The sequence below is a fragment of the Xylocopa sonorina genome, chromosome 12 (genome assembly GCF_050948175.1).
Source record: "Xylocopa sonorina isolate GNS202 chromosome 12, iyXylSono1_principal, whole genome shotgun sequence".
NCBI lineage: Eukaryota > Metazoa > Arthropoda > Insecta > Hymenoptera > Apidae > Xylocopa > Xylocopa sonorina.
The window spans coordinates 7,293,120-7,358,295 of record NC_135204.1 but is presented as its reverse complement, the minus strand read 5'-3'; the positions used below and the strand labels follow the sequence as shown (position 1 = coordinate 7,358,295).

General features: G+C 43.8%; 10 protein-coding genes across 12 annotated transcripts in view; 6 read left to right on the top strand and 4 right to left on the bottom strand.

The window, feature by feature from the left end:
* Trpl (transient receptor potential-like) overlaps positions 1-1,434 on the top strand; it is a 5,914-nt gene extending 4,480 nt beyond the window's left edge. The window contains exons 16-18 of the mRNA XM_076905920.1: positions 1-92; positions 404-536; positions 731-1,434. The exon at positions 1-92 is cut by the window's left edge and continues 199 nt beyond it. Coding sequence (XP_076762035.1) covers positions 1-92; positions 404-536; positions 731-1,002 — 497 coding nt within the window. The 3' untranslated portion in view covers positions 1,003-1,434. The remainder of the gene's footprint in view (positions 93-403; positions 537-730) is intronic.
* Positions 1,435-1,803: 369 nt separating this feature from the next.
* On the bottom strand, positions 1,804-6,193 carry Betacop (coatomer subunit beta). The gene is made up of 10 exons (XM_076905924.1): positions 6,056-6,193; positions 5,460-5,873; positions 5,049-5,382; positions 4,686-4,974; positions 4,277-4,617; positions 3,925-4,186; positions 3,464-3,831; positions 2,931-3,375; positions 2,494-2,729; positions 1,804-2,382 (listed from the first exon to the last, which is right to left on the bottom strand). Exons 2-10 carry the CDS (start codon positions 5,825-5,827, stop codon positions 2,152-2,154), a joined length of 2,874 nt encoding a protein of 957 aa, XP_076762039.1. The 5' UTR covers positions 5,828-5,873; positions 6,056-6,193; the 3' UTR covers positions 1,804-2,151.
* A 2,996-nt stretch (positions 6,194-9,189) lies between these two features.
* On the top strand, positions 9,190-10,526 carry LOC143429828 (uncharacterized). The gene is made up of 3 exons (XM_076905626.1): positions 9,190-9,391; positions 9,845-10,101; positions 10,289-10,526. Exons 1-3 carry the CDS (start codon positions 9,190-9,192, stop codon positions 10,493-10,495), a joined length of 666 nt encoding a protein of 221 aa, XP_076761741.1. The 3' UTR covers positions 10,496-10,526.
* Positions 10,527-14,773: 4,247 nt separating this feature from the next.
* LOC143430030 (uncharacterized) lies at positions 14,774-21,444 on the bottom strand. The gene is made up of 3 exons (XM_076905998.1): positions 20,933-21,444; positions 16,107-16,374; positions 14,774-15,291 (listed from the first exon to the last, which is right to left on the bottom strand). Exons 1-3 carry the CDS (start codon positions 21,271-21,273, stop codon positions 15,244-15,246), a joined length of 657 nt encoding a protein of 218 aa, XP_076762113.1. The 5' UTR covers positions 21,274-21,444; the 3' UTR covers positions 14,774-15,243.
* A 16,208-nt stretch (positions 21,445-37,652) lies between these two features.
* Positions 37,653-40,987, top strand: LOC143429830 (ras-related and estrogen-regulated growth inhibitor). The gene is made up of 4 exons (XM_076905628.1): positions 37,653-37,814; positions 37,995-38,217; positions 38,566-38,752; positions 40,659-40,987. The coding sequence occupies exons 1-4, from the start codon at positions 37,676-37,678 to the stop codon at positions 40,839-40,841; spliced, it is 732 nt and encodes a 243-aa protein (XP_076761743.1). The 5' UTR covers positions 37,653-37,675; the 3' UTR covers positions 40,842-40,987.
* A 325-nt stretch (positions 40,988-41,312) lies between these two features.
* LOC143429687 (BBSome complex member BBS2) lies at positions 41,313-44,423 on the bottom strand. 2 transcript variants are annotated; one of them, XM_076905392.1, is made up of 11 exons: positions 43,990-44,423; positions 43,805-43,924; positions 43,552-43,740; positions 43,297-43,479; positions 42,984-43,206; positions 42,680-42,891; positions 42,435-42,605; positions 42,231-42,335; positions 41,842-42,154; positions 41,507-41,761; positions 41,313-41,420 (listed from the first exon to the last, which is right to left on the bottom strand). In XM_076905392.1, exons 1-11 carry the CDS (start codon positions 44,281-44,283, stop codon positions 41,326-41,328), a joined length of 2,160 nt encoding a protein of 719 aa, XP_076761507.1. In that variant the 5' UTR covers positions 44,284-44,423; the 3' UTR covers positions 41,313-41,325. The 2 variants fall into 2 exon arrangements, with proteins under 2 accessions (XP_076761507.1, XP_076761508.1); XM_076905393.1 differs by having other exon boundaries at positions 41,319-41,417.
* An 80-nt stretch (positions 44,424-44,503) lies between these two features.
* Positions 44,504-45,830, bottom strand: Emc10 (ER membrane protein complex subunit 10). Its single transcript, XM_076905407.1, has 4 exons — positions 45,551-45,830; positions 45,206-45,469; positions 44,845-45,111; positions 44,504-44,720 (listed from the first exon to the last, which is right to left on the bottom strand). Exons 1-4 carry the CDS (start codon positions 45,608-45,610, stop codon positions 44,625-44,627), a joined length of 687 nt encoding a protein of 228 aa, XP_076761522.1. The 5' UTR covers positions 45,611-45,830; the 3' UTR covers positions 44,504-44,624.
* A 576-nt stretch (positions 45,831-46,406) lies between these two features.
* On the top strand, positions 46,407-49,196 carry Mad1 (Mitotic arrest-deficient 1). Its single transcript, XM_076905406.1, has 7 exons — positions 46,407-46,519; positions 46,645-46,902; positions 46,987-47,217; positions 47,305-47,741; positions 47,817-48,260; positions 48,335-48,630; positions 48,698-49,196. The coding sequence occupies exons 2-7, from the start codon at positions 46,645-46,647 to the stop codon at positions 49,048-49,050; spliced, it is 2,019 nt and encodes a 672-aa protein (XP_076761521.1). The 5' UTR covers positions 46,407-46,519; the 3' UTR covers positions 49,051-49,196.
* Positions 49,197-50,130: 934 nt separating this feature from the next.
* LOC143430028 (uncharacterized) lies at positions 50,131-53,789 on the top strand. The gene is made up of 4 exons (XM_076905995.1): positions 50,131-50,252; positions 52,771-53,034; positions 53,128-53,357; positions 53,429-53,789. The coding sequence occupies exons 1-4, from the start codon at positions 50,165-50,167 to the stop codon at positions 53,747-53,749; spliced, it is 903 nt and encodes a 300-aa protein (XP_076762110.1). The 5' UTR covers positions 50,131-50,164; the 3' UTR covers positions 53,750-53,789.
* A 1,111-nt stretch (positions 53,790-54,900) lies between these two features.
* Positions 54,901-64,320, top strand: Zir (dedicator of cytokinesis). Of its 2 annotated transcripts, none has more exons than XM_076905893.1 (20): positions 54,901-55,026; positions 55,279-55,456; positions 55,544-55,722; positions 55,841-55,982; positions 56,121-56,324; positions 56,392-56,583; positions 56,647-56,871; positions 56,941-57,215; positions 57,290-57,605; positions 57,681-57,986; positions 58,051-58,256; positions 58,341-60,104; positions 60,179-60,306; positions 60,368-60,630; positions 60,709-60,968; positions 61,047-61,481; positions 61,564-61,916; positions 61,978-62,180; positions 62,253-62,572; positions 62,643-64,320. In XM_076905893.1, exons 2-20 carry the CDS (start codon positions 55,316-55,318, stop codon positions 62,695-62,697), a joined length of 5,967 nt encoding a protein of 1,988 aa, XP_076762008.1. In that variant the 5' UTR covers positions 54,901-55,026; positions 55,279-55,315; the 3' UTR covers positions 62,698-64,320. The 2 variants fall into 2 exon arrangements, with proteins under 2 accessions (XP_076762008.1, XP_076762007.1); XM_076905892.1 differs by lacking the exon at positions 54,901-55,026 and adding an exon at positions 55,052-55,133.
* Positions 64,321-65,176: the final 856 nt, after the last annotated feature.

Genomic DNA, 65,176 nt, shown 5'->3' with positions numbered 1-65,176 from the left:
ATGACGAGAGTGTTCCAAAGAAGAAGGCGCCTCAACCACCGAAATGCAACGGACCAGTCGAGCTTCCTGGTGCTGCAACTATGGAGGAACCTGTAAGCGACGTTTTACAGAAGCTATTCTTAATAAGTTACCATTTTTTTTAGAAAAGAACTTTAGTTTCTTAGATACGTAATACTGTGGTACATAAATCTTCTCAGGGACCACGTGTTTTATCGCTTCGTCGAATGTGTCTGTCTATGAAATAATTTATTGGAACTCAGAGGTTTCTCGAGTAAAAACCTATCCACGCGAGTGAAAGACTCGAGCTTTCGCTGCTTCTGAGATTTATCCGCAGACTGTATTCTCGCTCTCGTGGATCGCCAGTTCGAATGCTGGTTACCTTTCGATGTGCTTTTCTTTATAGCAGAAGCCCGTGACGTCGATGAACTACGTCGACGAGAAACCCTCTAAAGTCACGTCACTTTGTACGTCGCAGAGACACAAAAGGAAGTCCGTGAGCGGGCCGTCTTCCGCGGCGGCCCACCAGCAACTGACTGGTAAGAATTTCACCCCCTTTTATTCGAACCACCGCGAAAGAACTTCTCTTATTATCGATGAAGTTGTGCATTTGATAAATGCGAAACGTCTGACAATTTTATGTATCAATTAGGATAATTTTATTTAGCTGTTTACTATCGAGAAGTTCTTTTCTATTCGTTTGGAATTAATGGTTTCTGTCGTGTCCATTCAGTCACGGAAACACCACCGACTCCGAGCATGTTCGCCCATAGAAAGCGAACAGATTCTCCATCGATGGATGCAAATGATAGCTCTACTAAGGACGCAGAATCGACGCTGGCTGTTCTTCCTGATACCAAAACGATAAAGTCGAGACTGAAGCCTGCGCTGAGTCCAATCAGGAACCAAAACCAGTCGGAGGATAAGGAGAAGCTGGTAGACATTAAGCCTAAATCACCGCGAATCTCGCATACTAGGTCACCTCGAAAGGGTGGCTGGTTGTAGAATACTGGATGGAGAGTAAAATGATCGCAACCCTTCACGATCTTTCAGCCACGGAATACTTTCTATAAAGTCAGTCTGGAAATGAAACTAATCGTTCTTTCAATTTGCACATTAAAAAAGAAAAAATCGCGATACTGACATGATCGAAGCAAATAATTAATGATATTTTTCGTTAAATATGTAAAATGCACCAAAGAGATCGAAATACTAAGCACCTGTATATTTTTAATGCCTGCAAGAAAATAAATTAGCATTGGTAGGATGGTGTAAAGTATTCATTCTTTATTCCTTAAAAAATATGTGTATATATCGGAAACTGTTTCAACGGAATAAAATACAAGCTCGTACAGCTAAAGTATCGTGTGTGTGTGTATAATTTTTTCGCTGACGGATATGTTGGCGTCGTCGTTCAGCGGCGGTGACATTGGGAAATAAATTGAAACGGCGCACAAATTAATATACTGATCTCGTATAAAATACATTTCAACATCATCGTGTTTGAGGGAACTTCGAATCGTGGAATTGACGAGGGCTAATTTGTCTTCCGCCATTTTGACACACTTAGGCGTTGAGATGTAACTATTAGTTACACAGTGGTACCAATTGCGCGAGTGATCACCAATCAAATGCGATGCTAATTATAATTACACGAAGAAGATATTACGATTAGAAGAATTGCATCATTGCAACCATTACTAGCGCCACCTGAACGGAGGTGAAAGTACTATTACATTTCGACCACGATGGGTACCTGCGCATTGATCTCTGGGAAAAGTAAGTCCGGAGTACGTGAAAGGTTAATACTATTATTAGCATTTAATCTGATAACTAGTGCTCCTATCGTAATTCAGAAGACCCATGCAGCTTTTTGTTCAACATGACAATCCATCTAATCGTCGTAATAGGACAACAAGATTATGGTATATCCGGTTAGAGGGGACAGTAATTTATATCGCAGCACGCATAACGCGTGCAACCGCACACTTGCATTTGTAATGATTCAAGCAATTAAGCCAATTGTGTAACTAATAATCGCAAGCCAACAGTTAGCCTCGTGCCTTCACTTTTCTGAATTAATTCGACTGCCTACTTCCTCCTCCTGGAAATAACTCGAATACTGGAGAAACCGTGAAATGAATCGAACGCGTTTTAAGCGGCTTGGACCACTTTACTCTGCGGACCTTTCTGCGTGGAATTGATTTTGTCGCCTAACGAGAGAGCCATGCCTTGGCTTTTCGCTCTGATGCGAATATGACCGACCACTGGAGCGTCAGGTTTATTCAATGGCTTCTCGATGGACATGTTCGCCAATGCATCCTCGCCGAATATCGATTTCGCGTACATATTCGCGGCCATGAAACCACATTGTCCAGAAAGAGCCTGAAAAAGAATATTATTTTTCTTCGGAAACAAGAAGCATCTTCCATCTAAATGAAGAATCCTATTTGTGAATATCAAACGCAAACCAAAATGATGTTCAAAATGCAATACCTTCTCCGGAGTAAGACAGCGCATATTCGTGGACTTTAATAAGTGGGCGAGGTACTCCCTCAAGTCTGACAATGTGGTATTTACAGACACCTTGTTCTCCCATTCGAACTCTGCCCACATCTGTCTAAACTCCGCGTCCGTGCAAGTTGCTGGCACTATGTAATCCATTATATCGATATGTATGTCATTCAATACTACCACGCTTCTATCGGATCCAGCGCCAGACACATCGTACACTAGAAATTAAAATTGGATTCACGTTTACTTTATTCGAAAATATCCAAGTCACTGCCGTGGCCCACTCTCATTAATTCTTTAACGGACTATGCGTACCGTCGCGATTTTATGGAACTTCGAACATTTAAATACTACAGAAAACCAACTCGCTACCTAAAGGAGGTGTTAGAAGGTCTAAAATTCCTTTAAAGCGTACTTACCTATATTTCCAAATATTATTCCATTTTCTGTAGACGCTACTTTCACGTTCGCTTTAATGCTTGCAAAGTCCCGAGGCGCGAGCACGATAGGCTGTGGCCTCTCCACGAGTTTCAAGTCGCCCATCGTGGCAAGCTCCAAGGTACAGTTCTGAAGGGTGTCCTCGGTCTGGTTGACGATCAGTACATCGAGCACAATGTCGTACTGATTGACATGAACGAGAGCTTCGGCGTAAACAGGATCCGAGAAGCCGGTTAGTTGGGTGACCTTGCTCAGAGCACTGGGCGCTGGCGCGTCTCCGCCAGTGCCGGGTCTTCCGGCAACAGCAGCGCTCAAACTCTGTTCGAACATGTCACCAGCTCCGCCTGCTAGGTCTGAGCCACGGCTCAATTGTAGGAACTGTATCGCGTCGTCGACTTGGACGATGCTGCCTGGCTTCTCCTTCGCCTGCGAAAAGACGCGTAAAAGTATTTATTTTATTATCTTTCTCGAGAGCAATTAAAGGATTGTAATAAGGTGATCAGAAATGTAGAACCTTCTGGTTCTGCGAATCTTCTTCCGCTTTGGCTGCCAACATTCGACCAAGAGCATCGCGGCAACCCTCGGTGAAAACTTTTTGCACGAGTGGCGCTGGACAGGCCAAGGACCTCAGGCACAAAGACAGACGTTCTGCGTCGTCGTGGGTCATTGCTTTCGCGGGGAGACCCGAACGCCCTAACTGGAGTACGCTGGACATCACTAGCATCGCTTCAGCTTGCATACGATTGCTCTTTCGTAGATCATTTTCGAGGGTCTTATAACGGAGTGCCAACTTGGCTAGGGTTGTGGCTAGTGAGGCGCCTATGAAGAAGTCACCCTCCATCATGTATTGAACCAGTGCTGGACGTTTCTCTTCCTTCTTGCCTGGAATATTAAGAGAAAGAGTGCAATTGCAGATAGGAAATCTATAAAATGGCATTAGGGTAGTAATAAATGTCGATAATGAAAGATAGTTACGTGCAGATGCCGCGCTAAATGCACTCTGAGTAGCATATGTCCCATCCGACGTGACTAATTGCGCTGGCGCGGCTTGAGTGCTTCCGTCCTCCGACTTTTCTCCGGCTTGCCGTTTATTCTCCGCTTCTAACAATGGCAATTCTCCTAGAGCGGCTCGTATGCGACCCATTACAGCTTCTATGTCTTCCTTCGAAGTCGCGTATTCACCGAGAATCCATAATGCTGCTCTGTGTACTTTTACTGACCTTATATGCGGAAACACCTGCACACCAAAAATGAGATTAATTAAATTTATTGAGACGTTGATATAAAGGTTATTCCCTTTTCCTTTCATTTTTTCTTTGGTACGTACCTCGAGGAGTTTCTCGACAATGAGAGGTCTGAGATTCTCGAATCGCTGGATAGCCTCGCGAACGAACACCAGAACATCAGTTGCTGCGGCCTCGTTGTTCTCCGACAGGAAGTCTGTCAGCACTGGGATCACTGTAGCGGCTACGTCTGAGAATTTGATGGAGCAAGCGTGCAGCGTTCTAACCAGGAGCTGTCGGTATCTGCCAGCGTCCTCGTGTTCCCCACCAGCTGTTCTAAGCACTTCTTTCTTCAACAGCTGAACCATTTCTTCGATCGTGCGAGTCGTCACCAAGTCCATCGCTAGAGCTAACGTTTTTGTCCTAACTTCCAACGCTGGAGAACCTGAAGTGCGGAAATCGAAACCATAAGCGATACGTTCCAGCAATTTTCTCTTCATCCGATATACTTACCTAGAACGCGAAGTACATCCATCACTAAATCTTGCAAAACTCTTTCGTAAACAGGACTATCCTTCATCGCGATCAAACGGTCCAACACGATCAATTTAACATTATTATCGCTCTCTTTTACGACCAGTTCGATGTAGCAGGATGCTGCAGCCTTGATCGCTGTGGGGGCACTGGAGAGCGTCACTAGAGTGCCAGCTGCTTCGTAACGTACAGCGGCACTCGATGAATTCAACAGACTGTAAATGCATCTGATGAAACGGGCCCTCTCCGACGGATTCGCGAGGCAAACCTGTAAAAATACGCACAGCCTGTTGATATATTTGACATCGATCGCAAATAGCGACTTCTGTTAAATATGCGAACCTTGTAAATCAACTCTACAATAACCAATTGTAGTATATCGCCAAAACTAGGCACTTGGTCCAGACAAGCAGCCAAATAAGACAATGCCCTGCTCTGATCAGCATGTAACAGCATCAAGAATGCATTTCTCCTGCAAGACATGTCCTGCTCACCCTCTAAATACTTCGCTATTAATTCTGGGGCATCTGGTATAAGGAATTCAAAGTTTCTATAAATTGTGAAAATAGCTAGAACTGCATTGCGCCTGACATAAGAGTGTCTGTGCTCCAGGCATGCAATTATCGCAGGCATTAGAGGTTCCAAAAGTTCCGGTTCCTTCAGTTTGCATAGAAACCTGAAAAATACAAATATGCTTTTATATATTTTTCCCTTAAAAAAAGACGAGCAGATCCATCCTTCGCGTGTTTATACCTTAAAGTAGAACCTCTGACAAACTCGTTCGGATGCTGCAAATCTTTCCTATAAGCATCGCAGACTAAGATCATCTCTTGAAGCAACTTTCCATCTGGAGAAGTTTTGGGAACAATTTCCCAGAAAATCAGTAAAAGTTTCTTTATGGTATGATCCTGCAGGGGCAGAACAAATCTGATGATGGTCATCAGAAGCCCTGGCAGGCGTTCTCCGCTGAGGATCATGTGAATAGTTTTTTTAAGGGCTTCGATCTTTGTCTGCACATCGCCCTTCTCAAGATCTTGCTTCAGCTGGAGCTCGTTCAGAGGCTCTGTGTCCGTTGGGATATTTATCAAGGTATAGCACGGCTGCTCCGCAATGGTGCTCATTTTGCTGTTTATCTCGCACTTTGCCAAGAGAACTTTATTTTACGATCTGCAAAAGAAAGTAACCGATACCGTGAGTATCACATCAGTTATATCTGATTTGCAAGATTTGTCTGAGAGGGGTTCATTTAAAAGACAGGTTAAAAGTGAGGTTAGGTTGCCGTTGATCGTATTCTTAATGTATCACACCGAGCATGATGCTGTATTCTATATCGATGAACTTTGACGCACCTGATCACGAAAAAGTTGCGTGACAATAGAGGGCAACGATATCTCTCAGTTGGTCAATTGACATTTACTCGAATCCGGAAAGAAGAAAAACAGCATACGTGTCAAACCCCTAACACCAGGGGAATTACTGAGGAAAGCCAGCAGATAGCGCCACAGTACACGTCCTCTACGTGGATCGAACGATTTTGAATCCGTCTCTGTACAAATCGTAACGTTGTCATTTTTGTATTCTTAAAAAATCCGTTGAGAAGAGCTGTTTTCACAAAATTTTTAACTGTACGTATTTTGGCAATAGTAATTGATAAAAGTTCAATTTTAAAGCGCGATGCGATCACGTTTACATATTGAAAATGGTGTATTAAGAAGCTTTGAGAAATTATTTTTTGTACTTTCTGTAGACTGTGATTAAACTATTATTATTGTAGAAAAAATAGAAATTTGAACTGTAGATTTACGAACTGAAGTTAGACTAAAAATGTAAGTGATCAGTATTTAAAAAGAAGTAGTTTGAAGAGTTTGTTTAATTCAGCTTCCTCGAATTGTACAATTGAATTGAGTTATTATTTCTCCGCGTAGTCGTTCGCGGTTCTGTATATTGAATACATAAAAATTACTGCAAAATTGCAAATTACTGTGCCACGAGGAGGCACAACCGACTGTAAATGTTTACCAAACAAAATATTTATTGTTCGAGCGAGCAGCCATACATTGTAATCAAATACTATTAATTTATTTCTCTCAAAGATAAATCATCCTGATTAGTACGTCGCCACAAGTGGAGCGCTACTGACCTAGAAAGCAAACTGAGCTAAATAGATTGCAACTGCGTCCGAAGAAACGAGCAATTCGTTCGCGAACTGCGAGTTGAGCGCAGCGAAAATATTCTAAATAATTTTATCGCTCGCAAGAATAAAAAAAAAATAAAAAGGAGGAATAACGTTCTCGCCAGCGCGAAATGAGAAAAAATCATTAACGTAGCATCGCGTCATAATAGTTTCGCTGCGAATAGAAAATCTCGCGGAAACTGCACGTGGCTGCATAATTCCGTTATCAGTCATTTAGAATATTTCAAACCGATTACGCTCACGTTTCGAGTAATCGCGGGTTTTTTTCATTCGCTCGTACAACGATCAATTTTTCTCCATACGCGTCGATAAACTTTCGACCCGCTCTAAGGAGAGATCGAATTTCTATGATTGAATTGCAAGTATATTTAGAATTATTTTGACGTCATTCACATAAAAAAAAAAAAAAAAAAACAGTGACAAATTCTTCTTTCCCCTTGGTATTTCTCGTCTCTCGAATGTGCATCCAGAGTCGGCCACAACAAAATTTCAGCTCGAGATTACAGAGAAAAAGGCTCAGACGTGCATAAACACTTCCACGAATCATTAGAGAAGCCGTAACCCACGGTGGTCGGAATATTTTTTTTCAAGATTCCAGCCTGATGAAGCGTATCACTGGCGTCAGACGAAATTAGCGGCTAGATCGCGCGCTCACTGGCTAATTACAAGCGTCTCGTCGCGACGCCGATCCTCAATTGGCCCCCGCCCGTCACCGTCTTGCCTACTTTTTTCGATTAACTCCTATTGCATCGGGCGTTGCACGCACAAAGGGGGTCAGACACGCGTTCAACTCGCCGCGATGATTGACGCCGAGTCCTCGCCTCTTCTTTTTCGCTTTGATGCACGGCTCGATGTGGTTTCACGGAGTTTCGAGACGGCCATCAAGATCGTCGTTATTGGCGCGAGGGGTCTTCGCGTTCGCCACGCTGTCGGCGTTCCCTTTGTGGAGAACGCCCGCGCTCGGTCCCCACTGGTGGTGAACTCGACGCCGCTGTCTCGATTTCGATTTTTCGCTGGCAACGCGATTGGTCTTGCGTTCGTTTTACGATGGAGAGTTTCGCGATGCGTGTAATCGGTGGATGTAATTGCCTCTGGTCATGGCGCACGGTTATTACTCTTGGCATACCCTTTGGCACCATTTTATGGGCCTTTGTTATACGCGCTTTTGACTTTTCGATGTCGCGATGATCTTCGCATTTTAACTGTTAATTAACAGATATCGATCGAGGATGGGCTTGCGTAACGCGAAATCTGATGAAGAGGTTCGTAGTACTGGAAGACGAAAGAGGGGCGTCCTTATATTGGCTCGTTGACAACGTCCAGGTCAGGAGGTGAGAGATCGCCAATGCAACGTATCAGCGGCACATTGTTGTCGCGCCGTGGAATGTGTAACCTCGCTGAGTTGCTTATAACACTTAACGTGATGTTGGTCACTGAATCGAGGCTGCATTCCGTGTCACGTAAGTTGTCCAGGAAAGAAAGGAAGGAACGATTCGTGACAAATCTCGATTTTTCGCGCGGTTACAGGCGGCGTCGGTCGGGCCACCTTCCAGTCGCGTCACAATTAACGCGTGATCATTCCTTTCGTGGTCTACGTACTTGCATTCCTTATATCGATAACAGAATAACGCTCAATCGATCAATTCCGACATCTGATTACTGCGTTCCAACAACCCCACTTCTCATCTTCAGAAACCTACTATTTCAACCATGTAACAGATATCCTATCTCTGTAATTCATTATCCCAGTTCACATACAAGATTCTGATCCTCAACTACCCCTACCATATCAGAATCAACATCCACCTATAAATTCACCCTCTACACCCCTCAGAAATCCATCGATTTAACTTTGAACCGTACCAATCCCTTCGTCAACTTCGATCCCAAATCCCATGTCTCTCTTTCCCTCTATTTTTCCAATATTAGACTCAAAACTCCTTCAATTAAACCAGCACCCACAACCCCATTCAACCCTCAGAATAGAACCCAAGCAATCGTCAGCGCCACCCTTGTAACCGCGATCGCCTCTATCTGTGCCACCTGTGCTCGTCCTCCACGCATTCCCGCGCCGATAACAACGCGTATCGAGCACGCACGGAACGCGACTACCGGGTAAACAATCGCGATTGCGAGAACGGTTCCGCAACACGTCCAGGCGGATGCCAGGCCCGTTAAAAGTGCGGAGGGCCGCGCTGGTTGCCTGGAGTGGCCGAAGGACCGGCGGAACGGCGATCTCGCGGTGCGTTTCGTCCGCGTTTCTGAAGAAAGGAAGCTCAGCCGACAGTAATGCGCGCCGGGCGAGTCGCGGCGTTGCTCGCGGCGATCACGTTGCTGGCGGTCGTCCAGGTCTCGAGGGCTGACGCGAGGAGCTGCAAGAACATCGTCAGGAACGTGATCATAAACAGCTGCAAAGGGCCCAGAAGCAGGCGATCCGTGGAGAACGTTGGGATCGAGGTGGGCCAGCTGGTGCCAAGGGTGCGAAGGGATGGTGAGTGGTCCCGTTCGGTGTCGTCGCTTGTTGTTTCGCCGATTTCTGAAATTCGAACAAATATTTTAGATTCAGATGTTAGTTTATATATAAGTCTTGTATTTTTTTCAATATTTCATATATTTTTCGCTCTTGCATTCTTGTTACAATTGCGAGGAAAGTGGAATTTGTTGAACGCGAATATTCGATCGACCAAGGTATCGACAGATCAAATTTCGCAGTTTCAGGTGTTAGCACATTGTCTAAAGAATTTTTTGAACGCAAGAGGACGCGATTCGATACTTCGCAAATTCCATTGAACATTATTAGGGATCGCTTCCCGTTATCAAACTGCAAACACACCAAGCGACAAAGTCTGCTCGTACAAAAAATTTGCACATACAACACTTCTTTTTCATACGTTCGTAACAGTGTTTCCAATCGAATAAGGAATCGAATTTCTGCGATTTTTAGACCCCATCGATGCAAGCGTGAGCCAACAGAAACGTCAGCTGCATCCGCGGCCTGGGACGAACTTTAAATGGCCTCTGTTTGGACCGCGCCCTTATGGTTACCAACCTCCTCAACAGGACTACACGTCAGACACGTCTCACGACACAGAACTCAGCTTGCCAGGTGTTAATTTCGAGGATCGGTACGAGAGCAAAGTGGAGGACACGTTTGGACCACCCATGCCTTATGGACCCGTTGGATACGCACTGAGATCAGCTGTAAGTACTCCAGCTCGAAATTGTATCGTTTATGCTCATATTCTGTGACAATTTAAAGGATGCAAGGGGTGAAGATGTTATCCGCAATGTTCTTAAAATTTATTGAATTATATTCGCCAAGAGAACAGTCGAATTTTATTATTATAGTCTTTCGATTGGTTTAACGAATACTGATTCCGTTTCACAGAACCCAGACGACTTTCTTGGATTCAGTTTGACCTCGGAGGAACTCGAGGAACTCCACGACGAAGTTGGCGACAGGATATCCAGAAATCCTAAGGAGTCGCCAGGGAAAATCAACAGGGAAATCTTCCAGCAGATAGCGAAGAAATGTTGCGCGAATGCAAAGTTGTGTGAGAACAATCCAAGCCTGTTTCCATGTATGGGATACTAACGACGCACTGCCAGTGTTCTGCAAACCTGATTGAGGACAATCAGGAAGGGAAACGTGCATAAACGATTGTACTTAAGTTCTCAAGCATATTTGGAAAATCTTTGAGGGAATAAAGTACTTATTAAGTCGTATTTGTCCGAGGATATTCGCAGCTATGGATTCACCTTCTCTTCGAAGTTTCTTCTTTTAATTTTATACTTCTTTATCTAGTCAGCGTTAATCTAAAAGTGAATCAAATGTAATTGAATTGAAATGAATTTGCAAGTGATTACTCTGATCTACACGAAACCTTCTCATTCTATTTAAGTAGTATCATTAAGAAGTCCAACAATAAGAGTAATAAATCTCTCCATCACGAATCGTCTGATTCTACTAAAGTAGAAATCTTTATAAATATATATAAAAAATAAAAATGAATTAAATTTGTTATCCGCTTGATATTAATCTACAAATGAATGAAATGAATAAACACACGCGATACTTATTCTGTAGATAATTGAGGAATAATTGAGGAAGGACAACACGTGCGAACCTTCCAGTTCTACTCGCAGGTAGAACCTGGCCCCCTATTTAAAGCAAAAATAAAAACAGCTTTATTTTACGTTATCTAGCAAAAAAAAAAAGAGTGTATCTTTAATCATTCATTCGTCGCTTACAAATAATAGTCGCTTCTATTTACACGAAATCGATATTACACTGTCTACGTGGAAGCATCCAGCGGGACTAATACAATAGATCCGAAATCGAGGACTCGATCGAAAATCGGACGACGCTCGAGAGCTCGACTCGAGCCACGTATTCGCGCTCGTCTGCGGCACTTCGGGCCGAAAGTGCACTCGCACGAATAACCGCCGAGAGAGAGATGATGCCCCGTAGTGGGTTTGCTACTATCATCCAATTTACAAGCGAACCGTGTGCAGCGGTTAATGGCTGTCGGAATAATGGACAGCATGCAGGTAGCGATGGGTTCGAGGAGTTCTTCTCGATCTTTCGCACTCGCCTCTTCAGCCCTGTTCCGCTTTCGCGCGACCCTTCGACGCTTTGCAGCTAATTTATTTTCGTGCTTGAGGCGTGGCATCGCGTGTCTCGTACTTTTTGAATTGTTTTTATTTTTTTATTTGAACTTAGGTTATAGCATGTTCAATTTTTATTGCTCGACGAGGCAAATTTTCTTCTCTGAGAAATGTACAATTTGTGAATTTTATTTAGGTTGAATTGATGTTCCGGTTCTTCGAAGAAAAGTTAATTACTGACGACAATGTTGCGATCGCTGGAGCAGGTAGAAAGCGCCCCAATTTTTTTTCAGAGGTGTTCGCGTTTCTTCGGTAAAATGTTACAAGTTACAAGGAGTCATTAAGCCGTGTAGCGTGTTAACACGAACGGTTTCTAATTTTAGAAAAGTATCGCCCGTCACGAGATCGTTTAATAGGGATGGAACTCTGTTAGATCTTCGTACCGATCTAGCTTAGTTGTGCACAAGTAGCACATTCGACACGTTGCCACCAACGTGACCCGTTAATGGTTCAATCTGTCGCGAGATGGTCGAAAATGCATTCCAAGAAAACGCTCCATCGAGAATTGCACTGTCGGTCCTTAAAAGTTCGTGGAAACGCGAGCCCAAGCCTCAGCGTTCAACGAATACGTTCTTCCATCGAAAACAATTGCTTGAACCTAGCAAATTTTTCTTGTAAAAATTGCGATGAATATTTTAATAAAAAGTCAGAAAAAATTAGAAGAAATTCATTGAATTGTACTGTTAGTTCGACTTTGAAAATTCGCGAGTAGTCACAGAAATGTCGATGGACAGAATATCTGTTGGAATTGCCGTTTCTCGAACAATCGATCCCATCGCTACCTCTACAAACAGGTTACGCAAGAACCCGCCACGTGTCGCATACGGATCGCGATCTCCCCTGGTCAACGTGCAAGAACAGGAAGGAAGAACAACTCGCGAACAAGTAGCTATTCGATTGATATACTTAAATAAACCGTTTCTCGTTATAGAACGACACGTGGCGAGTGCACGAACCGTTAACAATGATAAATGAAAATGATTGGCAATGAGTACGAATGGCGAAGAAATGGTTGCTACTTACATATGCTCGTGAAATACGAATACTTGCTGGAAGAAGTACAGTGACTGGGGTGTTACACTAAAATCTCTGCACGCTCTATCGAAAATTGTGCGTTCGATGCACTTTGAAATCGAGAAGAGAACGACGTATCTCTTATCGATTTTTCGCGACAACGATGCAACGCTGATAAAAAATTGCAACTCGAACGATTTCTCGATCGCACCATTAATTTTCGATTCGCGCATCATTGTCGCGCGAGAGATTCGCATTAATTAGTGCACAATACCCTCATTATACTTCCTCCATTGGTCCGCCACTATGACGTTCCGTATACACTGGTAGTTTAGAAATAATGGCGGGCGAAATTGGCATACTCGAGTGTACAGGGTCGAGAGGTCAATTAAATAAATTAGCTAATAAAATTTAAAACCTAACGGCGAATTAGGAGTATCGTTAAACACATCTGGTGGTTCGTAACCCTCGATTATTATGCACCACTTGAGCGTGCCTCGAGTATCTCACTATACAGTACGAGGCAAAATTGAATGGTGTTAAACGGCACGGCTGCCGTTCTATCACTCTGGTATCCGCTTATTTACATCCACTAATTTATTCCCACCGTGCAAACAGCAATTGCACTTCCTTTCATCTCTCTATTCGCCGAGAAACGATCGAGATGTCTGTTTAAAAAAAAAAAAAAAAAAAAAAACAAAACGAAACACGGTAACCACGAATAAATATGATTGGAACACCTTAGAATCGTTCAATTTTGCCTCAAAATAGTTCGTGTCCCATGGGACACCCTCTATTCTACCCTGGCGGAATAGAAACCAACGCTGTCCAGGCAGAACAAAGCTGTATCACTCTCGCATACAAACTATGTACAACAGTTATTCACAGACGTTAAAAAAAAAAAAGAAAGAAGGTATTAGTTTCTTCGATTAGGACTATGGAAAGATTTCTGCGTGAACAGTAATGGCTAGAAAATCGACGCGAGTTTCGTGCAATTTTTTACTCCCTTTCTTTTTAGTACCAGAACTACCAACTTTGAATGTGTATCTAAGTCTACTACACGCAGATAACTGCTACTACAATTGACCACTGATTGTAAAAGAAATAATCTGATATTCGTTAACACTGTGGCGAATATGGTAGTTCTAGCGTTTAACCCTTTCAAGATGTACAAACGTCGTTTTAATTTTTTAAAAATTCCTTCAGATATTTTTCTAGAGTGTATTGTATTTCATAGTTTTCTTTTTAATTTGGAAAAGATTGGTCTCAAAAGGGTTAAGATAAAATTCCGACAGCCCTCTGGTTCTTCCATTTCCCACGCGGTTGCTCGACGCTTCTTACCGTCGTCCTTAGTGACTAGTTCGTTCAGCACTAATTTATAAAACGTAGAATTCCTTAGCTTTAATACTAGTGAGATCATTGTTCGACAAGGGAGCTGAAGGTCATCGGCAATCGAACGAAAAAAAAAAAAAGAAAAAAAAATGAAACGCGCTAATCTCTCGATGACACGTTCGCGTCGCGAAAAAAGAAAAGAAGAAAAAAAAAAATAAAACGATAAAATCGAACAAAAAATATATATACACACATGTACAACATACGTTTTACGTTAGACGTGTACCACGTTGGTATTAAGTCTTTCTCTAGGAGATCGCGCGACTTACGGCTCGGATCTTCTCTAGTCTCCCTGTTTTTTGGATCCAGCCGCGATCACTCGTGATCGATCGACAGATCTTAGTAATCGTTCAGCTCGCGAGCAGCGGTTCAGAGACAGGGCGTCGTTCTCGAAGCGCTGCGACGGTCCACGTACGAGAAATCCACGGAAATCGACGACTTTTACTTTCTCCCTTGTTTAAATAAAATAATTTTCACTCGCTCGATCGTGAAATCAGACGTTTCAAGGTCGATCGTTGCGCCGTGGATTCGAGGGGAGGACGATCGAACGACAATTTCCACCACGATCGTATAGACGAACCTAACTATTCAAGAACGTAACCTTAGCGGTACCAATATGGCGTCAGAAGCAGTAAGACCTACCACTTGTGCGTTCCATTCAAACCAATTTTACCACAAATCTATAATTTAATTTTCTACACACAGAAAGAATTATATTACTATTTTCTAAAATGATTCTTTAAAGATTGTAGTATGTATCTTTTTATATCTTTGAAGAGAGTTTCGTTTACTGCCTCTGACGCCATATTGGTTCCTCTAGCCTCAGCAGGCTGACGTCTGCAGAGCCAGAGCGTCCAGAATTGTCTACAAGATCATCGATTCTTCACTCGTCTCTAATCTCTTTTCTTCCGACTTGAAAAAAATACCTCGACCAATTATCACTGTTTTATTGGACTAGACATCTTACTGATTGCAAGCTCTCTATCGCCCGCTTCCATCCTCTCGGTTGAGCTTCGCATTTCTTCGTCCGCCGATTCCTTCTTCGTCGTATTTCCTTCGTTCTTGCTTCACTTGTTGCTCTCTTTCTTCGTTACGAATTTTCATCGCGTTTCCAGATCCCTCCTCGGGCCCTCATTCTATCGAGACTGCCTCGATATCGATATGGGTGATACGATCAGAGAAAGGGTAAAAGGAGAGGAACGAACGTCTACTCTCTGTTTCTACCTTTCGAGAGAATTCCGAGCCCTCGTTGGACGGCGCAGACGCGTTTCACGCTTCGTTTTTCAACGATCTGTTGGCCAGTGTTTTTTCTAACACCTGAAACATCCGTAAACGTAATTTCGTTAATGTAGCAGCGGTTCAGATAAAAATGGATCGACGTTAAATTTTTTTTAAATTGTTTCGCTTCTGTTGTACGAGACTGGCTTATGTAAAAATGATGGAGAAAAACTAAGTAATTTGAGCTATTAAACGCGCGATATTTATGTAAGCCGTAATTTCTGCTTTATGATTAATTCGATTTGCGGAACGTGATCGCGAGGAATATTTTAGAAAATATTAATTGCGTGACCAAGATAATGCTGCAATGTGCCGGAGAGACGTATGCAGCTGTGTGGACTCGCTTTTGCAATGCAAGCGCAATTAAGGCGCCCGATCAGCCTCCCTTATCATCTCTGTTTACTTATTATAGAATCTTTCTTTTATTTCTTTAATAGTACGACAAAAATAATTCAGCGATATTATGCCAATGTTTACGTTTAACGCTTGCTGTAAAACTGCTGATACTTCAAACAATACTTGCCTCAAGAAACACTCGAATTTTCCATCCGAGCAATTCGAAAAACTCCAATTTAATTAACACGCGATTACTCTACACAATTCAAAATTCCACTTTCAAAATTGCTTTCGCGTACTCTCGTCTTCTGAGTTTAATATCCGACAAATCTAATAAACGCAAACAAAAGCGAATCAGAAAATTTCTCAAGCACACGCCTCGTCAAATTTGCAAACCCTCGATAAGAGCACATCCTCGTATTACGATCAGATTCTTTTTTCACGATTCCTTTTCCATCGATCAGCTTGACGCGTAACAGCAATGTGCAACATTAGAATGTCGTAACGACGATAAATACCTTGCCAAGACGACGACGCCTCTGTCGTCGATGCTTGCAGCCGCAATGGCCGGCGCGGCGCTTCCTCAACGAGTTCCTCCCATCGCAGCCGCCGGCGTCGTCGTCACGGTCCGAGCTAGCTCCCTTCTTTCGTGCCCCCTTCGACCCGTGGAACCTGCACTTGGTCGTGCCGTAGACGATGTCCGACCTCGATCTCTTCTCCGACGACGACGAGGCTGCCGGCCTCGCGGACGGGTGCGGGTACTTTTTCCTCCAGACCGGGGTTTTTCTGCAAAATGCCGGAATAATGGCGAACAATGACGGTGTGCCCAACAAAGATCCCTTTCTTGATGAGATCCTCCCTTGCGTTAGTTAATAAACACGACAAAGCAGCATGCTCGACTGAGAATTAACATTTTCGTGCACTTCTTATGTTTCAAGAAGAGAGGTTTCTAGTTGTGAGATTGTTGAATAGTTAGTATCAGCGAATTCGCGTGCACGCGTTGAAGAGTCGTTCGCAACGGAAGGGTTGATTATGGTGAAATCGTGATTATTCAGATTTCTTTTTACTCTCTGGTGTTATAATTCGACGCGCTCGCGGCGCCCAATTAGAATGTAGTTAACGAGAAAGCAGAAATGATTAGGAGGCGAGTAATCAATGAATCGAGATCAGTCGGGCCGCCACAAGCCGCTCGTTACCGGGCTGCTGTAATTCGAAAAGCATTCACCGCGAAAGGTGTGATTATTCTCATTCATCGTTCGATAATTTTTGTTTTCTTTTTCTTCTTCTTGTGGCGTTCCCGGTTGCAACACTCGATCATCTCCGCAATCAATTTCTGCGGCGGCCATTCACGGCGAGATTGTTGCAATTCATAATGCACGTGTCAGAAAATGAGAGGAGCATCGTTAGCGTGCCGACTGAAGAAAATTCTTAATTACAATAATTGATGATCCCTGTTGGATCCCACAAGAGCCGCTAACGAAACCCATTGGCACAAAACGGAATAAAAATGCGACCGTGCAGTGTTGCAAGAAGAACGGGTCGCTTGACGACGTCTGAAATGATGAACCTCGAAAAGAAGCTTCTTTGCGGGGGGGAAAAAAGACAGGCGAAAGACCAAATCGAGGAGAAACGGAGCGGAGACCTGCGGTAAATTAATTGACGGCGATAACGAATAGAGAAAGAAATTGAATTGCGGCTGATATAAATTAGAGGCGAACATAGAAGGTTAACAACCACCAGATAACGAATTATGCTAAAGAGACATGTAGCGATCGGTTGAGCAATGGGAATAAAACAGTTGAAAATTGTAACGTAACGTGTTTTGTAACGGCTTGTAATGTTCAGATAACTATTAAGTACAATTATTAATACAGGCTGGCAAGTAAATATACTACCAGTTATGAAAGAGGTTTTTATTCGATCACAGAGGTTGACACATATTGATATAATTCCTGTACTAATCACGCATTTTATTTCTGTCACTTTATATAGCGTCCAACTTTTCGACTCTTTTTTTCCCAGCGCGTTCAACATCCCTCTTATCTTATTTACGCCCTAAACATTCTCGTTTCGTTCAACTTTCGTGCTTTCCTCGATTTGCAATAAGGACGTCTATTTTTTAAAGCACGAATCACAATGATTTATTGATTTGCAACAATGTTGTTTACAATAAGACAGTTACTCTGGCGAATAGTCGTGCAACAAATATTTCAACCCTATTTTATTGCGCGAACATAACCGAGCCAACTCTGTTCTTGTTAAGAGAAAAAAAAGAAGATCGACGAGTTAAATGGAGAATTCAGATACGATAAAATGAAAGTAAATATACACGTTACTGTCCAGACATTACTCCACTTTCTCAACAACTATCGTTACATCCTCGACAAAGTCCTCTACCCTTAACTCAACATCGCATCCTCTTCAGAGCATCCTTACAACCCTCGAACGCGACATTAGATTCACAGCCGACATCCTGTCAAACGCGATCACAACTGTCAATCCCAAAAACCATGCTCGACGACGTTGCAAACCCGCCACGATGCAAATGAGACCAGCGACGACAGTCCGTCAACCCCTAGCCATGCAACAATAATCGTGAGAAGAGAAAGAGCCGCGAAACGAAGCTAGATAACCACGATAAGGGGAAGCCAGTGCACGGGACCATCGAATTTGATCACGTGAAACAACAGACACACCACTCGGATGCTGGGTTTTCACGTGTATCTGCGTGTGGCCGCCGTCGCGTAAACAAGCGGCGCGAAATCGGTAGATCGACGGTTCCACGCGTGGCGCTGGCTGTCCCAGACGCGATGGGGAGGAAGGCGAGGAGGCATTGCTTCGCGGCGGGGAACGAGAAAGGAGGACGGCCGCGTTGAAAAAACGCTGGACACGTCGGCGACGAAAGAGAGATAGCGGGCAGTCCGTCGTCGTAGCACTTCGGACTAACCTTCCTGCTGAGGCCAATCCACGCAACCGTGAACTTTAGGAAAAGCGACAGAGATTATCGTGGTCGCGGCTGATAATGGCCGCTCGTACGGCCTCCGCTGCCCGTCTTTCTCCGTCTCGTTCGATACGTCGTTTACTCGCGGCGACAATTCAGCCAACCCGGTTAATAACCAGAGCCTCGACGAGCCACCTACTATCAGCGTGGTAAAGTCCACGAAGATGAGCTTCTATCGTGGAGAACGAAAGAATAACAAACCGATTCGAAGCGATCGAGCTACGAAAAGGTGCTCCTGCTCGTCCTGATCGAGTTGTGGATCAGAATTGACAAGGGTGCGCCTCTGTTTGGTGCCGTGGGTGCCAGAGTCTGACTGTCGATGCTCAATTGCCACGCGGATGCAACAGCGAGGCATTGAACGACCGATTCCACCAGCGTTCAGTGGTAGCCTGAATAGCTATTGGATGCCACAAGTGCTGCGCGATCTATTGATCTTCCTGTTGTGCAGTTTCAATGATTCTGACGTTCTTAATTGGACGTGGGGATAGAACGATCAGGAACTGGTATTTCGATGACGTGGGACGCTTGGCTTTTTAAATGTCTAATAATAGTCTGAGTTAGCTCGTACTACTGTTGTGGGCGCTGGCAGTTTATTGATCTTCCTACCTATTATGAACTCTGATGGGAGTCTATTGTCGTTAATTCGATGTGGGGACGCAAAGGTGAGGAATTAGGATGATTAGCCTCGCGAATGTCTGGTAATAGCCTAAACTGGTTCGTGGCTAATGGGCGCTGCGGGTGCTGTCGGTTTCTTGATCCTCGCCTCGCTGTTCGAGCCCTTGAGACGGATTAGGGATCGAAGGATAAGGATTCGAATGACGTGGCGATGATTTCGCAAGCTTTTAATAGCCATCCGAGTCGACGGTGAAAGGATCGTCGGGTTCAGATTAGATGCTATCTCGATCGAGATTTCGAGAGGAAGGCTAAGTGCCTCGAGAGAGAGAGAGAGAGAGAACTGGATCAAGGTGATCCGGTTCTGCTCCTTTTTTCAGATCGATTTGACGTTTACGAGATAGGGACCGATCGGACGATTCGACGTTAGGAAAAATCTGCTCGCGACGATCTTCGATGCGCGAGAAGTACGTCAGATTTGATGCTGCTTGTTTACGAAGCCGATTAGAGCGCGCACACAAACGCGATAGTTATCGCGTACTTTCTAACTTTTCTCCGCGCTACGATCAGAAAGCAGACGTTGACGAGGCAACGTTAAATATCCAAAGTCTACTTTTTCATTCAGTTCGACGGTGGAACGAATGAAATAATGGAATTGCGCTTTCTCTGTCGAGCGTAATAATTGGACGGAATCGATCGACGATCGCTGGTGGGTTGAACGCAAGCGTAAGTAACGCGCGAATAAGTAGAGGCGGTAAACAACAGTAGAAACGGAGTCGCGAACGCGGGCTACGAATGTGGAGCATCCGAGTAGCCAGCGGAAAATTAATCTCGCGGCTGATAATTCAAAGGCAGGCCGAAATCAGTGGAAAAAACCACGAGGCGAAGGTGAAGGTTGTTGCAAAAAAACTCTTTGCATAATTGAATATTCAGCCGTCTGATAAAAACGGGCCAATTTAACAGTTAAATCGCCACGATTACACGAAGCCGATGATTACCGAGACGAGTCGAGGCAGAGAAGAAACTGATCGGGCATGCTGAATGTTAAACACCACCGCGATGATTGATCGTCAAGGCCCGCGGTTCTCACTAATGGGAAGATTAAAAGAGTCTGAGGTAAGCGACCATAATCGACCAGCTGGAATGACGTTGACCCCTAAATTCTACGTGAAACTAGACCCGACAAAAGCGCACGGATTCATGAACGCCTCGTGAAGATAAGTGGATTCAAATGAAGTAACCGATAGCCTAATCAGTCGGCTGCCCCTAACGATCACTTCCTCCTAAACCGCCATGAAGAACCTAGCCGGACCGTAGTCGAAATCCGATCGACTGCCAGAACCAACCACCGACGATTAATCACAAGTTACTAGCCCGACATCACTTCCTCGGTAACCACTAATAAATACAGAAGGAAGACCTAACTAAACACAAACAGGAAACGCAGACCCCACCACTGGTAGTACGATAGCCTTCGAACGAAGAGCAGGAAGCGTCTCAAGGATAAGTCACTCGCAGACTTTCGCAACACTACCCAAACGCGGACCAACGATCGAAGGACTCACCTGGGAACCGCCTGTTGCTCGCTGAGCGAAACCCACCCCCGCTCGAAACTCTCACGCAAGCAGTGCAACGACGAGCATAGAGACTAGCAGGTGTTCGCCAAAATGGATGCGGGTGGTTGCGAAAAATACGAAAAGAAAAAAAAAGAAGAAACTAACATCCACTCACACGGCGTCCGCGGGGTTGTTCGTCTCCGGCATGCAGTACTGTTGCAGCTGCGTGTAGGTGCACTGGTGGTAGCAGCACTCCTCGGTGAGCCCAGGGCCCACGGAATCCTGGGCGTCGTCCTCGCCGCTGTACGAGAACGGCTCGTTGTACCCGCGGTCCTTGCACGCGAGCTGGAGGGCGTCGCTCAGGTTCGTCGAGCACAGCCTGAGCAGGGCCCTCTTGTAGGGTATGCCGTTGACGGTGTCGAGCAACGTGAGCAACACCAGGCCCACCAGGACCATCGTCCTCGCTCTGCTTCGCTTGGACATGGTGGTGTCCGACGCGCGGTCGCTTCGTGACATCCTGGACCGACTGCGATTCCGTTCTATGCGTTGCGTTTCGTTTCAGTGAGACTGTTCAAGTGTGTGCATTGGGTTCGACGCGGCTGACGTCGTGTTCTCCAATTCTCGACTCGAGGATCACGGTCGACTCGCGATCCGTCGCATTCTCCGGCAACTACGGCACGTGTACCCGATCTTTCTCACTTCTGAGCCGTCAACGAAACTCCTGGACGACGTTTCTCTCAAGTATCAACCCTTGCTGGAGGGTCGCGTTTCGATCGCTCTGTCGGAGGACCCGTTCGAGAAATGGTCCCAGGTGTTCGAATCGAGTCACAGCTTTCTCGCGATGATACAGCGGATCGATTTTAACCAGGTGAACGGTTCTGTACGCGCACTGTGCCGAGGATCGAGGCGTGCGTAACGTGGCCGCCGTTCGTCGACGACGACGAGGGTAGCGCGGTTCTCTCTGGTTTTCTGAAGACGAGACCTCCGCTGGGACCGAGTTCCTCGGTGCCACTGGTACCGGCTCGCCTCGCCACGCGGTTCTTGTTCCAGATTTCACGGATTAGAGGAGAGGAACGATAAGGAGGCGCACGTTGGAGAGGGGGGCACGGATCGTCGGAGGAGTAGGTGGCGGAGCGTCGTTCTCGCGTTGCGAGAAGGGGGAGAGGTCATGCGGGCCTGCTGGTGGTACACGGCCTCGTGTGCGCTCCGCAGCAGATCGAGAGTAGGGGTCGTTCGAGCGAGATCGCCCGACCTCTGCCTCGTTCGCTCGATACGGAAGAACTGGGCTAGCCAACCCTGGCTGGACGTTGCCTGTCACTCATTTAGGGGGGCCCATAGGGACGCCATCGATCTGTTCATCCGTCGAACAGGAGTGGAGCAAAGAATTGGTGCTCTACAACCAAGTTACCGTTAATAGTAACACCACAGTGCTTTTCGTCGACCAGATTGCTCCATGGTTCGTGTCGCTGTATATTCTACAGTGGGACGCGGTCTGGTCTTAGAGGGTTGCAAGAGGCAGTGATTTAAACTGTGCCAATCTGTCGGATCGGTAGAAGACAACGAGGGTGGCGATTTGGGTAGTCGTTTCTCGATCAAAGACACGACTCGTTCAGGAAATACGATAAATTGTATTTTCGAGGAGATAGACACCAGGCAGAAGCCAGGGGACCCTCGACCGACCTCCTACCCTCGTTTCTTTCCGACGATCGGACCAATTCCGATAATCGTTCAGCCACAGAGAGATCGTTCGCCGTTTCTATTCATAGAGGAGCCTCGTCTGGGGGGGTGCACGAAACGGCCGGCCAGATAGCGACCGATGGTTTCCACTCGCGATTTAAAAGATGACAAACGCGGCCTCTAACGCGGTCTCTTCCGTTGAACTTTGATTAGGCCAACGCTACGCGAGTAGATTCGCGTGTAACTCTCTTTCTCTTTCTGCGGTCGATTTTGTTATACGGAAACGTTTCGCTGTTGCGGCTGATACAGTTCTCTCTCTCTCTCTCTCTCTCTCCATTTTGTTTTTTTTCGTCTTCTGGGCTTGTAGAATAATGCAGAAACGAGACCAGGGCTGTAGATGGTGTTGGTTTACGGGTCGTCAGCATCCGTATCGATTTTCCCCGCGAGTGTAATCGAAACGCGTCCAGATCTGTCCCGTTTGGGCAAGGAAACGGGTGGTTGTCGGATTTTAGACTGGTCCGTCGACCGTGAAAGACGAGACACGCGTTGGTCACAGAGTCAACCGATTCCCAATGAATTTTGCTCCCGATTTCTTTCACCGCTCTTCTTTTCGTTACTTTTATAGACACCTCTCGTATGGTTACGCAAATGGACGGTATTTATAGACTCGTGTAACGGGTTTCATGAGCCCGCAATATTGATACTACGTTCGTCGCATTATACAGTGACTGGTATATTAGACAAGGATACTCTGAACAGTACGGACCACCGGTTTTTACACCCAGTGTCACATGGACACCGTCCCTATTGTTCATTTCCTCATTCTTTAACAGAGAGAGAGAGAGAGGAACGTAGAAAGACACGCCTGACTTTACTGGTCTCTCAATATACTTAAAAAATTCTACTCGATGAACAGAATTGAAATTCTGCGCGAAAAACGATTCTCGACTCCAGTCGTACAATTTCCAAACTCTGACGTACGTGTGTATCGTGTTGCTTCCAAGTATTCCAGCTTGCGACGCAAATATGCGACTCGCCACGGATTCCAAAACGTGTGCACGCGCGGTTGAACACTTCCGCCAGGTATCAGTTATCAGGGGCCGTGGACGTCAAACGCTTCGCACGACGAAGGGTCGCGAAACGCGTCAGATAGTTGAACGCACGTGACGCGAGCGATACCTCGTTCGCACGATCCCAATTTAACCCCCGCGCGAGTCGACGTCCACGAACGCGGTCTGGACCACGCGTGCAGAATGCGATCTCGCTGTTTACCAGTGGAAATAATCAATTTCGAGCGGATACTGCGCGACGCTGTCGCTCGTTGGACGCGATCGTTAATTTCGTTGGCGCGCGATGAAAACCCGATGGAATCCACGGATTTTCTCGCGGTCGCGCCGCCAAGGACGATCGCGACACGCGCGAGTTGGCATAAACGATCGGATTGATTCATTGTTCCGCGGGACCGACAGGTGGGGACGTAATTCTCGCCAATTCATCGACGCGCGGGACATTCCTTGTTATCGTGGCGTTTATCGCGCGAGACCGATGAGCGATCACGGGGTAATTGACTGGAGCGCTCGTGCAGCGATTCGCGTGGATGAAACGTGCCTTTTCCACGGGATTCCAGTCGATAATGGACGGTTAATTAACCGAGGGATATCCATGGCTTCTAAATTATTCTCTCCTTTTGCTTTTGGATGATCCGTTTGACGAAAATTCTCTTCAACGGCAGACTTTAACGATTTTTGAATACTAAAAGAGTTAAATTTCATACAGAGACTATGGAACGTGAGAATTTGTAGTAATTTAAAGAGGGGAGGTTTCAATGGCGCGTTCAAAGGGTGGTCACCCTTTCGAGTAGTGATGGAATATTTTGAACGAGCGAATCTTCAAAATTGACGCAGATAACTTGTTTGGCGTTATAGATTGATATAATCTCCGCGACTTTTTTACTTCTCTCAGAACCATCTGCTCGGCAGACACTTGCTATATCAGTGATAAGTATTTTTATTGGGATTGCTATATTTGCCTTAATATCTAGCAGTAATTAAAAATAATGGAATCACTTGCGATAGCGAGTCAATTGTAATTATTAATATTTCGACTGCGAGAAATCTCCACCGAAAGATGTTTAATTGAAAATCCTTCTCAGTGCTATAAATTGTATTCTGAACGGAAAAAAAAACAATTAAACATTCCACTGATCCTCGATCACAACGATCTTTCAACCAAACGTTCAACCAATCGCGATAACTCACCCCAATCGCTGTATACTCCTCCACAGCTCTATCTCGAACGTCCTTCCTCCCTAAAACCGGCAGTCAATCAGCAAGAGCGTGCTCCTATTCAAAAAAATCGCCTCGAAGCCGGAGAAAGCGCGTAACGCGTACGCTTATCGCGGCTCTTATTATAGCTATCGTCTCCTATAAATAATCGTGGTGGTTATTCAACGCGCAGGAGGAAACTGGCCGGGTTAGAGCGCGCGAAACGAGTTGCTATAATCGCGGGAGTCGTGGCGGATCCGCGTGGTTATCTGCCGCCACCGCCGCTCCTCGAGGACCCAGCGGCCGCTTTTTCGACTCTGGTCCCCAGCCAGTGACCGCGTAATTGCCAGCCGCGTGCTCCGCGGCCTTTATTTTTAGCCGTCACTGTGTTATCGCCGCGCACGGCAATCAAATGTGTCGCGATTACGGGGTTATTGTTATTTTGCGACGAACTGCAAGGAAACGGAGTGCGCGAGACGATCTCTGGGTACCGATCGCGGGATCGCGGCCGCGTTGGAGGCGTTCCGCGTGCGACGCGGTGGAACAAACGTGGTGTCGAGAGAAACGAAGATCGGGAAAAAGTTTCGAGTCGCGGTTAAAATAAACACGCGGAGGAAAACAGGCTTTATATAGCGCGGAGTGCGACAAGTAAACGAAGATTGCGCGCAAAAAATAGCTCGACTCTTCCTCGGTGGCACGTCGCAACGAATTTCACAACATCGTGCACGATTAACAACCAAGGATTATATAAAAGGGAATCTAACTATGTCAAAACAAAACTTTATAACATCGCTAATAAATGGCGATTATGTAAGGGAGTGACTTAACCGTCATACATCATCGTGTGCATAATACAATGACTGCATAACATCGCGTACGACGAGTATAAATAACCGCTGTACGAAAGAGGAGAAATTTCAGAGGAAACGTTAAACTACATTCGATTATCTCTCGATAGAAGTACATTTCGAAACCGCCCTCCTTCTTCCAACATACGAAACTAATTATCCAATCTTTTTCATACAAACATTTACAATAGAGCTTCGTTTATCAAAATAACACATTACATAACTAGACGGTGTTATAATCGCTATCAACGATTTTTTATACCGAAATGATCGACAGTAGATGAAGAAATTCAAGTCAGACAGCAGTTCACTCAACCAGGATCCCACTGAACAATCTAATCGCGATAAATAAAATTGAAAGAAAGGAAGCTCTGAAAGGGAAGCTTCCAAGGATCCGCAAAGCGATCGAAATCATCGTCGACCAGTTCAAAGCAAACTGCAGAAAGCAGCGCGATCGATCGCGTTAGACTTCGCCCAATCTCTATCTGTCCTCAGGAGTCTGGGTTAAGTTCGAGATCCATGCGGTTGGTATCGTAAACCGTCGATCACCCTGGCTATCTCTGCTTGCCCGCTCGATTTTTCCGCCAGATGAGTTGGATCAGATGAGTTGCGGAAACGCGGCCGTGCAGCTGTACCGAATCTGGGCTCGGTTCGGGCCACGTATCAGCCGTACGAACTGAACTTTGAAATCGGGTCTGAATGGCTCGCGGGGGGCGATAAAGACGTCTGCCGGGATCAGCGAATGCTGCACAGCTAGAATCGATCGAACGAGGACGAACGATAGCAGAGAGAAGCATCGCCACGACGCGTTCACGCGCGGGTAAATTGCGTCCATCGCGCGGAATTTCGGGCTGACCACGCGTCTGGTTGTACCACTGAAATTGCCGCGACACGCGGACTCGCGTACATCTGCCAGGAATTCGCAATGGATTTTTGATTTGTGGGTTCACTCGTCGCGTCGTCGCCATCTGCGATCAGATTCGAAGCTTCTTTGGCGTGTCGCCAAAGGTGACAATTCGATCAAGTGTGCAATGAACAGGTAAAAGCGGGTCGAGAGAGGCGAGCGGAGATAAAACTGAGAGTTTGGATTCTTGCTGGGATTGTTTGGTTTCAACGATAGTGCCTCTCGCGATGGAAGGAAATACTATACACGGTGATACGATGTGAAGGTTGAAAGAGAATGATAGATTGTGGTGTTGGCGTTCCATGGATTGTCTAGCCAGTTTGATTGAATAGACGATTATTGTGGTAAATAGTGTGCAGATAACGAAACGCTTTCTTGTTCGTGTTGTAGACCGGATAGACTTTGATTTGGAGATGCCTCTTGTGCTGCTTATCGACATTGGGTTATTAAACTTATCCGATTTCAATTCTCTCGACGAGCAATTCTAACGTTATGCAGTTCAGAAGTTCTCGATGTTCGCTGGAGTGTTGTATCAATCCTCCATTCGATTCTTGCATCTCTCGAAGGAGTCACGCGATCGTCGTCCCGTGCATTCTGCACTGCGGTTCGCTCAGCCTTGCTCCAGAGAATGGCGGTGGAAGTATCGGCGGAAAATGGGACGCGACACGATTGGAAGAATTGTAAACAAGTACAAGGTTCGCGGAACAATAATCCAGATGTATGGGTACACCGAAACTTCCTCATGGTTTGGCCTAGTTTCCAATAATCGCGACGTTTGTTTACCGCCGATCGAAATATCCTGTTCTCCGTGATGTGCTTTCGATAAAAACTTGCCACGATACACATTGCTACAACTAATTAGTCGGTCTTCTCGGATTATCGAGACGTATCTCGAGAACCAGCTGTTAAGAGATAAAACGCGAGGCGAGAGAAGGCGTAGAAAAATTCGAAATTCCGAAAGGATGCGTAAAATGAAGCGAGACGAGAGATACGAACGGGCGACGAGGGGCAACTCGAGCCACGTTGCAATAATATATCACTTCTTTATTTAGGAGGGCAACCGCGGTGAACCGTAGCGAGCGTCTAACACGCGGCATTTACGATAGGCCAGACTCAACAGGTTAATAGTAGGGTTTACACTAATCGAATGGAACGGAACTCGAGCGGACCGAGTGCGGAATGATTGGCGAAAATAATTCAGCTTAGTGATCTAATTCACCTATTGCCTCGATTCGGTCCTGGTTAAATGATCAGACATGATTGCGCCTCTGGCTGAACCGTAATTCGCATAATTGTCAATTACCCCAACGGATAATTTACAAGCTGTTCGATAAGAATATCGAACGCCATCCCTCGAGTATTTCGCGTGCAAAATAATTGCTGGTTAATCGCCTGTTCAAAAAAAAAAAAAAAAAATTGCGAATCATTCGACGAGGAGCGCACAGATTTCTAAGAATGCTTGGAAAGTAAAATGTGAACATTTGAATGCATGTATGGATCGTTTCGACGAATTAATCGGCTGACACATCGGGACTGCGATATGTCATCGAGTTAGGAGCACGTATTAACCTAATGCGCGACTATTATATAAGTAACTCTGTCTAATTCAACCGATCGTTAATTTTAATGCACGCAGGAATAATGGAATAATGTTCTGCTTGACACTAGGCCAGATTGCAATTGCCCGACGTCGTTCGCCTCCAGTCGATGAATCTAAGAACAAGTGGCCCCGTCTCGTTTGCATTTCGACCGTAAATCATTCGACCACTCGTTAACCCCTCGCGTCGCGGGTTTATTGGTTCCACGGTTTATTGGCACCGGCCCGTCTGCGGCCAGTGTCCTCGTCATTTTCGGTTCTTGGTCCCGATCTCGCATTCGCAAGAGCAGAACTTTCATTTACACTTCTTCGAATTCAATATAGAAACCAATAAAAATTCTGTATTTCACCAAGAAATTTCCTTGATCATATTCGCAAAAGCCCAAACTTCAAACCAAAACGAGAATCCCCCCAGTTTCGAGAGTAAAAATGGCGAAAAAAGAGTAACGAAACGTGAGACGCAAGTGCAAGAGCCGGGGCTCACGCGCAATCTGCAGTTCGATTGGTAAACGCTGTTCAACTGCACGCGACCAAATTGGCTCGACGATCTAAGCTTCCTGAATTGAATCTGCCCGAGCTAGGCGGGGAGGGCGAGCGGGGAGTAAAGGGGTGGGCGTGCGTTATAGAGAAACGGCGGCACACGTGGAAGAAGTAGGTCTCCGTTCGTCGAGGATCATCCTAATCTGTGTTACCCGTACTTACCTCATTGTCGTTGACTGATCATGCACCTTGTTCATGCACATCCCCCTCACGGTGTGCAAGAGGCATCAGTGCACGCGGCCTGACCTCTGCTGGTGCTCGCGTCGCTCGACTCCGCGTGGCTGCCTCTTCCGAACGATCGACGATGCACGCCGTTGCCGTGATTACTTGTAATAATTGCCAGACACGCGAATCGACTGACAAAAATTCGGCCAGCGACAGGACCCCGACTTTCTCTTATTTCATCAGGTTCTTCGAACCACCCCGGTCGCGGGACCCCATTCACCTTAATGGCTGCCTTAATGGACGTCTGATTTGTGGTCCGGAGAATTCGACGATCGCCGCCTTTTTTGTTTTATTGACTTGGTCTCGAGTGAGAATTGGTCCATTTCCAGACTGAGGTGCTGTCTTATCATTTTTAGGGGGATGATGAAGTACTCGATCAGTTGCACTGTCCACTCTCTATTTCTTTGGATAATAAATAGTGCAATGGTTACTTACGAACGAACCTATCTGAAATTCTAATCGTGGAATCATTGTTAAATTTAAATTTCATTTGCCCACGATCTACCAGACACAGTAAGCAGAAATGAAATGCCAGTGCTGAATAAGAACGAAAGTAACGCGCAGCAGAAGCGTATAAACACGGATAATAAGTACTCGATATATATTATAGGTGTTACTCATCAGCTGTTTACTGAATTTCGTAAATAGTCTCGCTCTCTGTTCAACAGCGACCGCGCACGATCGGGGATTCCCTGACAAAGGACGGATGCAAATTGGCTAGGGGGAGTGTGGCGCGGGTACGCGCTCAAGACGAGTATAAAAATACAATTATAGATGCAATCTGCGGAGACGGTTGTTTTGCTGATTAAACGGCTGGCGAGGTCCAAGTTCAGACGCCACGATCGACCTGGCTATGCGTCGACGGAGCTGACTGGTGTCGACGACACCCTTATCGTGATACCGGCCAGAAAACATCCACTTTGCACAGGCGATCGAGCCACGAGCGACTCTGTTGGTAAACGACGACGTCGTTTACGTGGACCTATTTACCTGGCGTTTCCACTAACAGCTGACACCCGTTTACATCGTGATCGGAGGACAGAATCGAGCGCGAATGCTTAATCAACCACAGAGTCGACTCAAATTAACTCTGAAGATTGCAATCGTTTAAGCCTCTCAGCTTGAGTCACGAAAAGAGGGTAAGAGATTAATTTTCTCGAAGGCAATATATATGTTAATAAAGAATGCGCGTTTCACGCGAAATCGTTATTGCTTCTACGTAATGCTACCCTCGGCGACAACCGCTTCGTGGCCACCCAAGCCTTAAGCAGAATAAGATAACAGATACCAGACGGTCCGCATAAAATTCAATTCCCCCCCTAATTACCATCATTAGCCGCGCTCGTGTAAACACACCGCGAGCTGAATCCGACCAGCGCCGCGGCGGGCAAATATCGGTTACACAATTGCCGTAACCGGTTCGTGGGTAACACACCCTGAACGCCCGCTACGAAGGGATACGCGCGTCCCACGTGCAATTACACGCGCGTTATGCAATTTCACGCGAATCTCCCGAGCGGAAACGAAACGCATCAATGGAGCGAGAGTCTCTCCCTTCAATGATCCCACGTGCGCCTCTTAAATCGAAGAAACATTACACGGCCCAGGGTCAGAGTCGTTACGAACATTCCATAAAACTCTGATCCATACCCGAGCAAAAACTTCCTGCTCAGTCGTCAAGAGATTAAAAAACGATCTCGAAGAACCAGCGTAGATCGCGAATCGAAGAAACGTTGGAAGACGCGAAACGTAAAATGATCTAAAAAATTTCATAAAACTTGTCGATCCTCGTCGTAATAGTCCAGCAACCACCCCTAAGATAAACGCGTATACACCACGCGTCGAAGAGCGCACGGCGCAGACGCAGATGATCGCGAAACCCGATCTCTACTCGGTCGTCAGAAGATTAAAAAACGATCTCGAAGAACCAGCGTACGTCACGAATCGAAAAAACATTGGAAGACGCGAGAAGTAAAATGATCTAAAAAATTTCATAAAACCTGTCGATCCTCGTCGCGATACTCGAGCAACCACCCCTAAGATAAACGCGCATACACCACGCGTCGAAGTGCGCACGGCGCAGACGCAGACGATCGCGAAACCCCATCGAATCCCTCGTCAGACACGTCCATCGAGCAAGACTCTTCCTGCTTTATCTCAGTCGACGCCTTTTTCCGCGGCGTTCGACACAATATTCGGAATATTACGCTGTCCTCGCGTCGCCCACCCGCTCCTACTGTTATTGTTCTATATTTAAACTGAAACTTTACCCCGCCGTCGACGGCAATTGTTACTACGTACATAAAAGGCGTCCGTGTACGTACGTTAACGGCGGTTCTCGCGGGACAAACACCAGAGATATACTCGGTAAGGTGCATGACACATCGCGGAGAGAGCGTCCTCCTCCCGAGAGACAGAGAGAGGACGGTACCCGGTCGCAGCTATCTTGGACGTTCACATCGGTTCAGAGGTCAAACAATTGAAAAGAGCGAGAAAGAGAGTTGGCCGCCGCGCGAGGGGGACGAAAAAGGCAGCCACAACGCCGGGTGAGAGAGCGCGCGCGCGCGGACGCGCACGAGGGCGCCTCAAACCGACCGCACCCTCCCGTTCATGGGCAGCCCGCGTTATAATTGAAACGGCAATCTTTATTGTGGCAATTATTCTCGGACGGGTAATGGGCCTTTTTTACGAGCCGGCTGTGTATTATTAGACGCGATGGGACACTGGTCAACAATCCTTTTTCTCGGTTATCACTGCTTTCCAAGCGTAATGCCAGCCTCCTGGGCGCAAAATTGATTGGCGTCTGAATAGAGGTGGCGATGGATATGGGTATGCATAACTAAACTGTGTTCGCGCGGTACTGGTGATGTCAATCGTATTAATGTATTATTACTGTGTATAATAAAAGATTTGGCAATCGTGTTTGTACGTGGAAATCAGTCTTAAGTTGTCGCCTCTTGAAAACACCTTGCCAGTGGAGGAGATTAGACGAGTGGAAATGTTGGAAAACGCGCTGTTGAGATAGTAGAAGGATGATCTACGAGCGAGTGCTATTAGACTTTAATTAGGTTAAATCTAGTTGTAAATTATTAGCGAAACGCGCGTACAATTTTTACACAGCTGAAACGTTCGTCGAAACGTTCGCGAATCAAATTTCACTGATTCTGGAAATTTCCCAGCAATTTTGGACGTTCGAAAAATTATGAAAAAAAAAAAAAAAGATTTCGATTGTGATTGTTGCAAAGTGAACTCGTAGAACTGTGCGATCGTGACAAATTCTACGCGAATGAAATTTACCAACGTTCATGCGTTACATATTATGTAACAATTATATAACGTTCTTAGACAATGCGTTACATTATTCAGTCGCGGAGAAAACCGTTGTTTTAAAATAACCGATCGGCTCGTCGCATGGATCAGCTACAACTCTTGTCTCTGGGATGAGTATAGTTCGTTTTATCGGGACAAAACGTACGAACAAATAACGGCGGTCGGGCATATTATGGCGGTTCGTGATGTCAATAACGGGCTGGCGGGCAAGTAACGAGCACAATCGATATTCAACCGGAAAAAGTCTCGCGGATCGACGGAACAAACGATTGCTTGTTTACTAATTTCGATCGCGAATTATCGACACCTCAATGAGTCATCCTCAATATGTCGCGAGCGAGTGAATCTCGCTTGCAACTTTACTGTCTTGTACAAACAGCGTCGAATAAAATCTCGATCGATATTTTTCTTAATTTCGTTGATAAAAAAATTTCGAAAAATTCGCGCATGCGAAACGCGCAACAAGGTGAAATTACACGGTTCGCTTAAGTTGCCAACGTGTTTTAATGAGGAATTGCAAATAAAAAAAATTGTACGCCGTTGCAGTGAAATCAAAGCGTTCACGTAGCTCTTAATTTCGTTGAATTGACAGCTCCGTTTGACCAACGTGACCCCGTGGAACGTGCTCTTAAAGCGTCGCAGTCGTAAAATGCAAATTAATCGAATTTGATGCTCGAACGAAGGGACAGAACTATCGTATCGAATTTTGAAGACGTTACGACTTTAAGATAACGCTTTATCTTGACCGAAATGAATGTTTTCAAGTTGACGAGTCCACTGAAAACCACGAAGGGACGATCATCGCTTCGTTTATGTCGTTTCTTTTCATATTTTCGTAGGACTCCGTTTAATTGAGAGGGAACCACCCCTTGATATGTCTATGAGACAAATAACTGCCAAGCACAGACGAAAATAGAAGAAACAAATAAGCTGGCTGACAGCGATAAATTAAGCACATTTTACCACGTGTCGTTAGAAAGGCCACCTTCTAATGAAATATTATTTTTGTCAAAACCGCAATATTTTCATCCGAATTTTACAGTGGTCGCGAGCTCGTAAACCGAGACTTTACGATCGCCTCTAAAATCATCGCGACGAAACCTATAAAGTGTATCTCCGGTCCTCTCGCAGGAACACTTACGGCTGGTTTGCGACTGGGCCACCATGGGCGTTCCGTTGATCCTGTCTGCGAGGATGCTCCAAGCACTGCGAATACTATTTCGAACTCGACTTCTTCGAACCTCGCTTCGAAGGGAAAAAATTTAGCGTACTCGATAAAAAAAAAAAAAAAAAAAGAAAAAAACAGATATCGACGTTCGAGCGTGATTCCACGCGGTGTTTGAAAACTGAAATCGGGATAACCGGCCCGTGAACCGTCGAGCTGGCGAGATTAGAGCACTTTTTCAATTTTTCCAATTACCAGCCTTATCTGGTTTCGCATTTTTTTCCGGTTGTTGTTCCAATAACAGATTCCGTGTTCCTCGATAAGTGACGGGGGCCTGGAGCAAAGGCGCCAAGCCAAGTATTTCAAGCGCCCTATATCATCGAAATAGTTCCGAGGTTTTATAGCCCGGCACACATTAGCTGATTTATGGCCCTACGTCCCGTTGCACATGGGGGCGACCACCATTGCGCGCGCGCGCGCGCGCGTCTGCAACGCCCGCCGCGAGACGTTCACGGAAAAGGTCATTCGAAATATTTTTAGACCCCTACGGGGACCTTCGCCGAAGGAGACGAAAACAACAAAATAAATACGCTTCTCGTGAAGTACACGGGGTCACGGATCCTGGCTGGCTCCGGGGAATTATGGCCGCGTAATTAGACCCGTCTAGGTCCGAGAGAGATAAATGAATAGCGTCCGGCAACAACACTGTCCCTTGCCCTGGGAAAAAAAAAATGCTGCTCGCTGCTTGGCCGAACCGAGAGATATTTTTGTAACACTAGCAGCCTTTCTTTCCAAATATAGATACTCGATATTTATTTGTCAACATATCAACAACCCCGACGTTCCTCACATTTTTTACTCGCCCCCTACAGAAGTGTAGGAACTGTACTTCTCGCGACGCCATATTGGCTTCGCTTAACTGGATCGTGCTTAATAATATATCGTGGATCTAAAGATGTTTATCAGGCCTTGGAACAACAATGCACTTCTGCAAATTCATGCTTTCCTAACCACAAACAAATCAAAATCTATTTCATCCCCTAAAGAGTACAACCCTTACGCAAATCCACATAGACATCTATCATCCACTAACACCAACTTAAGTCACCACAACGACTCAACTCCCAAACGTTAAAACCTACAATATACAATTCCAATAAGCACGAGAAACTCCAGAATTTCTAAACACACCCTCTCCAACAGCTTTTCAGATACCCGTCGCTTAGCTTGAACCACAATATTTACCCGTCATTTGTCCCGATCGGACGCAACCCATTAGCCCCTTCCGTTCCAGGGTTTCTCTTCCCATCGATCAGCCGTAGAAAATTCCGCGTTATCTTATCCCCAAGGGTGACGCGTGGGACGGTGGGTAATAAATAGGAGCAAACGGGCAACGGGAGTTGGGAACGTTCCGGGGGTCCCTTCCCTTAGGTATCGGCGCTCGCTGCGGTTTAATCTGCCGGTGAAGCCGGCGGGCACATTTTTTTCGGCGGCCGTGGCGCGGCCGGGGCAACGATAACCGATAACGGCCGCGAGTTACACGCCGATAACCTCCTGGTGCTCGTGCATGAGGTCAGCCGGGGAGCGGCACGCTTTTCTCCTACACGGCCGACTTCGTGGCGTCTATATTTAGATTATCAATGGCCGAACGGGTGTACCAGGAAGCACGATCTCGCGCTCACCAGATCCTGGGGTCCGAGGGAACCCCTGAAAACCGGCTGGGGGGGGACTCGTGACCGGCGGACACTCCTTGCGAATTTCGTCGCGCGAATTTCGTTTGTGAGCTTCGTGCCTCGAGCGAGTTGTTCGATCGTTGCACCTTGTTCTTGCGTGGCGTTGTTGTTAATTGAGTTTCGATTGGTATCTGACAGATCGCGCCTGGGAGAAATTGAAACGAGGAAGAAGAGGAGGACGCAGACTGTTTAATTGAAAGATAAGTCGATCGAGAGGTTTGAGAGGAGCGAGCGTCTTAGGTGTATCTTTTGGGATTGGGAAACGGGGTTACGCGATGGGATCGAGTTGAAATAAAAATAGTCAACACGAACTTAGTTCCGTAAGAGGTCGCGAACGATTAATTGATGTTTGACACAGACGTGCTATCGCTAATCGCCAGATTTAGTCACGTGCTCGTTTCGTAAGGTCGTACCTTGCCAGGATCGTTCCAAGGAGTGTACGTGCTCGAACCAATTTCTGAACGTCAACGCGTGAAATAAGAATGGAATTTCATTTCTCATGTACCGTATAAGTTAAAAATATTGTTGCATTATCCTCGTTTCGAATTCCTAATTAATCTCCTTAGAAGACGCGATTTGGCTAGCCAGAAGAGACGTAAATCACTGAATCAGGCGACCTTGCGAATGTCACACGCATCTCAATGTTCCAGGCTGGCAGTGTCAAAGTTTAAAGAACTCTCGTTTAGGATGAAATCTAAATAAAAAAGCTCAACAGTCTCCACTAAACGATTACAACGTGGTCATTTTTTGTTTCACTCGTTCGCTGTGTATCTTGTTCTCTATCGTGTCGTTTACCCCTTCCTTCTTCCAATATATACGATTGTTTTCAGCCCCACTACATTTTATCCTCGTTCTGTCTTTCTTTCTTTCATGTTCCTCGCTCAATTTCATTTTCTTTCTCTTAATTCGTTCAATTTCCTTGGAACTTTGCTCCATCAGATTCGGTATAGGTTCATTGTTTCTTATTCGCAATCGTACAACCTCCCACTCTATTTCATCCATCGTCACTCCCGATGTCAATCAAATCAACGTCGAAAGCGAAGACAGGTCCAATTGAATCCGTCAAAGACAATTGACCAGTTCTAAATCATAACCTGCTCAAGTACCAAAATGTAGACGCTGAGATCTGCTGTATTTAAATGTCCTGCAATTATACCTCTGTGTGATCTCCAAACTCCACATTGAATTTAACGCCAATAAGCCAGACTTTCACGTGCGCATAGTACTGTCATCAAAAAATACACCTGCTTCTAATTCTGCTCGTGCAACTGCTTGTCACCCCAATTAAACTAACGCGTCTTCATACGCAACGAAACTGGTAAACCCAACGAGCGTCAGGCGACGGTCTTCGAGCTTGTAAACCAGGCTTTACGCTCTCGAACGCGTGCAATAACAACCGATTTTCCATCGACGGCGGACGAGCGGCGGAAAGAAGGAAAGTGCTTTGAACCACGAAGGGAAATCGAAGCGCCAGTGAGTCACGGATCCTGGGGCGTGTGTTCTATCGAGGCGTCGTCCGTGTGGGACGATGTAACGAAAGCGATAAAAGACCGTACGCCCCGCGTCTGTCCGCGCCTCTTACATAAAAGCAGTAACACAACCGTTGGACGCGTGCCGGTCCGCCGGATCGCATAATCGTGCGGCGATTCTCGGTTTTATTCCATCCAGGAGGATCGCGAATTGCGAAATCGCACGTCTGACCCAGCGACACTGATACCGAAGTATCTTGATTAGGACCGCGAAGAGCGACCTTTGCGTTTGGTCTCAGCTCCTGGCGCCACGGGTACAAACGGCAGGAGAATCGTCAAGTGGAATTTGCGCTTAACGCTCGAGACTTCACCTAATGCCTGATTTTCACGTGCGAAAATTATTGTCATCGAGTGACATCAGTTTGTTGCATGCGAAAATATGATAATTTAATTGGTGCCTCCTGGTTGGCGCTATTAGTCATTCCGGAAGTGGAGTTTGTAGGTAAAAATTCAGCTGATGAGATTTATTATCGTGTTTTGTGGTGGATGGTGAATCCTTCAGTCATCATCTACTGTAAATTATATTTAAACAAAGTTCCATGTACGTATATATAAGTTCGTTCGAAATTGTACGATATTTGTAACCGATGTTATCCAAATAATTGGTTATCGAGCGTCGATTTCGATAAAGCTCCTATTTTAAACATATCATTAACGAATATCGTCTTTGAAGAAAGAGCTAATTCCAGATAAATCATTTGATCATTTATATCGCCTGGTAGCAAAAAAAGTAATAGTTTCCCCTGCTCCTTGTTTATCGACACTTTAAATAAACTCAGAAAAATTACACAAACAAAGTGGGAAGAAATTGAAATAGAAATCTGCATTCGGTAAGAACTCGTAAAAAAAGATTGATTGTCGAGCGGATTAAATAGGCGGACAGGCGTGAACAGGAGACAGCGGAATTTCCATTTCGAATGAATGGCGTTTGTGAGCAAATATGGACAATTGTCATCGATCGTTTGTTTACCAACCACGGGTCGGTGGACAAGAGGGTAGTTCGAGGAATGCGTGCATAATGAACGCGTCTATTAAATATCATCGGGTTACAGAGAGGGTTCATAATCGATGAGACACTCGAGAGGGAGTGCAGTGGCGGTTAAGTCATGGAGAGATTCAGTCCACCGGCTGCATCGCTGAAGAAAAGAATTAGCCCCCCGATCGCTTGGAATCTTGGCCTGACCAACAAGGATCCGAGGGTCGTCAGGGTGATCCTGCTCGGCCATCAGGGTGTCGGAAAAACTGGTAACGAACCCTCAAATATTGCGCGAAGCGTAACAATTTAAAAACCTACTCTTTGCACGAACAATCTCGCATGACATGACCTTCTCAAATTTTGCAAGCATTAAATATCCAAACGTCCAAAGAATTTCCCAAATTTCTTCAGAATCTTCGACTTATCGTTTGTACCCCCCAAATGTTTAGCTCTGGCAGTGAGATTCGCGACAAAACGATACATTGGTGAATACGACTGCAGTATTGAGAGAGTTTACAAGGTGGACAACTTCTTGGACGCCTCGTGGGAATTAACAGACCCCCCAGGATATCTGCCCCCGCCGACGGAATTGAAATTACGATGGGCAGATGCCATCGTTCTCGTCTATTCCGTGTCGGATCGTGTAAGCTTCGACGAAACGTCTCGTCTTCGGTAAGAGAGTAAAAACTGAACGCTGTTTAAGTAATTTTTTATCCCGCGAGAATAACAACGCGTTGGCCGAGGAAGAGGGAAATGATTAGTTCGACGATGTGCGGAAATAATTAGCTGGCAAGCTATTTTTAAGTTGCGAGAATATCAAAGGGTCGCGTAACGCTGAACAGAATGGCAAAGGGAGGCTCTGGCGAGAAAGCGAGGCTAAAGGGATGCGTTAAAGCATAATTGTTCAATGAATGCTCAACCAATTGTTGAAGAAACAAACTTTTCAGCATTACTACTTTTAGAATAATATTTACCATGTATCGTGAACATTTTCTAGTAGATGATCCAGTGGTATTTCAGATTCCTAGTGTCACACGCGAGGAAAACCAGAAAAGTGCCACCAGTAGTGATACTGATAGGAAATAAGGCAGACCTAACGTACACTCCTGGCGAGAGGGTAGTTTCTACCGCGGAGGGACATCGGAGGGCAGAAGAAATCGAGGCTCACGCGTTTCATGAAATTTCCGTCAGAGAATCCGTCGAACAGGTAAAACTAAATAACAAATTCTTCATTTTTGTTATTATACTAAAATATTATTTTCAATTCGTTCCAAATCCTTGGCCATTTTCCCCTAAATTCAGACGCGTATTAACGTCGTGTCTCGAATCTGTCCAATTTCTATTTTTTTCTACATGCAGAATTTTCAATTAGTTAAAAGACAGTAATATCCAGTGATGTAAATTACAGTACACAGTGTTAAATTTAATGGAACATAGTTCGATCGACAAAGCGTGCTACCGAAGATAACTTTACGAGTCCTTTGCTTTAGAAAAATCCAAAGTCGTTGACACAGCATGCGTCCACGATAAAGCCAGAAGCTTTTGACGTAATACTGACATTGACTCTTTTGTCGTACACATCGTAACCTTAGGTGAAGGGCTAAGATACAGCATAGACGTGTAAATTATTATCTCAGCCAGCCATAAGGTAAACAATTACAACACAACTCTATCATCGAACGACAGTCACAACTGCTTCGGACATGTCTGCCACGCGTTTTTATAATTCTTCTCCGCGACCGATTAAGACGCACGCGTATCCAATTCTCTCGAAAAAATTCAATTCGACTAGATGGACTCACGTTTCGTTGCATGAAAATTTCCAGACACTGTTTTCTCAGTTACCGTCCAAGCTGAATTCTTCGAAAAAGCGTCTCCCTTTGGGAGAACTTCGATTCTTACCTCGCGATCGATCGAGCCACGATCCCCAACAATACACTGTACCGATCTGCACGTGTTCACAAGTCCCCAAAAAGCGATCATACCGCGCGAAATCGGGCCAGAACGGGACGGCGCTTCCGGCGTTCTCCTCGAGTACCCCGCACATGTGCCAGACGCGGTCACCCCACGTCATCGTTCGCGGAAGCTTCCTCAGACTCGCGACCCGTTTGATATCTCTCCGTGTGCTGAATATTCGTGAGGTCTGGCCAGCAGCTCGCCGCGGCGCGACATTGAGATTATTGACGTAACGCCGCGTCATCGATCGCGAAAGGAAGTCGGGCGTCGATCGCGACGGATCGGAAATCTCGTGTGTCCCGTCCGGGACCCCGTTTCTGTCCGTCCACCCGTCGATTGCCACTCCGTCGAGACCGTGGGGGGGTTTTCCCGTCCGGTTCTCCCTTTAATCGATCGCTCCGCTTTGTCTCGATCGGTCACGCGACCTAATCGCGGGCCCCCGTTATTTTTCTAAAACGATTGTTTACTCCTCCTCCGCCTGGAAGCCGGTCATGGCGTTTACGCGTGATCGCCGAGTGGTAAACAAAATTCTGTATCTCGCACGGGGGCGGGCGGGAACGCTCGGCAGATACCGCGAGAGCATCGCGGGGACAAGATCGCCACGGTGTTATCGACGTATCGTAATGTGTCTGTAATTAAAAATTTGTTTCACAATTAATTACACGGAGCCGTGGACATAATCGAGAATTTCGGGACCGCGTAGGGTTTATCGATCTGTACGAATTCGCATTCTGGTCTCAGCGATATTCCACCCCCTTTTCAGATTAGGATGTTACTCTCTGAAAAATATAGCGTTCACTTTACGAACGTGTGTCAGCGGAAAGCAAATTTGAGAATCGTGTCGACGAACCCGTGAGCGTCTCAGTAAAATTTTGCGTACGTAACCCTGCGACTCGAAATGATCAGAGAGACTGTTGAACGGGAGGACGCGTGGAGCGGAAACGGAGGAATGGCAGAATCGGCGATCTTACACGTGTCGCGAACAGTTGGCGGTAGCGCGGAGCCGAAAAAAACGGCAGTGCGCGCGATAATGCGAACCGGTTTCGAGCGTGGTGCGAGAGAGAGAGGGTTCGCTCGTCATAGTATGGTGGATAGATAATTCAGCAGCCGTTACGTAACGATAGCGGCGGACTGGCCCGATTATTTTTATTCGACAGGTCATGGCCGTTTTCACCGACATCGCCAAACTGTTAACGGAATTGCCGGGCAATTCTGGCCAGCAAGCGAATTCCTTCAGGGTGAGGGCCTCGACTGACGGGACCTTGAACGCTCTCCGACGACCCTCGCCTGTCCCTCTCAAGAGGAGATTCAGCATTTCCGTGCGAGGAACGCTTCATTAAACGACGTCGATCTCAAGCGTTACATTAACTATTTCCATTACGGAGCTTTGGTTGTAATCGTACATACTTTGGGAAGTACTGGCTGTTTGATGTCGATTTATAGTGTCACGATGTATGATCGTTCGCTGGGGGGTGTATTTTGTCCACTTTTAAAGATTCGAATCTATTCAAAAATGAAACTAAGTCTTGTCGTGGAAAATATCCACCATCCAAGCTTAGGTTTCTTCGAGGGAACCTTAGTTTGGATGGTGTAACTCGGATGCGTGGGGTCGTCACAGGACCCGGTGTCCCTCCTGCGCTGTTCTTAATGTTACGATGAAGGGGTACGCGAATGGTCCACAAGTGTGATACATCATTTACCTCTATCTGTTTAAATGTATATTAATGTATTTATGTATATTGTAAAAAATGGATCATCGTGAAGCTCTTTTGTATAAAGCAGCGTTTATTAATGTAAATTTACACAGAATTAAATGAATAAAATTTATCCATGTCTGAATGCAACCGCGAGAGCTTTCGGATTTTCTTCCTGGATCGCTGCTCTGCAACGGGCTACTGTGTCCGAAGCACTTTTCCCTACTAAAAGAAACACTCGCGCAATGTTTTACTTAAATAAAGACTGATAAAAGATATGGAAAGGGTGAAGGAAAAATAAAAATTAGTACCTCTCAATCTGGCTGCACGTTGCACCCCAAGATTAAGTTCCTTCAGATTCGCAGTGAGTTCTCGATAGCTCTTCATCCTGATCTCGTGTTCCCTGGTCAAATCTGCGTTTACGTTCTTCAACTGTACGAGTTTCCGTCTCATTTCATCGATATTCTCGAGAATCCTCGCGTCCTCCAGGCGAATTATAATATTCTTCAGTAACAAAGTTTCGCTGGCGGCCTCTGCTTGCAGTCTGGCATCGATTTCCTTCAATTCTAACACGAACTACTTAATTGCCCTTCACTGAAACCAATGAAAAAGTACAAAATATATTTTTTCTAATATTCTGATTCACCTTTGACACGTTCGAGAGCGTCCAACAGCTTCTTCTCGTCAGCCGGGAACGAGACCTCGGAGGGCAGCTCTCTGAGGCCCAAGTACAAGGCCAACGATTGGATTACGTCGCCAGCAAACGTGGAGTCCTCCGTTCTAATCGTTACTCTCCCAGCTGCGTCTGCCTTGAAACAGTGAATCTTGTTGTCCCTCATTCCGCGAAGCCACATCTCAATGCCGCTGTTGTTCGCCCCGTCCTCTTTGACTTGGAACTCGTCCACGAGAATGAGGCTTTGGTTCAGCCAGAGGGCGATTCTTTGAGGTCGTTCTGCAAACTGATAAGACGGAACAATAACGAAAGGTATCTACGCAATTTACGCTGCTACGTAATTTGTCACGGAAAACAAGTGCCTCGGCTGTGACGCCGTCGTTTATGAAATCCTCCGCGACGTTCCCTGGTCGCTCGATCACTTCGTACATGCAAAACCTGGGCAACTGGCGCGTCATCTCGAACACCTGAAATCAGTCCACAAAAAATTCATTCTTATCTTTAACATAGTCGCTATAATAGAGCCATTATGCGAAGTTCATTACTTGGCTGCTAGAGTATGGTACCTGCAACAAATCTGCACCAGAGGGACCGACGCACACCTTCACGTGCATGTCCACAGGAGCATTCTTCGATGGACGAAGCTCTATCTCGAGTTCCCCTTTGGGTCTACTAGGATGGACCACCAAAGTTTCGCCATCGAACACTCCTTCCGTAAACACTATCGCGCAGTGAATCTACGTACAGTCGTTACTGAGCACCAAAACTACTATTATGTACTTCTTACTCGGGTAAATGTATTGAAACTTACTAGAAGTCCGGGTCCTGAGGCAAGAGCAACACGAGCAGCACCGTTCGAGGTGGACAAACTGACTGCCAACTTCGTCCCGTGATACATACTTGGAACAGAAGCTGCTCTTTGCCTAAGTTCCATTTGGAGCACCTGCTTCCTGGCTAACAAGTCGCGCATAGCCTCGCCAGGTTCTGGGGTATCCATCGTGGAACCAGAACCATAGCCACGCACTGAAATCAAAGTAGAGTTTGTAGTGTATATAATTTGAGTATATAATATAAAGGTATCGGACACAGTAGTAATATTGTATTCCATATTCCACCTTCTCCAGTTGAGGATACAACGACTAAATCAAGTTTTCCAATTCTTCTGTAATCGGCTTCTACGATTCCAGCCACCCCAGCAGTTAATTGAATTTTAAAGATTACTTCTCCGTTATGGGGCAACCTCGCGTCCACTTTACCATTATTCCATCCGGTTACAACTTCTGGAGTGCCATCTCCGTTTAAATCGAAACTCCTTGTAACAACTACTCGGTGTTTGGACTGAAAAATTCGTCGAATCGAAGGATTCCGTTGCACCAAATTAATATTCATCGAATCGACATTCTTCTATTTTTAGTTCGTAATTTATACCTTGACGCGCCATAATCTTTGGCCCATTTCATAGACCCCAAGAGTACCATTCGCTACCGAATAAACGAACCTTCTATTAGGGAGACCGGTTAAAGTGGTGATCGAGGCTGTCTCTTTGGCGTCCCAGATCACATTGTCCTCCTTGTGCACTTTTATTTCAAAATCTTTCGTCCCAGTGACCAACTAAACATTATAACGTAGCTTTTTTTAAAGGACGACTTACAAGCAACTAGTGGATTGAGTAGTATAATTTACTTCGTTTTCATTATCTCCATCGACGTCAAAGACAGTCAAAGAGCTGACGATACCGCCTACTACCGTCCAGAATATCTCTGTGCCCTGCGAATCTAAAATCGTCACGGAACAATTACCACCAACGATCGCGACTTGATTAGGCAGCCATCCCAGCTTGCCAATGATTATGCATCTTGCACCATCGGACATCTGATCGTGAGAATTATACAATTTCAATGAAGTTTCACTGGTGTTCAGCACGATCAAATAGTACCTCCTTATAGAAAATATCAGAGTTGTCTTCTACATGGAATGCCAGCACGTGTGTTGCAGTCCCAATTAAAAGGACATCTCTCTCGTCTTCGTTGAGCCGTCCAGTGCATAATGCTGTGATCTAGGTGACATAAATGCATTTCAAGTTACTTAGAATTCTGAATGGCTCAAAGAAATCGCACTTACCTCGGACCCTATCGCAAGTTCAGCAAGCTCTCCACTCCAGGATAGCTTTCTGTCGGACTGCTCGTGATCATGACCGGTTATTTGCGGCTGTCTGTGAGGGCTGTGCACCAAAATATTACCACCGTACGTCGCAACGGCTAAACAAGCGTGAGAGCCGTCGAATTTGCCGGAAGTTACGAGGCTAGGTTCTACATGTTTTTGAATATTCAAAGAAAACGCTGCCATGGTTAAGATCAGCTCGAGTGGCCACGCATATCGTAATGTACAGTGGTAACAGCTTATGGTCTTACTCATCGGATAGCGGATTATTGATCTTTTCCTAACTCACCTGTGAACCTTACCTGCTGTACTGAACTATACACGTTAATGCTATATAATTGTAGCAGTTAGAAGCTATATTGTAACATATTAATGGAGATTAAGCTGGACAGAGTTCTCTCTTAACATTTTCGTATTTCGACACGCTAAACACGGTAAAATAAGAGATAAATGGAAAAATGTAATTAAATCAGAATTTATTCACGAAAAGGAACAAGTAATGTTATTTTAATTGTATTTAAAATTACACTGTAAGTTTATAAATAAATGGTTTCCACACAAGCATTCTTGGAGATACAACATGCACTCGTGGCTCATTATCTTTGGGTACTGCCACCACCCGCTCCTCCAGCTTCCGGATTTGTTGCGGATGACAAAACAACAAAAATCAATGCGGGAACAATGTACATCCACTGAAATATAAAGCAACGTGTTCTGTGAAATACAATATTTAACTGCAAGCAAGCGTCGCATAATGATGGTTGAGTCCTTGGCATTAGGCAACGCATGACTGTAAAATTCTGAACAAAGACATACATATCTTGCAAAGAAAGATCTGTTGTCTTTGGCTTCTCCCCTTTCCCTTGCTTCTCTCTCGCGTTCAAGTTTCTGTATATACGTAGCAGTGTCTGGAGCTGGCCCACCGTCCGGGTACTTAACAATAACATTTGTCGTCCACATGTTGGTAAAAGGATTCTGCAGATTGCATGGACCAGGGGATGATAAGCTTACAACTATAGGTTCAGCTGCGCTATCCAACCAAACTGTTATGACATCTTCAAGATCAGAGCCAAGAAGGTAGCACTACAAGCAAGGAGAGACAAATTATGCGTGCACATGCGACGATTGAAAAACCATTTGTACGGTATACGTAATATTAAAAGTATGATATAATTACAGCAGGTACAGAAGTTAAGAATGACATTTCACTTCCTGAAGAGGTTCGAACTACCGCCTTCAGCCTGTACTTGCCGTCATTCTTGGCAAGGTTCTTCAACTCAGTTATGTGAGCCGGTAACAATCCATTTTGCCCAACAACCGAGGCACCGCTACGAATACTTGACACAGTGCAATTACCCCTTTCTATAAAAATGGGCTCAGGCTCGTTGTTAAACGCGTGCCATAATCGTAAATGCAGCCAACCGTCGTAATCCAGCTCGCTCTGAAAATTTCATGCGACCATTTCGTCGAAACGTGGTAAAATACAGCGAGATTATGAATATGAATTCGAAATTGTACTAACCCCACGAGCAAACGACGATACGCTGATCACTAAACTTACGACGAAGTATAACACGCGCATTATTAGAATTAGCGACTTTCTATAATATGAAATAAGAATCAAATCGATTTCATTTCATAATGTCAACACGTTTTACGATTTATTTATCGAATAATACCAACGGAACGTACAAGTATTCTGTACCGTGGTGCACAGCTGATCTGACAGTCAGTCTGTGCGAATTTCAATTCTCAAATATTTTTAATTTTTTACACGTCCCTTATCTATCCTTTTCCAAACTTAATTTATCATGAAACGTTATTGTCTCCTTTGAATTCTGTTATTTAAAAAACACATTGGTACTTTAAAAGTAGGCAGTGCATAACGATGTATCATTCGTTACTGTTACATTGGTTACTTCCTAGTCAGAATTAGTCACTGTTACTATATTAGTTACTTTTTGCCGTAGTAGCAATTTAGGCATTCGAGCGCACTGCTATATTTCTCTAGCCAATATTGCTGCGTGCTCTAAACAGTATTTAGTGTGGCCACGCCCACGCGACGATCTCTATAGTGACATTTCTGTAGCGTGTTGTGCTAGCACTTGTACGTGCTATAACTTGCGAGCATCGCTTGCTATACTTGCTTACTCTATGGCATAGACTTTACCGCCGTCATGCTGTGTATTTACTGTTGATTTATTCCGCCGCTATAGTTAAATGAAACCGACGTGTCGGTGACAGTAATGATACCTATAGAGAATTCGTAGAACACAGCAACTAATAACGAAACGTTTAGGAACAAAATAATATAGCGTTGTAGAATTGTAGTATCAAACGAAAAACACGTTACGGTGAATCGAATCTTGTATCAGATAAAAAAATATACGTATATCGATGTCTTTTATATTTATGCATTCAAACAGCCATTAAGCAACGCTCGTGTCGATATTTGAACTACTTTGCAATAACGACACGGTAACTTGTGACAGTAAGTTTTATTTCACAATGGTGGATGTCTAATTTTATTAAAACACATATAAATATAATTGGACATAACCTGAAGAGACTAGAAGTACTGCAGTAGATCTTATCATTATTTACTTGTTTTTATAGATGGATGACAAAGATCCAACAAGTGTTATCAAAATGATAAAGGATCTAAGGTCAGGATCCGAAGCATATCGTAAAAGCAATAGTAGCAGTACTTCCCTAAGATTATCAGGCACTACGTTTGCATTTTCTGACTTTGAGACACACAGTATTACACCTAAAAGGCCAAGGATGGAGGAGTCTAGTAATTCTACCTTAAGCAAGAACGAGACAGAGAATGTTCCAACTAGCCCATGGGAATGGAGGAGACTAAAAGGAGAGGTATCAGTCATGATCGTTTCCTTTGCATTTCCCTACCCTTTCTATTTCTTAACACTCTATATAAATACTCTCATTTCACATTAGGTTGTATCATTAAGAACAAGATTGTCTCATCAAGAGGCAGCTATGCAACAACTTCACAAGATACGTAGGCAAATGGAAGAGGTTTTCGAGAAGGAGAAAAGTATTTTAGAGATGAGAGCAGAGCAAGACAAGCAAACAATTAAACAGCTGGAAATGAGGCTGGATATGTCGCGCAGGACGATCCAGGATGCGCGAGAGGCACAGGCGGCTGCGGAAAAAGAATTGTTTCAGGTTCGCAAATCGTATTCGAGATGCTACTCGAAGTTTCGTTAAGCGGTGTACCTCGTTTTTAGAGCTAATGAATTATTTGATTCACAGGTGAAGACGAGTTTAGAGCAGAAAAACATGTCGTTGATGAACGAGAACGCAAAGCTTCAGCAAGAGCTGAAACAAGCCTCCATACAAGAGAGTAAACAGGTGGCTAAGGACACCGTCGATGAATCCGAAGTACAATTGAAATTGGAGGCTGCGCAGGCAAGGATAACGCAGTTGGAGGGGAACCTGAGGGAATACCAAGCTAAGCAACAGGAGATGGAGTTGCAGAACGTGGAACTTCAAAGTGTGAAGATAAAGATCGAAAGGTTAGAGTCAGAACGAGCTCTATGGGAGGAAGGGAAATCGTTAACCGCGAAAGCGGCGAGGGTGAACGAACTCGAGAAGGAGTTGTCTTACGCGAAGGAAACCATCGCCTCGTTGAGGGAGTCTGTTCAAGGGAAATTGCTTCTGGAAGAACAAGTGGCTAACTTAATGAAGAGGTACGTTTCTATTTTCTAAACCACTTGCACAATTCGTATTACGAGTAATGCGGTGCTCAAACTCTAATTTAACAGGCTAGAGTATACAGAAAAGGTGGAACAGCAAGTTGCTTCATTAGAGGCAAAGAAGACGGAGCTTCTGTTGCGTTTATCCGAATATGAATCGATCGGAATCATAGGTGGGCCGTCTGGTCTGAAAAGTGAGCTAAATCGATTGCAACAGGCTGAGTTGGTGATGAAATCAGAAGAGGGACAACTCAGATCGAAATTGGACGCTGCGTTGAGGGAGTCGCAGACACTGTCGAAGAACTACGAGGAGTCGAAGAAGTTGGTCACGGACGTGACGGAGAAACTGTACACGCTTATGAGCAGGTTGCAGGAGAAGGTGACTCTAGTTACGAGAGAAAGAGACAGTTATCGACAGCAGTTGGACTTGTACGAGAAGGAGACGACGGCGGATAGCAACAACGCGTTAGCCGAAAGAATTCCTGCACTGGAGCGCACTATAGAAGTGTATAGGTAATTAACACTCGTTAAACGATTGCTTACTTTCGATATATAAAATACACTGCAAACATAATTCTTGGTTACAGAGAATTGGTTGCCAAATTGGAGAACGACCTCCACGCGGCTGAGAGTTGCCAATCAGAGGAGTACAATAAACTAAAAAAAGAAGTCGAGCGGTTGAAAGGTGAATTGGAACATCGAGCACTAAAGGGCGATTTCAATTGCAACGCGAGGGTGCTGCACTTCACCATGAATCCCGCTGCCATAGCGGAAAAACAGGCGGAGGAGAAGCAGAGGGCGTTATTGAGTGAATTAGAGGACCTTAGAATGAAAGTAGCACAGGGTAACGCCAACGCGACTACGTCTACCCTTCAAGTGCAAGGTAATTATCTCTTACTATAAACTCTAATAAAAATTCTACAGAAATGTGTTTCATTCTTCGCATGTAGAAATAGCAGAGCTTAAACAGACCCACGAGATCAAAATAGCCCGTCTGAAGGAGGCCTTTAAGGCATCGTCGCAAGAGTATCGACAAGCCTGTTACCAACTGTTCGGTTGGCGGGTGGACAGGACGAAAGAGGGTCGATACAAATTATCTAGTCAGTACGCGGAGTCCCCAGACGATTTCCTGTTCTTCCAAATCAGCGAGGAGGGGGTGGACCTCTTGGAGACCGCGTTCTCCGCTACGCTGGGCTCGCTGGTGGAGCAACACCTGCAACGACAGCACAGCGTGCCAATGTTCCTAAACGCCGTGCAAACGGACCTGTTCAATCAGCAAACTATGACGAACGTTATGAGTTGATCCTCCTAATTGTCTGATCGCGACCAAACCAAGTTCTCGCGTTCAGGATCTAACAGAAATGTATGGCTTGATCATGCTTGAAAGACTTGATATGATTTTTTGGCGAACTATACAGACCGAAAGTTCTATTCTTTGATGATCATATTACGAGCTTTTTGCTATTCTCCTTATATTTCGTGAATCGATTTTTTGAGGGAAATTCTTTATGGATACTTGCATACGTCTCACTCCTTTCAACTATCTTTAGTTTCTTTAATAGCCGACAAATTAGGGTGTGTTATTCGAAATGTTACTCTTTGTATAATATTGGATGTAATAAACACTAAAGCAGGAAGAATATATATTGTAAACCTTCGTTCGCGAGTCATTTATTTTCAAACAACCCTCTAAACATACTCTCATCAACCTTTCCGCGCAATTGCTCCGGAGCTCTAGCACTCGAGAAGCGAGACGGAGGAAGAAATAGAGTACGCGCGACAAAGAGGATGCGATGATCCAAAATGGATGAGCATGCGTGGGTGAGAGCAGTACCTCATTCGTCGTGCAGCTCCCGCCAAGGCATTCTGTCAACTACGAATTCTCAGACGGCGTTTGTTAATGGACCGCGTCGCGCGCGATCGCGTGGAACTTTTTATATCCCTCGAAACGGTTCTTCGGGCATGTAACACGCTTGAACCGTATCAATTTTCCGCGATGTGCGTTCGTGTCTGTCTTGGAGAACGCGATTGTTCAATTTTTTTGTTACGCGTATAGATATGCAATTGAGAATGGCAGATGACACAATATTGACGATTAGATAGGTGCAATCGGTGGTTCTAGTGATTACATTTAGTCGGAAATGAGTTAAGAAGGGACAGCGACGGCAATGTGTTACGCTGCGTATCAATTACGTGGATTGCGGAATTTAGTTGCACGTAATTGCACAGTGTACGAGAATCGCGTGGAGCATCGAGTAGAGTAACAGAAAATCAAAAGACGAACAACAGTGTACGCGTCGCGGATCGAGAAGAGGATGATACAAGAAAGGTAGACCTGGAATTGAGGCTAACAAGGTGTCGTAATCTAAACTTGGACAGAACAGTCTCAGGGTACAAATTGCTCGTCGTAAACAGAGATGTTTGATACGTGCTTCAAATGCACAAAAAGGCGTCTGACTGATATGCGTTTCACGCTACTGCTACTCTGCGCCCTAATTAGTACAGGTGATGAACGTCTCTTTATATTACTTATTACTCATTCTGAATAAATTATTTAAAAAATCTAGTAGGATTATCGCGAGAATAACACTGTTAAAACGCTTTTTACAATTTATGATACTAATTTATAAAAATATTAATGACGAACACTTCAAAGTAATCGTACTTATGATTGTAATGTGGTATCATTGTGTAACTATTTAAACTGCTTGTAATGACTCAAGGATAGATATACTTTTCATTGCCAATCGCAACACTGTTTTGAGAAACGCGAGTATGTAGGGTCGCAACACTAATGACTAATTGATACCGCGACTCGACGAAAATGATATAGACACATTTCAATGGGTCCTCAGGATACAAAATACTACTGTTACTACTACTACTACTGCTACACAAATACGAGCATGGTGACAAAGTAGCAACAAAGAATGACTTTGCATCCAGAGGATTCCTCTGAATGCAGAGCCATTAGTAGTTGCCCTCTTGCAAGGCTATTTAGCCGGGCCTCTTCGGCACGTGGCCTCTTCTTTCTCCAAGCGTGATGTCCACTACCCTGAAACCTAAATTCATGCTTAAAAATTCCATAAACATAAACAAAAAATATCCTACTCTGCAAAAAAACAATCGATGGTAAATTCATTTACATATTGTTAAAATAAGCTGAAAGAAAGAAGTGTTATTTAAAACAATAAATAAGTTCGATATCAATGAAAACATTTAGAAGTGATTCCATCATCAAAACACATCGACATTTACTAAAACACGCAAACAGTATTCAAGCTTGTTGCTTTGATTTTGGTATCTACCTCTTGCAAAGTGTCTTCTTGCACGTTTAACTAAAAATTGCGATATTATAGTTGTAATTATTGAAGAATGCGAAGTGCAAGAAGACCTGACACGATCAAACAAATACTATGCACAAAAGAAATGTTGTTACTCGCGAGTATAATTGTATACTCGCGGTCACCAAGCTCGTTAAGGAAACTCTACGTAATACAACCAATCACCCGTGTCGATTTGGACCTTTCGTCCTACGACATGATTGGGTGACCAGAGGGACTTAAAAGCATGCGACTCACCGACCGAAGAACTCGTAGAACGCGCTGCTAGAGTCCACAGGAAGTCATCCAGGTGGTTGTGGCAATCCTTTAAAAAAGAACAAGAACAATTTTTAAAATATCAACTGTATTGAATAATTTTGGAACAGTTGAAAATTCTATAAATTTGTAACTCTAAAGAAGTCGTCGAGAGATTCGAGTGTAATGTAAATCCGTACGAACTTTTTCTCGACATCTAATACCTTTATTGTCGTAACCTACGTATCCTGAGAGTCAGTGACCTTTTCTTAGCTCGCAGTGTCCATTATTAATTGTGTCGGGACACTGAAATGTTACGAGACATGGTGTTGGGCTGCCAGCCGGCCAATTTAACCTAATTACCAGAACCAGGGGAGGATAGTTTCCCAGAAAGCACGGGGCAACCACCAAAATAATGAAACGGACGAAAATAGGGGCTATGGAACGTCACCCTCGCGCTTACTCCCGTCAATTGATTAATCAACACCTTAATCGTTAAAGCAATTAAATCTGGTATCTCCACAACTCTTTGAAATTTCACAAATGTGCAAAAGCGAATATTGCACTCTGCACTGTGTTCTTTAAGCACGCCTTTATTTGCCTACCTCCTTACAATTAAAGCAATTGGTTAGAATTAATGTTCACCACCACGACCGACTTGCACTCGACTCTTAGTCGAATCAACCGCTACATGAAAATTATTTTTAATCGGTATTAATCATTATCATATCTTCTCTTACAAAGCATCCCTTCATTTACGAAATAGAAATTCTTGATTATCAGGAAGATAAAAAGCTTGAAAAAAATAGCTCTATTGTCATAGTATTACTCTGTCAACGTGCGTGTTGACGATAAACGTTAAACGCTTCATTCATGTTCAATTAACGAGGACTACAAACGAAGACGTAGGCGCCTAGGCTGACTGAATGGGGTGCGCGCTTAAGGGACACTCGCAAGCTCGTTAGTTCGCGACTTAGACGACCCGTCCACGGTCGATTGCTCCAGAGAAAATGGATTACGAGTTAGCATCGTTAAGCACGCGTGTGCAGTCCGCTTAAACGTCTTCGCAGACGAGCCAAGACGGTTTACCATTTAACATCCTGACCCTGCTACATCTGACGAATTATTCACCAGACAACTTCCTACTACCAGTGGTCCAGAAACTTTCACCAATTCCCACTAATCTTCTCGTGTCCGGTTACGAGCGGTAATTAGTGGTCCGCTAAATGGACTACTTCCAATCTCGCGCATAATTGCCTGTAGGTAGCTTCCTGCTTATGTTTTGACTGCTTGGATTTATGCGAGAGTCGTTTAACAAATCAGTGTGCGAAAGCATATAATTGATAAATCGATGAATCGTATTTTTCTACTCAATGTAGATTAGTCGTGCGAAAGCCAGAGCTAAAAATTTCGAAAATCCCCAGTTTCAAATCTTTTTGTTCTAGGATCAACTCTTCGACTGCTCAGATTGGACGTGCCCAGGATAGCAGATCCAAGGTGGGACAAGGTGACGTTGAGGTGCGAGTACGACCTCGAAGGCGAAGCACTGTACTCCGTGATATGGTACAAAGATGGAATGGAATTCTTCAGGTTCACGCCTGAATCGAAGCCTCCGTGTCGTGACTTCCCCATCGATGGGGTGTACGTGGATCTGAACAACAGCGACAGCAAACAGGTGACGTTGCTGGGTCGCGCTGGTAATCGAAGAGGTTCGTACGCAAAGTGCAAGTTAACAGAGAGCAAAGTCTGCCAGGTTCAAGTTTGTAATCGTCAGAGTGTATCTGTTTGATGTACTGCGACAGGCAACGTAAACCTTATGGGGTCGTACCTTTGCGAGGTGTCCTTAGAAGGACCTAGCTTCGCGACAGTCTTCGCTGAGGCGAACATGATCGTCGCTGTTCCATCGAAAGAGGAACCCAAATTGCAAGGTCTTCAACCCTCTTACGATGTGGGCAACGTGCTTAGAATCGAGTGCACTTCGTCGCCCAGTTATCCTCCAGCGCAACTCATTTTCATTTTCAATGGGAACGAGGTAAGGGTGCAAGAAAAAGTTTCATAGAAACACGTGGTTGTTGATACTGTATTTTTATGCTGTCTCAACAGGTGCATAATTCGTTGATCAAGCAACTACTAACCACTGTGACCTCAGAAGACGACATCGTTACATCGACGCGGATAGGTCTGACTCTACGACTGGAGGAGTACCATTTTCCTGATGGTATTTTGAATGTAACCTGTCGATCAACGCTACCAGGAATCGTGGGTTTCAAGCCACTCGAAACAACGAGAACAGCAACTTTGGGCATCAGCAATCAGCCACTGGCTCAAGAACAGCCAACGTCTGAGGCTACCATGGAGGCTCCAACATTGTGGATCATTATCTATTGTTTGTTAATGGTTTTTGGAGTCGTTGCGGTAACTTAGTGCTTTCTCGAGTTTATTTGCAGCTTGATGATATGTTGCTAATCGTCTAGCAGTACAAGTCGTTTCTTAAAGTATTGGAAAATGATAAATCGTGTATTTAACGATCGAATTTTTTAAAAATTTTGATAGAATTTTATATATAGATATATGTACATTCGTGTGAGAGGACTGAAGGACAGAGGAGAAATGGTATTGCGATATAATTTAATGAAAAGATGAATCGTTCGCCTGAAGCATTGTATATAGTGTATGATTATGAATTAGATTAAGGACGTGTAATTAAGAGAAATGTGAAATATAAATTTTACTGTGTATTCTATTTTATGACCCCTCCTGCGTGATATGAACCAAATAAAATATTTGTTATAAGAGAAAGAGAGGAAGAAGAAACGGTCGATTATCATTGATCTATCCCACTTCAGAACAGAAACAATTGTGTCTGATCGAACCGAGAAACACGAACTTATCGTTGACCTATTCTACTTCAAAGGATTAGAGAATGAGAGAAAAACAGGTAGAAACAAAAGTTGTTGCAAATAAGAAGTGCAATGCAATAATGGAAATGAAAATAAATTAAATGAGATAAATACGGAAAATTGTGAAGTAACGAGTGAAGTCATATTCCTGTGAGTTACATGGTGTACGCGAGATGCTAGTTACTTTTCAGGGTTTCGTTTTATGGGGGCACTCGGTATATGGAAAAGTTAGGGAAACACTGAACACATGTTCCTAGAATCGTATCGGGTAACGTGGACATTCTAGAGTACTATATAGATGCTCAATAAAGTACCTGCAAAATTTTATCTCACTATTTTTTAAATTCTACCTGCGTACACAAGAATATATTGCACAAATTTGCAAATAAAAGGACTGTTGTAATATGATATTAAAATTAATAAAATAAGCCTTCAAAAGAATGCTATCATTATACATAAAATTTTTAAACTGAAAAATTTGTATTTTTGTACTAAACTTTCTTTTGGTTTATCTTTGCTAAATACTAATATAATTGTTATAAACTGCAAGAACTACTTAAGGATGCTACAATTTCTGTCCTTGATCGCGTGGTAGCGCTAAATACTAGAGCAGTCAAAATCAATTTTTTGCAGCAGTTTCCACTCTATGATGTACTTGTATGGTATTAATGGGAATTTTGGCTTGATAAAGGCACATCCCTGATGCAACAAAGGTTCGCGACAAGAACTGTCAAAATAGAATATTGACTTAAGGGTGTTCATAGTTTTTGCAGAATGAACTTTTAGTAAACACAAAGTCACGTGAGTGCATTCTTTTGTTTCCCACTATAGCCATATTAACTATACTGTTTGTTAAGCACTATAATGTTACGTGTAATTTTAACTACTTGATAAATAATAAAAAAAATGTAAGAAAACGGATTTAATCGGAATTTTTCCTGTGAAAATTGAACAGTGAATGCTACAATCCTACTAATAATAATAATTATGATTATCAGTCACATGTAGTATTATCTAATTTTGAATTTTCAAATTTCTAAATGATATGTCTAGGATTTCATCAAAGGATTATTTCAACCCGGCATTCATAATGTCATCAGTACAGCGGGCTTTTACTCAGAAATTGAGTAAACAGCATGCAGCTGATGTTAGACGTCAAATTGCTACTTCTACCTCATATTCTCGTGATCTGTCAAAAAGTGGCAGTTCATTCTCAGGCTTTTCTTCTACGGTATGCTTTAATTTATTCTCATGATGGCTTACTCCCTATGTCTTGATGTAACTACATATGTAACAATGTAATAAATATATTTTTCAGATGTCACTGTGCGAAGTATTAGAGCCGTTAGACTATGAAGAGTTTTTGGCTCAACATCAGTCAGTTCTTGATCGTGATCCTCTTAAATCAATACTGGACTTTCCACCAGGAGATGTGGAATTAAAAGTTGTAAAAAGAAAGATCAGAACAGAAGAACCAGTTGTTCCTCATGAATCTCTGTAAGATTTATTTTATTTTCTAACTAACAAATTTATTATGTTTCCATGGTTTGACACTGTACAGTGTTTGTTGAGATTTTTGTTTATAAACTTTTGACACATTTGGTATATTTTTTAGGGACACAGTATCTCCTTACGTCAAAAGATGCATAGATAGTTTCACCTCAGACTGGGTAGTAGTACACAGAAAATATAAACGCAGAGTTTCTCCTATAGCAAGAGACAGATTGCTTCAGGACACTCCAAGACAAGATTTTGAGGTACTTGTGTAAAAATAAACCTCTACAGAATCTGCATGTGTGAAGAAATGCATGTTCATTTTAACACTCCACTCTGTCTTATGTATCTCAATCTCTTCTAAATAATTAAAGAACAAATGTGAAACAAATGAAAAATAGGTGGATCAAGAGGACACAAATGGTTCAGGATCACCAAATGAAGAGGAAGATCTATCTAATTGCGGCGACACGCCAAGAGGATCCTGGGCAAGTTTGGATTTGAGGCATTCACAACATGATCCCCTTCTCCCAAGTTTATTGGACAGAGTCTGTCCGGAAACAATTGATCAGATGAATGAACAGAAACGATCAGAAGACCGTCAAGTAAATATCAAAATCTATGGATAAAATTAGCTTTTCTGCGATTTTTTTACATTAATAATAATTTTAGGAAGCATTGTTTCCACTTTATACATCTCCAACTTCCCCAGATGATGAATGGCAAGAGATTGGTGTAGCACCAGAGCCATCAGAACAGTTTTCCCATAAGATTCTAGTAAAATGCCTTCAATTGAAACTAGAGTTAGAAGTTGAACCAATTTTTGCGAGTCTAGCGCTGTACGATGCCAAAGAGAAGAAGAAAGTACGTGAAAACATAAACTAAGAAACGTATATCATCATTTCTGTAACTCATTTCGATCTGCAGGTATCCGAAAACTTTTATGTAGACATGAATTCAGAAGGATTGAAGAGAATGCTTGGCGGCCACATTGCGTATAGCGATGCCAGCACTTTAGCAAGAAGTTGTGTCATGAGTATCAGTAAGCCCAGTCCAGACTTATTCTTAGTCGTTCGACTCGAGAAAGTATTGCAAGGTGATATTTCTGAATGTGCCGAGCCATATTTACGGGATGACAAAAATAAAGAAAAAGTAATCACATTGCTTAATTCCATTTAACCGTAAATATACGCTATGAAATAACCAAACTAAACAAAATAGGTAAGAGCAGCGGCAGCAGCAGCATGCGAACGTTTGGGTCGATACAGAATGCCACTTGCGTGGACTGCCATTCATCTTTCCAGCGTGATAGGATGCGGTGGAGACGTGGACAGTACCGGAAGTGCTGGATCGTTGGACAGAAAGTCAGGTGGATTGGAACAGTGGCGTAAAAAAGTAGAACCACCGACTAGAAGAGGCTCGTTGGAAAGAAGAAGTTCGGATAAAAGGCGCAGCTGGTCGCCAGACGACTTTGGTAATTGTTTCGATACATTTAGGTAGGTATTATAAATGCATACACATATATACAATGCTTCCAAATTACTTCTATATAATGCCTGTTATTTTCTAGGCCTATCGCGTTGACTGTCTCAAGTTTTTTCAAGCAAGAAAGCGAACGTCTGAGGGACGAAGATTTGTACAAACTTTTAGTCGAACTACGAAGACCTGGCTCGAATTTAAAGCGACTGAAATGTCTACCAGGTAAACTGAAGTTGGATCTTAGCCCTAGGCCCGAAGAACTACCCAGATGCTTGGATCCTGACCTCAGGAGGCTAGTGCCATATCCAGATGAGAAAAGTCGACCAGTCAAAGAGATACTCGAGTTCCCGAGTGAAGTTCTTTCGCCGGATTTAACGTATCGAAACCTTCTCTACATTTATCCAAAGGTAGATTATTACTTATCGCTCTTGATGTTTGACTGTTATTAAAAGTAACCTAACAAAATGTATTCTCCGTTACAGGAAGCAAATTTCAGTTCTAGAACAGGCTCTGCGCGAAATATCGCAGTGAGGATGCAACTAATGGGCGGTGAACAGGAGGCTGATGCTCTCACGGCCATTTTCGGAAGATCGTCCTGCCCAGAGATGACTCACGAGTGCTTCACATCCGTCTCCTATCACAATAAGAATCCGAACTTCTACGACGAAGTGAAGATTCGACTCCCTGCTGACTTGAGCGCGAAGCACCATTTGCTGTTCACGTTTTACCATATCAGTTGCCAGAAGAAAGTGGAACAACCGAATGTCGAGACTGCTGTAGCGTATACGGTAGGTATCGACGACAAGAATTGAATTGAAACGTGAAATTATTTTTAATATTCTTTATGTTTAGTGGCTGCCGCTTCTAAGAGATGGGCATTTACAATCAGGCGAGTTCAGCCTTCCTGCGATGCTCGATCCACCGCCAGCGAACTACTCGTATATTGCACCTGACGTTCTTCTGCCAGGTACGAGATGGGTGGATGCTCACAGAGGAGTCTTTACTGTGATCCTAGAGCCCGTCTCTAGCGTTCATCCTCAAGACAAATACATTGATAGGTAACACTCCAATAGTTTAATCAAATTTTAAATACTTCAACAAAGCGAAGAGAAGATAACAAGAAACAAATATGTAAATTATAGGTTTCTATCATTGTGTGGTTACTTGGAAACCGGTCAAGTGCCTCCACGGATCGGCGAAGCAGGAATGGAATCGGAATTGAAATTAGCGCTATTGGAATTGGCAAGAGCATCCCATTCTGCTCTAGTACGATCTCTACCTCAATTACTGGACCAATTAATATCTCTGTTAGTTAGACCTCCAACACTGCCTTCTCAATCGCTGAACGTAGCAGCCACAGTGTTCGAAGCCATAGGTCTGCTAGTCCGAAATATCACTAATCTAACCGACGGACAATTAGACGCCCACGGAAGGCACGCCCTTCTAGCGACCTATGTTGCCTACCAGTGCTCTTTGCCAAGAATGACGCAAGGTCCTGGCATCGTGCGAGCACAGAGCAACCCTGATCTACCCTTGGAGGATTTGGAAATGGAGATACACTCTAGGGGACTGGATCGCACAGCCTCGATGCGTCAAGAATCGCCTTCGATAAACAGCCAACCTACTAGAAGACTTCTGCACGAGGAACTAGCGTTGCACTGGGTCGTGTCTACAGGACTGGCACGAGAATTAGCCGTGACGTACTCCTGGTTCTTCTTGGAATTGATCGTTCGGTCTATGGTTGTGACGTTGTCGGAAATGGGGATGTTGGAAGCTCCAAGGAAATCGAGGTTCTCACCACAATTCTGTGACGACGTAGCCACGCTCACTGCTGCGTTGACTTCAGAGGTGACATCGCGTTGTGGGAAAGACACCAGAGTGTCCAACAATTTGATATCTAGTTTAGGCAACTTTCTTTCCGATTTGCTATCCATAATGGATAGGGGATTCGTCTTATCCCTGATCCGTGCCGCCTGCTGCTCTCTATCGGATGCGTCCATGCACATTCCTGACTCAGCTGCACTTTACGCGCTGAAACTGGACCTCGTGCGAACAGTATGCTCTCACGAGCACTACGTGGCGCTTAATCTACCGTTTGGGACCGGTTACACGTCTGGATCAGCGCCAGCCTCGCCCAGTCCATCTACTGGAAGCTCTGGTAGCTTAATATCTACTTTGGTACCCGGAGAACGAGCCAGATTTTCTGAACTTAGCCAAGAGTTTCGACAGCAACACTTCTTGGTGGGAATTGTGTTATCTGATCTATCGAACACTTTAGAGATACCGAATCCTATGCTCCAAAACAAGGCGATCGGGACCATTCGACACCTGATGGCGTATCACGACGTAGATTCCAGATATTCTGATCCTGCTGCGAAAGCCAGAGTGGCTGCATTGTATCTGCCGCTCTTAAATATTATAATGGACGCTCTGCCACAGCTCTATCATTGGGATTCGAAGGATAAAAGTGTATATCCTGACGAATCTGGCTCTATCACGCAGTCCGTGGCACTGGCCATAGCTGGTGGAGTTTCTGCAGACACGGCAGGTACTCAATGCAGAGTTTCGCTGAGCTCAGAAGCCACCAGACATCTTCTGATGTGCGTCTTGTGGGTACTGAAGGGACTCGAGCAGTCTGCGCTCGCGCAATGGTGTTCAGAGCTAAGTTCCAGGCGTATTCTGTGCCTTCTTCAAGTTCTTAATATTGCCACTGCTGCTTTTGAGTATAAGGGCAAGAAGGCATTGAAAAGGCTGCCACCACAGGCTGCAGCTACCAGTGATATTCGATCTAGATTGGAGGATGTGATTCTTGGTCAAGGAAGCGCCAGGAGTGAGATGATGTTGCGCAGGAAGGAGAGAATGAGCGGGGATAAACTTAGGTGGCGTAAGGACCAAATGCCTTATAGGTATGTAGTTTATTTCTTATTTATTAGGATTTTACAATGAAACAATTTTGCAATCAAGCTGTTACTTCTTCAAGATCTTGTGAACAATCAGAAGGAAGAGCAGTAGAACAGGATGCCCATATAGAAGGTGCCTTAGCAGCTGAAGCCTCTCTCGTGGTTCTGGATACTTTAGAAACAGTTGTCCAAGCTGATGGAGGAGGAGGTACACTGTTCATTCTTCTCGATTTCGTAATACGTGTTAATGAAATTTTCACACTCTCCAGGTGCAGTTGTGGGAGCGGTGTTGAAAGTTCTTTTGAGAGCATTAGCCAGAAATCAGAGCACATCCGTATTACAGCACATGTTTAATACACAACGCGCTTTGGTGTTTAAGTATCACAGTGCTCTGTTCGACGAGGAAAGCGAAAGGTGCGGTGATCTGTGTTTAACGCTGCTCACGAGATGCAGTTCTCCATTAAGTGCTGTTCGTAGCCATGCTGCTGCCAGTCTTTATTTATTGATGAGGCAGAATTTCGAAATTGGCAATGTCAGTACTTCAAAAATACATTTCGACTTATCTATACAGTTACTTCACAAATATAGCAAGTAATATAATTTTTTCTAGAATTTTGCAAGAGTTAAAATGCAAGTAACGACATCTTTATCAGCTCTTGTTGGAAGAGGAAGAGCTCCTAGTGAAGGAGCTCTTAGAAGAGCACTGAAAACAGTCTTAGTATATGCTGAGAGGGACACAGAGCTAGCAGATACAAGCTTTCCAGAACAAGTGAAAGATCTTCTGTTTAATTTGCACATGATACTATCTGATACTGTTAAAATGAAGGAGTTCCAAGAGGATCCAGAAATGCTTTTAGATCTTATGTACAGGTAATTGCATTCGAATTAAAGTATATCAATGAAACATCAAATGTAAATCATGCTTAATCAAAACTGACAATTCCATAGGATTGCTAAGGGATACCAAGGCTCACCAGACCTTAGACTCACATGGCTGGCGAACATGGCTCAACAACACATGGAAAGAAAGAATCATACTGAAGCAGCCATGTGTTTGGTTCACAGTGCAGCTTTGATAGCAGAATATTTACACCTACTGGAGCCAGGAGGTGGAGGACGACCAGTAGGAGCTGTTGCCCTGGCACCAGTTACCCCAAACGCATTAGAAGAGAGTGCAGTGGGTGATGATGTGCTGGCAAGAAGAGAAGAGGGTCTATGTTTGGGACCAGACTTTTCAGAAAGTGGATTAGCTGGCTTATTGGAACATGCTGCCAGCTCTTTCCATGCAGCTGGAATGTATGAAGCTATCCCTGATGTGTACAGAGTGTTGCTTCCAATAGCAGAAGCTGCACACGATTATAAAAAATTAGCAAATATTCATGTGTACGATATACTTTTTATTTCTTCAAGAAGTATCATTCCAGATACGAGTTTATGCTTTGAATCGTTCTTTTCTGGGTTGTAGGAAACTTCACGAAGCGTATACAAGAGTAGAACAACTAGCTGGGAAACGAGTGTTTGGAACTTACTTCAGAGTAGGATTTTACGGTGGACGTTTTGGTGATCTTGCCGGCGAAGAGTTCGTATACAAAGAACCGACTTTGACCAAGTTACCAGAGATATTTTCAAGGCTGGAGAATTTTTACGCAGAGAGATTCGGAGCGGAGAATATCGTAATAATAAAGGATTCGAATCCTGTGGATCCCAGCAAGCTGGAACCTGATAAGGCTTATGTTCAGATCACATATGTAGAACCATATTTCGAGCTACACGAACTCAGGCATAGGCCAACAATTTTTCATAGGAATTTTAATATCAGTAAGTATGTACTGAAGAAATCTCATTACTTCCGAAATTAACTTTGCTTCCTATTATTTAGAACGCTTTGTATACGCAACGCCATTCACACCTGGTGGCAAGGCTCATGGGGAACTGAGGGAACAGTGCAAACGTAAAACAATATTAACAGTAGCTACGCATTTTCCATATTTGAAGACGAGAATTCGAGTGGTTGCTAGAAAGCAGATAGTTCTTAGTCCAATCGAGGTTGCAATTGAAGATATACAAAAGAAAACTGCAGAAGTATGTGGACTTTAGAGACAGAAGAGAAGTTTGTTCTCATTGCTTTGCTATATTTACGTGAATTTACTTCAGGTAGCAGCAGCTACAGCCCAGGAACCACCTGATGCAAAGATGCTGCAGATGGTTCTTCAAGGCTGCATTGGGACAACAGTTAATCAAGGCCCTGCAGAAGTTGCAGTCGTCTTTCTTTCTGGATTAAGGGAACAGAATGCACAGCCTACTAAATTGCAGCACAAACTGCGACTGTGCTTCAAGGATTTTTCAAAGAAGTGTTTGGATGCTTTGAGAAGAAACAAAAATCTGATTGGGCCAGATCAGCGGGATTATCAACGAGAACTCGAGAGAAACTACCAAAGATTAACAGAAAGGCTTGCTCCTCTTATTGCATGGAGGTATGTAGTGTTTATGGATTATTAAAAAGAACAAAGTTGTATTTGAAAACATTTTTGTTGCATTTTACAGTGGACCTCCATTTGGAAGTCAATCAAGTGTACCATCAACATCACCCCGCTGGTAATATGACAATGCTGCTAAATAACAGTTACCAAAGATCACTGATGCAAGTACTTATTGTTAGTGTTCATAAAATATTAGCAGCCAATGCTCTTTATAATATTAAATTATAGACACGTATATTTATATCTACTCACTTTTTATAACGATAAAGCATTTTGACCTGCTGGTATACACAATGTCTGCCTTAGACAATTTAAGACTATAAGACAATTTAATACTACACTCATATGTAAAGTGAGATTAAAGCATTATATTGAGAATAATTACTAGTCCTCTAACTAGAAAATGACAACAGACTTTTCGAAGATTATAAATTAGTATTATTTTTTGTAGGCATAATTTTTTTTAATTGACTGGAATTGAAATTTAATTTTTTATAGTTTTTTTTACACACGCTACTATTTTGAAGGAATTTTGTACAATGCTTACAATTGAAGGTTCGAAGGGGGAAACTATGAGCCCATTTATTACTATTTTCAGTGTATGGAAATTCTTAAATTAATGATACTACATACATCAAAAAGTACACTGTGCCATAAGAAGATACCATTAGTATGAAATCTACCAAAAGTGAACTTATAATTTTTTCCTTCAAATCTTCAACTATTAATATACGTAAGCTGCAACAATGTCAATATTAAATTTCTTAAGATAATTTCCTATGCAACTGCCTCTTTGACAACTGTATAAATGAATATTATTTTCAATTATGATACATTTATACGACTAATAATTTATAATTACACATTGTCGCTCAAAAGTTTAAATCATTCCTAGTTACTTGAAGAAAAGAATCTTTACTTAAACACATAATTAGATTTATTATAAATATTAATTATAATTATTAATTGTAAATGTTCTTTAGAAATGTTAAGTCAAATTTTCCTCTATGATGTCAAGAAATATCTATTTACTTATAAAAAAATCTTTGTATGTCTTGAATTATAACATACATTAAACTTATGAGTGGCAATGCATAAATTCGATATGAATTTATTAAATGTATTTATATTTTGCATCGCAATGCATAACATACTGCCTAGTATATAGAAGCTAAATGTCTATTTATGTATTTAGCTGTTAAGAAAACTGTGATGTTTTGATTGAACACGGAATTATACATATATTATCTTGAAACGATTGCAGAAACTTGTAATATTAGATCTTATACCAAAACGATTTGACGCTTTTTTATAATACAAAAGAAGGAAATAAATTTAGTCAGAAAAGGTTCGTTTCTCTTTGTCGTTAGTACCTTGTACACAATTAAATGTGAATACTTTGTATAGATACTTTATGCTCAACAATAGATGTGAATAATCAAATTTCATTGCTACCTTCGCTATAGTATTACTTTCGCTCTAAAAATCTATCATTAAAAGTTTCTCTAATGTTTCTAAAACATAGAAAATGGACAACTTAGCGTAAAGAGCGTTTGAAGAATGTCGTCAACACTATTGTACAACAAATTTCTATAAAATGGCCGACGAAGATATGATTTTTGTAACAACCGATACTGCATCTACAAATTAATCGAACAATTGTTATAATCTCTAAGCTTCTAGTCGAAAGTGTAAGCAACGATATAGTTTGTAACAATATGTAACTGGTTAAATTATTAATATCTAATGTTAAACGATAATCTATACAAATGTACGCATACTGGTAGCATAATCTTACAAGTTGAAATTGACGAATCACGAATTTATGCGTTTCATTTTAATTGAAACGATTTTGTGTAACTAAGATACTACAGTGTCGGAGATGTGTATCGAAAATTCTTCAAACTTCTTCGTAAAATTGTATTTTAGAAAATTGTCGCTTACCGTGACGATGTACGCCGTACTTGTGCGAGACAAATTTGGGGGGCAGCCGTGGATTTGAGGTCTTTCACGTCGCAGAGTGCTCGAAATATATATCCGTTTTGTACTTCGTCACTTCTGACCACTTTTTTTTACACTGTCACACACGAAAAACCGCAAAAATGTCACGCGACGCGCACGTAGGGACCGTGTCCGTCACAGTTTCAAACCGCGGGTAGACCAAGATGGCGTCGATGATTTTCCAAGTGGTAGCACGCCCGTTTGAAAACAGGCGGGAACCATCGATCAATCTGATTTCGGGTCAATAATTGTAAAAACTTGCAGCAGAAAGGAAAGAATAAAGGTTTTCTACTAATTGTAAGCTCGCGAGTGTTTTCTCTCGTATACCTTGCTAGTTGCATGCGTTAATTATATACTTTAATCATAATAATGACTACTCTTAATAGTTGTAACAATGTATTTTGCATTGGAACAGAAATATTCATTGGATTATTCCCGTTTCTCTTTCATTATCTCCCTGGCATTGCTCGCTTAACGAATTCGTTAGCAGCGGACGAGTAATTAAAAGAGAAAAAACAATTAAAAGGCAAAAACCTTTGAGATCTCTTGTTAATTACTCGCAAGCTACAGTTTACACGTGTGACTCTGTCTTTCTTC

What these genes read in the sequence shown, in the direction of transcription:
- Betacop (XM_076905924.1), bottom strand. Translation starts at nt 5,827, where the DNA reads ATGAGCACCATTGCGGAGCAGCCGTGCTATACCTTGATAAATATCCCA. An exon ending in AAGATTCGCAGAACCAGAAG is followed by an intron (nt 3,376 to 3,463) that starts GTTCTACATTTC and finishes GTCTTTTCGCAG; the next exon opens with GCGAAGGAGAAGCCAGGCAG. An exon ending in AATAATATTTGGAAATATAG is followed by an intron (nt 2,730 to 2,930) that starts GTAAGTACGCTT and finishes TTTAATTTCTAG; the next exon opens with TGTACGATGTGTCTGGCGCT.
- LOC143429828 (XM_076905626.1), top strand. Translation starts at nt 9,190, where the DNA reads ATGCGCGCCGGGCGAGTCGCGGCGTTGCTCGCGGCGATCACGTTGCTG. An exon ending in GCCAAGGGTGCGAAGGGATG is followed by an intron (nt 9,392 to 9,844) that starts GTGAGTGGTCCC and finishes TGCGATTTTTAG; the next exon opens with ACCCCATCGATGCAAGCGTG. An exon ending in GATACGCACTGAGATCAGCT is followed by an intron (nt 10,102 to 10,288) that starts GTAAGTACTCCA and finishes TCCGTTTCACAG; the next exon opens with AACCCAGACGACTTTCTTGG.
- LOC143430030 (XM_076905998.1), bottom strand. Translation starts at nt 21,273, where the DNA reads ATGTCACGAAGCGACCGCGCGTCGGACACCACCATGTCCAAGCGAAGC. An exon ending in AACAACCCCGCGGACGCCGT is followed by an intron (nt 16,375 to 20,932) that starts GTGAGTGGATGT and finishes GGCATTTTGCAG; the next exon opens with AAAAACCCCGGTCTGGAGGA. An exon ending in GGCGTCGTCGTCTTGGCAAG is followed by an intron (nt 15,292 to 16,106) that starts GTATTTATCGTC and finishes CGGATGTTTCAG; the next exon opens with GTGTTAGAAAAAACACTGGC.
- LOC143429830 (XM_076905628.1), top strand. Translation starts at nt 37,676, where the DNA reads ATGGAGAGATTCAGTCCACCGGCTGCATCGCTGAAGAAAAGAATTAGC. An exon ending in TCAGGGTGTCGGAAAAACTG is followed by an intron (nt 37,815 to 37,994) that starts GTAACGAACCCT and finishes CCAAATGTTTAG; the next exon opens with CTCTGGCAGTGAGATTCGCG. An exon ending in TCAGAGAATCCGTCGAACAG is followed by an intron (nt 38,753 to 40,658) that starts GTAAAACTAAAT and finishes TTTATTCGACAG; the next exon opens with GTCATGGCCGTTTTCACCGA.
- LOC143429687 (XM_076905392.1), bottom strand. Translation starts at nt 44,283, where the DNA reads ATGAGTAAGACCATAAGCTGTTACCACTGTACATTACGATATGCGTGG. An exon ending in ATGGAGATAATGAAAACGAA is followed by an intron (nt 43,480 to 43,551) that starts GTAAATTATACT and finishes TATAATGTTTAG; the next exon opens with TTGGTCACTGGGACGAAAGA. An exon ending in TGTATCCTCAACTGGAGAAG is followed by an intron (nt 42,892 to 42,983) that starts GTGGAATATGGA and finishes CTTTGATTTCAG; the next exon opens with TGCGTGGCTATGGTTCTGGT.
- Emc10 (XM_076905407.1), bottom strand. Translation starts at nt 45,610, where the DNA reads ATGCGCGTGTTATACTTCGTCGTAAGTTTAGTGATCAGCGTATCGTCG. An exon ending in TCTTAACTTCTGTACCTGCT is followed by an intron (nt 45,112 to 45,205) that starts GTAATTATATCA and finishes CCTTGCTTGTAG; the next exon opens with TGCTACCTTCTTGGCTCTGA. An exon ending in GATCTTTCTTTGCAAGATAT is followed by an intron (nt 44,721 to 44,844) that starts GTATGTCTTTGT and finishes TTTATATTTCAG; the next exon opens with TGGATGTACATTGTTCCCGC.
- Mad1 (XM_076905406.1), top strand. Translation starts at nt 46,645, where the DNA reads ATGGATGACAAAGATCCAACAAGTGTTATCAAAATGATAAAGGATCTA. An exon ending in GGAGGAGACTAAAAGGAGAG is followed by an intron (nt 46,903 to 46,986) that starts GTATCAGTCATG and finishes ATTTCACATTAG; the next exon opens with GTTGTATCATTAAGAACAAG. An exon ending in GTGGCTAACTTAATGAAGAG is followed by an intron (nt 47,742 to 47,816) that starts GTACGTTTCTAT and finishes CTAATTTAACAG; the next exon opens with GCTAGAGTATACAGAAAAGG.
- LOC143430028 (XM_076905995.1), top strand. Translation starts at nt 50,165, where the DNA reads ATGTTTGATACGTGCTTCAAATGCACAAAAAGGCGTCTGACTGATATG. An exon ending in CTGCGCCCTAATTAGTACAG is followed by an intron (nt 50,253 to 52,770) that starts GTGATGAACGTC and finishes TTTTTGTTCTAG; the next exon opens with GATCAACTCTTCGACTGCTC. An exon ending in TCGCGCTGGTAATCGAAGAG is followed by an intron (nt 53,035 to 53,127) that starts GTTCGTACGCAA and finishes GTACTGCGACAG; the next exon opens with GCAACGTAAACCTTATGGGG.
- Zir (XM_076905892.1), top strand. An exon ending in CAAGACAAATACATTGATAG is followed by an intron (nt 58,257 to 58,340) that starts GTAACACTCCAA and finishes TGTAAATTATAG; the next exon opens with GTTTCTATCATTGTGTGGTT. An exon ending in AAATTAGCAAATATTCATGT is followed by an intron (nt 61,482 to 61,563) that starts GTACGATATACT and finishes TCTGGGTTGTAG; the next exon opens with GAAACTTCACGAAGCGTATA.